The sequence below is a fragment of the Aegilops tauschii genome, chromosome 2 (genome assembly GCF_002575655.3).
Source record: "Aegilops tauschii subsp. strangulata cultivar AL8/78 chromosome 2, Aet v6.0, whole genome shotgun sequence".
NCBI lineage: Eukaryota > Viridiplantae > Streptophyta > Magnoliopsida > Poales > Poaceae > Aegilops > Aegilops tauschii.
In genome coordinates, this window is record NC_053036.3 from 31,222,706 (window position 1) to 31,294,794 (window position 72,089).

General features: G+C 46.3%; 1 long non-coding RNA gene across 2 annotated transcripts; it reads left to right on the plus strand.

The window, feature by feature from the left end:
• Window positions 1-9,483: 9,483 nt before the first annotated feature.
• Window positions 9,484-47,909, plus strand: LOC109779152 (uncharacterized). 2 transcript variants are annotated; one of them, XR_012201659.1, is made up of 18 exons: window positions 9,484-9,867; window positions 12,443-12,509; window positions 13,041-14,011; window positions 14,843-14,931; window positions 15,033-15,283; window positions 15,447-15,551; window positions 16,369-16,735; window positions 16,847-17,126; window positions 17,237-17,389; window positions 17,998-18,314; window positions 18,858-19,178; window positions 19,276-19,412; window positions 36,864-37,088; window positions 37,349-38,572; window positions 44,643-44,720; window positions 46,210-46,768; window positions 46,855-47,081; window positions 47,184-47,909. It is a non-coding gene; the product is annotated as an uncharacterized lncRNA (long non-coding RNA). The 2 variants fall into 2 exon arrangements; XR_012201660.1 differs by lacking the exons at window positions 36,864-37,088; window positions 37,349-38,572.
• The last annotated feature ends 24,180 nt before the right edge of the window (window positions 47,910-72,089 follow it).

Consider the following 72,089-nt stretch of genomic DNA (forward strand, 5'->3'; position numbering starts at 1 on the left):
ATAGCATGTGCAAGAAAGTTGAGATGGTTACGGCAAATACTGGATGCACTTCGTGTACAAAACGGACAATCTCTTTCAAAGTATCAGGATTTCATCCGGAAACTCGTCTGTTACAAAGGGATTTCATTTTTTAAAACTTATTTGAACTCCTGACTTTTTGTGTGTTAAAAATGCACCATTCAAAGCCACATCATCATTTTTCAATCCCTTCTGACTTCATTTGTTATTTTTCATGCATTCACTAATTATTTTGAGCTATAAGACCCTAAAATTGAAAAGCATTTCAAATGAACTCTGAAAAGGTTGAAAGTTGGCATGGTATCATCATTTCATCCACATAGAATGTGCAAGAAAGTTGAGAGGGTTACGGCAAATACTGGATGCACTTCGTGTACAAAACAGACAATCTCTTTCAAAGTATCAGGATTTCATCCGGAAACTCGTCTGTTACAAAGGGATTTCATTTTTTTAATACTTATTTGAACTCCTGACTTTTTGTGTGTTCAAAATGCACCATTCAAAGCCACATCATCATTTTTCAATCCCTTCTGACTTCATTTGTTATTTTTCATGCATTTACTAATTATTTTGACCTATAAGACCCTAAAATTGAAAAGCATTTCAAATGAACTCTGAAAAGGTTGAAAGTTGGCATGGTATCATCATTTCATCCACAACATAGATGCGCTTATTTCAAATGAACTTTGAAAAGGTTAAAAATGAAAAGCATTTCAAATGAACTCTGAAAAGGTTGAAAGTTTTTTTCTCTTTTGCTTTATTTTTTTGTTTTGTTTCTACTTACAACAAAAAACTTATCTATTTTATTTCTAATTACTTATGTATTTTACTTTAATTATTTTATTTTGATTTATTTTACTGCTGCTATTTTTATTTATTTTACTGCTGCTATTTTTACTTAATTTATTAAGGTTTATTTATTGTAGTTACTATAGTTTATTTTATTTTATTTTATTAAGGTTTATTTAGTTTTATTTATTTTATTAAGGTTTATTTATTTTATAAATATAAAAAAATGAAAATAGATGCGCTTATAGAGAAAATTCAACCTAAATTCATAATAAATTTCTATGAAATTTACTGTGAATTTAGGTCAAATTTCCTTATAAGGGCATCTATTTTCACTTTAAAAGGCAGAGAGGGACGGGCTTATAAACTGGTGTGAGCGTCCTTCATTTGGCGAGGTGGGACTAAACACGGGTCGCAACTAGGACCAGCCCTTTAGTCCCGGTTTGTGGTATGAACCGGGACTAAAGGGTGGTGGGCCAGGAGCGTGGACCTTTGGTCCTGGTTTGTCCCACCAACCGGGACCAAAGGGGCCGGACGAACCGGGACCAATGCCCCCACGAGGCCCAGCAGGCCCCTGGCCGCACGAACCGGGACCAATGCTCATGTTAGTCCCGGTTCGTGACTGAACCGGGGCTAATGTGAAAACTGTCCTGTGACCTAAGCCCTGTTTTCTACTAGTGTACTCAAACGGATGTTCGTTTGGAGTCGTGCGTTTGAGTTGGCTTTACCCTCTTTTTGAAAGAAAAGAAAATCTCTAGAAGTAAAAAAAAAAGCGCATACCGAATGTTCAACAGACCAACGTGATTTTCCGTATACGTGTGTAACTAAGCTGCATTACAGGCGTTTCACGTGTTGCTAGTCTGCAATCCATTTGCGATCGGCATATAAATGATTTTAAATAAGATTTGCCGCTCAAAATTTGGATCAATATTTAACATGCAAACACGCAGCCTAGTCACAATCATTCTGAGTAGCAGTGCACAACATTGCAACTTAGATCATAGCATTCGAGTAGCAGTGCATAACCTAACGACTTAGATGCAGAAAAACACACTGAGACTGCCTAGCAGTGCCACCCCCTCCTGTTTCCATTATACAAACTTCTACTTGGAATATAAAGCAACATAAAGAACAGCAGTCGCGCACGCCCACGACATGGAACAGCATCACATCCTTGCTAGTAGTGTTCATTATACAAGCCATACGAGCAAAATCTACGAGCACAAAAGTCTGAGATAAGCTTCCAGCTAAGTAGAGAAAAACTGAAACGGGCATCTGGGAAGCGACCACGGCGAACAAGCAGCACCACAAAGTGGACACAAGCGTGGACAGAGGGTTCAGTCACCGATCTAGCAGCCTGGGATACGGTGTGTAATGATGTCAAGCATTCGATACGCTGGATGGCCGTCGTATGTGAAGCTACTCCGTATCTGTTCAAGGCGCTGCTGGAACAGAGTCTGCGACAGTGCCGGAGCTCTCGGCAGTCTCCCCTAGTGTTGCCGGCGCCGATGTAGAAGAAGATGCCTCGGCAATCTACTGGTGGACAGTCTCGTCCAAGGCCTGCACAGTCGGGTCGACCTCCTCCTCCGACTCAATCTCCTCCTCGGGCTCACTGTCGATCAGACGGAGACGAGCCAACCTCTCCCTGATCTCCTTGTTGGTCTCGTCGTCGTCGTCGCCGTCGCCGTCGTAGTTGTCGTCGTCGTCACCGTCGTAGTTGTCGTCATCGTCGCCGTCGTAGTTGTCGTCGTCGTCGCCGCCGTCGTCGTTGTCGTCGTCGGGTACCTCGGGCTGCTGGTTCAACACGCGTATAAGGACGAGGGAGATGCATGAGCAGACGGCACCAATAACATTCATTATCTGCAGTATAAATCGGACATAAAATGTAGTGTCAATCACGAATGGTAATTTACAATGAGTGGCTCGATCACCCAGAGCAGACAAGTGAAACTGAAAGTGGTGCTACGTACCACCATGTACATGTTGCCGAGCGTGAACCCTCTTATCGCCCATAGCAAACCGTTGATGAGACCAATGCAAGACATGGTCCAGCGGGGTACCATCTGCCGTACTATGTTCATCTCGTACTGCAGGTACATACAGCATAACAGGATATAGGTGAGCGACAGAGCTAGCCGGGTCAAATGCAGTTGACAGGGGGGGGGGGGGGGGGGGGGGGCGGGGGTGCAAATCGGTTACAGTACACATACCCGGTAGTAAAATGCGATGAATAGAGGCGTCACCGGGGCTGCCGCACCAGCCAGCGTGCACAGCAGTTTGTGAAACTCCTCCTGCTTGCGGAGCTCCTCGGTGTCACCGTGAGCAGGAGCAAGTCGACTCCCGACGACCACGGCTAGGTACAGGAGCGCCAAGGCAATCCTCTTGAGCGCAGTGCGCCGCTCGTTCTCAGTGCACAAGATGAGGAAAGTCGTCAGATAGACGAGCTGAATGAAACCGCAGAAGACGTTGAGCCACAGCGCCTCGTTGCTTCCGGACAGCCAGCCGTAGGTGAGCCACGCCGCGTTCCCGAGCACGGCGGCGACGATCGGATCCGGGAAGCGCACCCCCTGTCCTCCAAGTGCCCAGGCCTTCCATGCACTGACCGTGGCCGTCCTGCATGTAGGATTAACACCCCCAATCATACTCGTGCAGCATACACGACCACCTGTGTCACTTAGAGTACAAACAAGGAAAGGAGTCGACAAATTTTTGCTCACATGTTCATCACGGCAGCAGCAAACGCCGTGCCGTAGCAAATCCACGCGAAGACGTCCATGTCCATGTTGATGCCTCGGCAGCCCCGGCCTGTCAACAATTAACAGCAAGATCGAACCCATGTAAGGCAAAACGAAAAGAAAAAGAAGGACCCATCATCCACACACACGCACGCACGCACGCACTCTACCCCGCGGCGCACATGGAACAATCGATGGAAAAATCAATCAACTAGTGTAAAACAAAGAAGAAGTGGCGTAGATTGACGATCGGCCCGATGATGCACTCCACTAGTAGTAGATGGCTAGATCCAAACACGTACGTACGCACGCACGCACAGTCGGATTTGAGACGCACGAAAACCGAGAGATGGTTGAATCGCCTCTACTAGCACCGAGCAAACTGCAGCAGATCTATCTAAGCAATAGAAGCAAGCAAAGGACGCCGCTGGATCGAGCAGCAGCGCTGCCTGCCGCCGTGTGCTTGGCGCAGGCGGCTCGATCCCGCCGCGTGTGCTGCGGTGTGCCGCCGGGGCGGAGAGAAGAAGCGTGGAATGGGGAACGAAATGGCAGCCTGTGCCACGCTCCTCTCTTTTTATACGGAGGCAAAAGGAGCGAGGGACGAGGCGAGCTAGGCCCCACTCTCTCTCTCTCTCTCTCGCTGCCAACAGAAACAGAAATATTCTTTCTCCGTCAGGCTGAAAAAAGTAATTGAACTAGCGCTTCACCTCAGTTAAAACAAATCTGATACGTTCACTAGGTGGCCAATCATCATCGTAATAACCGTAAACAAAACGATTTTATCAGGAAACAAAAACAATCTACCAGATGCGCGATGCACTTCAAATTCGCCCCATCAATGAACACACACGCACGCACACCACACACGCACGCACACCACACACACACGCACGAAGGCAAGCCCAAAGCTAGATCGGCCCGATGATGCACTCCAAAGCTAGATCCAAACACGGACGCAGGCGCATGCACTCGGATTTTGAGACGGGGAGACTTGAATCACCTCTACTTGCACCGGGCAAAAGCACACCAGATCTATCTACGGTACGCTACAGAAACAAGCGACGCTGGCCAAGGCCAAAGCAACACGGCCTCCACGCCCCCTGCATCTACAAAACGAAGACCAAAGGCTAGCTTCGGTCGGCCCCATGATCGACGCATTCTTCTACATGTCGCACGCGCAGGCGAGGCGCTACAGCGAGCAGATCTACTGTAGCATGCATGCGCGCGCACGAGGTGAGACGACGCAACGAAATCTGCGATGAACGAGAAGAGCGACCACATCGATCAAACGAGACGCGTCACGCCGGCGGGGAAGCACGAGCGAGGAGGGGAGGGGAGGAGCGGCCGGAGAGACACGTACCGCCCGCCAGCCGCGTGGTCGAGGTAGCTGCGGCCGGGCCGGCGCCTCGCCCCCCGCGCGCGTGAGCCGCCTGGTCGAGGTAGCTGCGGCGGCCGTGTGCTTCGCGGCCGGGCCGGCGCCTCGACCCCCCGCGCGCGTGTGGCGTGGCGGTGGTGTGCCGCGCAGGTGCGGAATGGCACCGGCACTCGCTCCCTGCTGGCTTTTATAGGGGCGACCGCTGGCCAAATCGGTGCTTCCATCTCATCACGCCTTCGCTTCCCCCTGACACATAACGGAAAGATTCCCTTCCAGAAGATTAATTAGTGAATTAATTTCTTCAGCTTAACTACTAGGCTTGACAGAGGATGCGCATGCACCCACGCAAGCTAGAAGTGAAACCGCCGCTGTGGGAGACGGCTGCGGCTGCAGGTTGCGGGTTGCACGTACCACGGCGGCGCACGGGGGACGTTACGTCGTGACCGTGCCCGTGGTGTGGTGACGTCCATACCTGCCTTTTGCTCGACGCGTCGTGCGTGCAGGTGCGGCTCTGTGCGCGGTCGATGGGCGTGCAGCCGCGGAGAAGGTCGAGTGGAGGAGGTCCCAGCCCAGGTGGTGCAACCCGTGCTGCCACCGAGGCGAACTGCAAGGGGGGGACACAACAGAATCACATGGGCCCCACCTGTTCCTTCTCCTATCTCCCTTTCCCGTTCTCCCGTCCATGCACCGCACCGCACGTACCTCCTCCCAAGTTTCACATCGCGTTTGGGTTCCCGCTCTACGTCTCTCCACTTCCCGCTTCAGAGCGAGCACCCCATTTTTTTCATTCTCTGGCGGACGGCGACGGAAACCTGCATTTGCGTTAAACACCACCATCCAAGATGAAATACTAGAAACGATCATGACCGTTTGTTGAGCATCCGCTATGGTGTTTTTTCCCTAGAAAACCAAGGAAACATAGTATTTGCTTCCATCTTCAAAACATAGTTTTTGTTTCGAGGACCCAACAGGAGCACAACCTATTTTTTCATATAGAAGAAAAAGGGTAGAAACCCTGAAAGCCTAAAAACAAGGCGACCAAATCAGCTGATCCCCATGGTGGGCACAGCCGGAGCGAAAAGCCAAGTCACGTTGCTAGATGTCCTTGAAAGCTAACACTGCCAACTCGTAACGAGTCAAACGGGCGGATGAAAAAATATGCATGTTCCTCTCCTTCCAAATGTTTCATAGTGTGTATATGAGCAACCGATGCGCCTCCTGCAGACCTCCTTAGACTTCTCATCAATCATATCGTCCCACCAATTTGAGACACTACTCGGTTGGACAGAAAATTGGAAACCGACAAGTTCTCATTTGTCCAGGAGATCACATGGTTCCAGACAGCGACAAAGGGGCAATCCTTGCAAAGGCGAGTAGCGGTTTTCAGGCGTCTGGAGACAAAGATAGCATCTGGGGTCATGAGGCCAGCCTAGCACAACAAGCAAATCGACCGTGAGAATTCTGCCTTGGGGCACAAGCCACCCGAAGAACTTGCATTTAGGCATCTGGGGTCATGAGGCCAGCCTAGCACAACAAGCAAATCGACCGTGAGAATTCTGCCTTGGGGCACAAGCCACCCGAAGAACTTGCATTTAGGCATCTGGGGTCATGAGGCCAGCCTAGCACAACAAGCAAATCGACCGTGAGAATTCTGCCTTGGGGCACAAGCCACCCGAAGAACTTGCATTTAGGCATCTGGGGTCATGAGGCCAGCCTAGCACAACAAGCAAATCGACCGTGAGAATTCTGCCTTGGGGCACAAGCCACCCGAAGAACTTGCATTTAGGCATCTGGGGTCATGAGGCCAGCCTAGCACAACAAGCAAATCGACCGTGAGAATTCTGCCTTGGGGCACAAGCCACCCGAAGAACTTGCATTTAGGCATCTGGGGTCATGAGGCCAGCCTAGCACAACAAGCAAATCGACCGTGAGAATTCTGCCTTGGGGCACAAGCCACCCGAAGAACTTGCATTTAGGCATCTGGGGTCATGAGGCCAGCCTAGCACAACAAGCAAATCGACCGTGAGAATTCTGCCTTGGGGCACAAGCCACCCGAAGAACTTGCATTTAGGCATCTGGGGTCATGAGGCCAGCCTAGCACAACAAGCAAATCGACCGTGAGAATTCTGCCTTGGGGCACAAGCCACCCGAAGAACTTGCATTTAGGCATCTGGGGTCATGAGGCCAGCCTAGCACAACAAGCAAATCGACCGTGAGAATTCTGCCTTGGGGCACAAGCCACCCGAAGAACTTGCATTTAGGCATCTGGGGTCATGAGGCCAGCCTAGCACAACAAGCAAATCGACCGTGAGAATTCTGCCTTGGGGCACAAGCCACCCGAAGAACTTGCATTTAGGCATCTGGGGTCATGAGGCCAGCCTAGCACAACAAGCAAATCGACCGTGAGAATTCTGCCTTGGGGCACAAGCCACCCGAAGAACTTGCATTTAGGCATCTGGGGTCATGAGGCCAGCCTAGCACAACAAGCAAATCGACCGTGAGAATTCTGCCTTGGGGCACAAGCCACCCGAAGAACTTGCATTTAGGCATCTGGGGTCATGAGGCCAGCCTAGCACAACAAGCAAATCGACCGTGAGAATTCTGCCTTGGGGCACAAGCCACCCGAAGAACTTGCATTTAGGCATCTGGGGTCATGAGGAGCATGGGCAGTCCAAATATTTGAGTCCTTAAACTTGGGATGCGAGACGTTGAACTCGGCCGCGTAGGCTAAGGACAAAGAGTATTCCCCATTGGCGGTAATGTTCATGTGATGGAGTATTCTTGGTCCGTGATAGCTGGATTAGACTGATCCAACTCCCATAGGGACACAAATTCTCCCAGCTACGAGACGGATTGGATCTCCAGTTTTCCCTGCTCGGCTCATGGTGCACCGTTCTATGCTTGCGTGGGGCGGTCTTGAAGAGATAAGGCGCTAGCAACTTGAGGGGCCCCTTCTCGCTCCAATTGTCATGTTAGAAGAGAGGCTTATGGCCATTCCTGATGGTAATGATGGTGGAGGCCAGGGCAAGGTCCATGTCAGCCTGGTCACATAGCAGTTGGGATCCCACCCAAGGCCTTTTTGGACCGGTCTATTGAAGCGAGGGCCGGCGTTACTGCAGAGTGCGACCAAACTTATCGATGTCACCAATACCGAGGCCACCCAAGTGCTTAGGCCGACACACCGTCTTCCAGTTAAACAACGAGTGACCGCCCGACAACTGCTCCTGGTAATTATATTTCTGCCATACCAAACCATGGATGATCTGGTTAATCTTGTGCAAGAGCCACTTGGGAGGGGCAAGGAAGACCCTTTCAGCCTGTTCAAGTGCTTCCCTTTCCGTTCCTAAAAAAGAGAGGAAATTCCATTCCCCCATGATTTACCCTTTTGACATACATTTACCCAATTTGGAGAAAATCCTCAATTTATACCCCGAATGATTGACTTTGTGCCGCATTTTACCTCAAGAAGACATTTGCATGTCCGAAAGAACACATGTCAAAGCCATGGTCAATTTTTCTACTGCGGTGGTCAATGTGTTTGGTCCGAAGTACTTGAGAGAACCAACTGCCGAAGACACCGCACGAGTAGTGACACTGTCGAAGGCAAGAGGGTGACCAGGTATGCTCGAATCCCTGGATTGCATGCACTAACAATGGAAGAATTGCCCACATGGGCAATGTCAACGTCATTGCAAAAAGCCTGCCATAATTCTTGAAACAATTGCATCTCAAGACCTCTGTATTTTACACTCTATCTCTAGGATGCCCGGTTCTCACAATGACATCAACGTGCCACAATGGTTTCCATTATTTGCAAGGTTGTGTGCGGGCCATATTTTTGTGTGTGTGATGGTATTTATCCTTCGTGGGCGATCTTCGCCAAGATCATCTCCGACCAAGGGGTGAGAAAATAGCTTACTTTGCCCAAAGACAAAAAGAATTTAGAAAGGATGTAGAGAGGGCATTTGGTCTGCTCCAAGCCCATTTTGCAATTGTTCGATACAGAGACGTCGTGAGAAGTGTTGACAACTTGTGTGATCATGTACAACATGATTGTGGTTGATGAGTGTGATGGAGTTTGAATTTGAGCGCATGGGTGATCCTTTCGAACTTCCAAGGCAGAATCCGGTGACGTTTGAGAATTTTATTCAAATGCACCAACAAGTTCGACATCGAGCAATTCATGAGCGGATTCGGAATGACCTGGTTGAACATTTGTCTAGACATACACCGGAAAGAAAGATGACAAACCCCATTTGTACGGAGGAGAAAACGTCTTGAAGATCCCGTGGCGCTCCTCTACGCAACGTGCCGTCAACCCCTGCCCTTTTGCCGTTACCGGGTCGTCGTGGCGAGAGAAAACAGCGACCGTCCACGACCAATCGAGACCGAGAGAGAAACCACGTTCACCGTCGCAACCAATTTCACTGTAGCAACCCGGCGCCGCTGTGCAGCGCAAGCGAAGGCCATCCATTCATTCATTCACCGCGGCGCTCGCTCCCTCGTCTCTCCTCACCTGCCCCGTGAACCAAAAAGGTCCCGAATCCCAACGCACCACCCTCTCCCACAAGCAAAAGATTTCTGCGGAGTAGTACTACTGTTCCCCGGCCCCCTCCCCTTCTTCCATTGATTGCTCTGCTTTTCTCCACGCAGCGCGACGCTGCCACCGCCGCCGCCTCCTCCTCTCCTCCACACGGCAAGGCCACGAACCAACCCCCGTCCCCCCTCTCCTCGCAAATGCCGCCTGCCTGCTCCGGTGCTCGCGCGTGAGCGAGGGAGCGCGGCCGCCCCGGCCTGCTTCCTCGGGTGCCCGCGTGTGGGCGGCTAGGGCGCGAGGCGAGCGCGGCGGCCCGGCCGCGCGGGGGCGACATGGGAGAGATGGATTTGAAGGCCGCGGTGCTCTCCTGGTCGGTCCAGGAGGTCACCGACGACGACTCCTACAGGGGCAAGGTACGTACGTGCGCCATCCATCCCTCTGCTCCGGATGATGATTTGTGCGGGCGCGGCGCGGGGTTCCGAGCTTTGGGCCTTTTTCTTTTAGGTTTCGATTCGAATCCGTGCGGTGCCTGTGCGTGCGTGCGTGCGTACGGACATGATTATTTGATTAAATCCGGCGATTATTTTCGATTAATCGCGTTTTGGTGAGCTGTTTGTCCTCTGCCTTGTATGTGCAAGCTCCAATTCATGGCGTCTGTCTGTGTGGTCCGTGCGCGCTAGGGTTTACAGGGGGTTTCTGTCCACGTGTCATCGAAGTGCAATTAATTAGCATGTCTGGGGTGTCATATTCTGCACTTTCTGGTCGCAACATAGGAGTATGTGATTGTTGCACGCTCGGTGACGGTGACACATGGCATTTCAGGAAATTAGATGTTGCTGCTGTTGGTGGACTTGTGCCATATATATGTGACTGATTCGGGCTAACTCAATGTTATTATGCGTGCTTCTTTTTCCTTTTTAGAACATGCTATGCATGATTGCTGTTGAAAGCAATTGTTCCATTTCTGAATTGTTTACAAAAAAAACTTCAGATAAGATGCCGTGTGAGTTTTAAACAGCGGTTGGCAGATGATAGGTGTGTAAGTTATGTATATACATGTCGCGATGTTGTACAATTTGGTGGCAGAAATTGTGAATTGTTTTGCTATGACAAATTATGTCTATGATTAAGTACGGTGACCTCCTTGTGATATGAGCAGCTTAAGCCCTGTATTGATCCTTGCTTGTTCTTGCAGTAGATGAAAATGACCAGATAGCTCTTCTGTTAGCATTAATTACATGCCATTATGTGCTTAGGGAACTGTTGGTGAATCTTAATCATATTTCATTTATGACCTCTTCTGCGTTCAGATTGAGACTATGCTCTGCAACTTCAAGTCTTTTTTTGCAAGCTTGAGCCATTTTATTCGCGAATCTGTGCGTACGAATATGTGCGCTAGGTTTCTGGTCGTGCTTAAATCTGGTGAATTTTTTATTAATCACATTTAGTGTGCTGTTATCTGCTGCCTTTTAGGTGCAATCTAAGTTGGGTCAGTTGGAAGCTCCAAGTGATGGTACTCTTTGTGTGATCCGTGCGCTAGGGTTTAGAGGGTTTTTCTGTTGGTATTTCAGGAAATTACATGTTGCTGTTGGTGCAATATGGGATGATTAGGACTAACTAGATGTTATGTATAATTTTTATGTTACTGATGGAGGTGCACATTGCTGTTGAAAAGGATGACAAATTAATTTGCTATGCTCATGATGTACCAATAGTTGTGAAGTGTTTTAGCTGGCTGTAGCATCATCTAGTCCGTCCCATTCTAATTTTTTTTAGATAATACATGGTGTAAGTTTTAAATGGTTGTTGGGAGATGATAGGTGTGTAAGTCATATATGTATCCTAATGAGAGAGACATTTCATGACGCTGTACAGTCTGGTGGCAGAAACTATAAATTGTTTATGCCTGTGGTTATTTAAGCCCCGTATTGAACCTTGCTTGTTCTTGCAGTAGATGAAATTGACCAGATAGCTATTTTGTTAGCACTAATTACATGCCATTTATGTGCCCAAGAAATTGTTGGAGAATCTTTTGCTAAATATAACCATATTTCATTTATGACCCGTTTTGTGTTAAGGTTGAGCTTTCCATGCAACTTCAAGTCTTTTTTGCACGCTCGAGCCTTTTTTTTTCAAGTATGTGTTCATGAATGGACCCTGGACCGGCAAAGCTTATACATGCATATGTGTGCTAGGCTTCTGGTCGCGCTTATATCTGGTGATTTTTTTTTTGATTAATTGCATATAGCGTGCTGTTGTTCGCTGCCTTTTATGTGCAATCGAAGTTGGGTCAGTTGGATGCTCCAAATGATGGTGCTCCGTCTGTGTGTGGTCCGTGCGCTAGGGTTTAGAGGGTCCATCTGTCCACGTGTCATGGATGTGCAATTGGCATGTGAATGCCATTTCTGGACTGTCTGATAACAACATAATAGTTGCACGCTCGGTGACACATTGTATTTCAGGAAATTACATGTTGCTGTTGGTGCCATATGTGACTGATTCGGGCTAACTAGATTTTATGCACTCCTTTTCTTTTTTTTCTTTTAGAGAATGTTACACATGATTCTTATGTTACTAATGGAGGTGCCCATTGCTGTTGAAAGTGATGTCACCATTTGTGAATTGTTTCCAGAAAACTACGATAACATGTGGTGCAAGTTTTAAACGGCTGTTGGGAGATGATAGGTGTGTAAGTCATGTATCCTCGTGAGAAAGATACATGTCGCGATGTTCTACAATTTGGTGGCAGAAATTGTAAATTGTTTTGCTGTGAAAAATCATGTTTATGCTTGAGTATGCTAAACCTCCTTGTGGCATGAGAGCACCTTAAGCTCTGTATGGATCCTAGCTTGTCCTTGCAGTAGACGAAATTGACCAGATAGCTTTTCTGATAGCATTAATTACATGCCATTTGTGTCCTCAAGAATCTGTTGGAGAATCTTTTGCTAGCTATAATCATATTTCATTAATGAACTATTCTGTGTTTAGGTTGGGACTATTCCCTGCAACTTCAAGTCATTTGATCGCGATCTCCTTTGTGCCTAATACTGCCTTGGTAATCATCCATATGCTCTGCAGTTGGGTAGGCTCGGGTCATTGTTTTTCTTTGTCACATGTTTACTACGTTGAGCCAAAGCACTTTGTTGCTTTTTCAATATATGCATGCATATGGATTCCAATCAGTTCTTTGATGTGAAAATACGTTTGTTGCTCCTTAATTATTGTGCAAGCCATTGTTAAATGGAACGATTCTGTTCCAATGATACTCCAATGTCAAATATGCTTTAACCAGCATAAAGTAAGTTGTTTGAAGGATATTAATGACTTCTGGCCTAATTCAGTACGTCCAGTTACGAAACTTTGCTGAAAATGTACTCTAGATCCACCTATACGGCTATACCCATACAATTTAGCTTGTATATTTCTTTCTGTTAAATGTATGTTGTCGTCATCCAGAAAATGAAGGTCAATAATGTCATTACATGAAGCTACCAACCTTAGAATCGTGTAATTTTCTTTTCTTTATGTTTGTTCCCTATTTGCAGCCTTTTTGGCCCATTGTCTAACTTATTATTCATATTTGTAGCATTCTTTCAGGAGAGTTTGTGCGGGTTGTTGTTCCTGATGGAAAAGCTGTAGATGCAATGGTTCCATAAACTGTGAAAAGGACTTCCACTCCCCTCAATGGGACGGAACATGAGATACGTGCACTTCCAATTTTGCAGTTTACTGTCTTGTAATTGTCCTATCTTTACCTGGTTGTAACAAAATGCATTCACGCTAAGTTTTTTTTTGTACTTTTCATGCTAACTTAAAAAAAAACAGTAGTTAACCAAAATTGATTGAACATGAGGAATGAAGTGAGATTGAGAAATCTAAAGGCTAAGAACTGGTAGGGAGTGATTAGTTAGTAGTACCTGCACCCATTGGCTTCGTAAATTAATTCAATGCCAAGAAGGCATGGGCAATGCTATTTTGGTTTCTTTGTAGCTTCGTCACATTACAATATTATTTCTGTAATTGTATCACTGTTTTTGGAATTTTATGTATTGTGGTATCGTCACATCCATATAATGTACCCAGGCAACGTAGTCACATCCATATAATGTACCCAGGCAACGTAGTTTCTTGACGAGTAAACTATAAGTTACTGGAATTTTGTGTTTGATGTATGTCCAGTGTCAACATAGGATTCTTATGTCACAAAAATGTGATTCTGAAATAATTACCAGATTTTGATCATAAACTTTGTTACTACACCACTTATCATATATACCATGACTACTATGGTCATTTCCAATCAGTTTTTGATCTTCTCCAATTTGCCAAAAGGTGAAATTCTAATTTGTTGTTAACAATGGTCTGATGTGTTTCATCTTGCTACTTTTGTTTAGATTATGGCTTTGTTTTAAGCTACGCTGTCGTGGTTCTAGTAAAATATTATCAGCTCCTTTTCTTCTGTTGATTGGTGTCATTATCTCAATGCAGGTAAACATAGATGAGGGGGAAAGCTTCATCCTCTGTCTTCTCCCCCTCACTATTTGCCTGCTGAGAACGGTTAGTTCTGTTAGATATTTCCATTAAGTTGCTTTGGAGATTCAAATGGAAAGTGGGTATGCAGAAAATGGGGTGTCCTGCGGCTGGGTTTCCATCACATTGAATGTTATAGAGCTAGCAATGGGGACTTCAGTGTAACATGACATATAGATTTAAGTTCTAGAGAAGCACTTAATTCACATTTGTATGAGCTATTTAGCCACACAATTAGCACAATAATATTTGTGATTATTCAAGAAGTTTGTCACTCATATAAGCTGGGCTTATGGGGTCTTAACTTATAAGAGACTACCTCACAAACAGAGCACTTTAAATAAAATACCCTCTAAAATTTCATGCATACAAAAATCAAGTTCAGTATATTTTAAAAGGTCAATTACCTGTGAGCTTAAACAGTTAAGTGGTTGAAGCATCATGTTTATTTATTTCTGGACATTTGGTATTCATTGAGTTATTAATCTACGGGGATACATAATGACACTGTTCATATTTATATATTGTAGGACAAAGTTCCCGTGGTGCTAAGAATATACCATGATACCCTTATTACTGTTATGAAAGCTTCAACCAAATCCACTGTTATGTAGATGCTTCCAGTCTTAATTTCCAGAAAATTTAGACTGGTAGCATGTAATAATGGTCTTACGTTATGAAGCCTCATGATTACAGAGAAGCTTCAACCAAATCCACTGTTACATGACTAGATTCTGATTCAGTAACTGGGGACAGAGCTGCTAATTCTGATGGTCTTACACTTTTTTTTCTTAATGTCTTCATAGTTTGCTACTTTCTACACTAAATTCCTACTTGTTTTGAACTGTAATCGTGCAGCTGGAGGGCATTCTTTACCAAATAAGCTGCGTAGTCTATCATCTGAAGGGTTTGTTCAACTGTTATCGGCTATTTTTAGGATAGTTCTGGTAAATTGGTTTCTCAATATGACAATTATTTTGTTTTCCTTTGGACAATAAAATTCTACCAAATTTAATCTTAATGTACATCTCCTTTCCTGTAAATTCAGGTACATCTGCTGCAAGCAGCTGAAGTTAAAAAAATAGTTCAGTGGATCACGAGAAACCTTGATGGGAACATGAGTTCTGATGACACAAATCCTGTCATACAACATGGTGGATCAGTTGACTTTTCCCAAGGGAATGACAACGGTGTTACTTCACGGGTCTCCAATACTGTTACATGCAGTACTACTAAGCTTCCATTGTTTCAAGGAAAAGCAACTGATATGTCCAGTACAAATTCAAAAAAAAATGCTCGGTACGTTAAGTTCTAACATGTTCTTTCTTCCATAAAACCAAGTTGATTCGTCATGGTGATGCTGTGGTCCGTTCTAGCAAATCCAGTATTTCATTATTTGCATGTGTTAATTATGTGTGATGATGCCAAAACAGATTTGCTTGAACATCTGCATTTTCCGCAGAGCTGATATGTTGAGAGAAAGCACAGAAGCAGTTTTTGCTGCATGTGATGCTGCACATGGACGATGGGCTAAGCTGATAGGTGTTCGTGCTGATCTACATCCCAAGTTGAGGATTCTTGAGTTCCTGATCATCCATAATACACCCTCTGTTTCTAAATATAAGATGTCCCGCTGGTTCCATTTAATCTGTCAAAACGCCTTATATTTAGGAACGGAAGTAGTATAAAAGAAGAATCTATAGCTGGTACAGAAAAGGTTATTAATTTTCTGTTTAAATAATATGCACAGACACATATTAGTTTCATAAAAGCAAGTTCTGATATTATCTTAACCTCTTGTCCTCATAGATTGGAGGCAGGTTAGGTTACAACATTCGTGGACTATCAGCATAGTGTTCAGGTGGTTATATATTGTTTTATTGAAGTTTATGAAAGCTTAATCTACAGTCTTACAATCGGATCATGGAACAAAGTTAGAAGCTTGTTTTAAATTTTGTTATTACAAGCAGCAGCTTATAGAATAAGTGCAGCATCATTTTGCCAGAAACATGAATGAGTAATGATGCTATTTCTGGAGTATAAAGCCCTCAGGCTTCTCCCTCAATTATATAGCCTTATGGATGTACACCAACTTCATTACAATGCAGTTACTTTCTTCTGTTTTGCAAGCAATATTACCCAGACAGTAGTGGTATCCACCATCAATCAAAGAACTTGAGGATGAAATGATAGTGGAATTAAGGATATAAAGGATTAGGAAATCTCTGATCTTCATAATTACTTGAATTATCTTCAAAAAGTTTTATGTTAGGGTTTTTTAAATCGAATTCTGATATTGATTTTAGATTGATATCAATCTTATTTTGTAGCTGAATCCCGAATTATACAGTTTTTGTGCTCTAACATTTAATATTCCTTTGAAGATGACAAAAACTATGGCAGTTCTTGACCAAGAGACGTGGGTTGCTGTTGACGTTCCTGAAGAATTCCAAGTGATTGTTTTGTCACTGCCATCAACTGAGGTTCTTGTTAATGATGTTGAGATGCCTAGCACTGGTAACAACTCAAAGCTCAGTGAGGATGGAGTTTGTACAAGTCAAGAGTCGCATATTCAACTGAAAATAATGTTGAAAATCACAGTGGAACATCTATGAGGTATTTGTACCGTGTGCCTCTGATTGAAGACATGGTCAGATCTATGGTCACGCCTTGAACTCATCAGTGAAGCACCCTTGCTCATGCCTTGAACTCATCAGTGAAGCACCCTTGTTAAAAATACTTTCCATGGAGGTAACAGGAAAATCAGGATCATACTTTATGGATGTGGATTTTTGGGGCAATGATGATGTTTTTCTACTGGGCTTATTCTGCGAGGAATGATGACATATTTGTTTTGTCTAGCATAAAACCTGAAGCTGCAGAGGACTTAAACTGCCATGGTGTGACATATTATTGTTTGGCAATAGTCACTGAGGTTTCTATGGTTGATGAATACCAGAACAGCTTCAGAGTCAAAGTTGCAAAGAATATTGGTCTGGACGAAGACTTAAACAAACTCGAACATGCAATATTTCTCAATAATATCACAATAAACGTACGGATATGGAAAGCACTTACCTGCAAAACGCACATGAATGACAATTTCACACTAATCAAGTCCCTCTTAGCCCCCACAAATCTGGTAATATGACATGAATATTCGTGTTTTAGTTTTACTTGCTATTTTCATTACCATTATAAATTAGTATGTGACCTGACCTTTTGAGCTCCTCTTTGTTGGCTCTGTTGCAGGGTGAGGATGTTTGTGGTATCTGTGTTAAACAGGATGGAGTCTGTTTGGCTTCTTTCGCAGAGACATCCGGAAATTATTGGGCGAGGATGCTACTGAATCTGTGATCTCAGCTGTAAGATGTGGGCGTGTGAAGTGTATATGGGGTCCACCAGGTACTGGAAAAACCAAGACTGCACTTTACTGTTGGTTTTGGCATGTTTGAAATGCAGATTTTTTTTTCTGAATAAGCTGAACTCTTACTTGTGCTCCCAGAAATGTTGCTTTTGTTGGAGTTTGCACTTGTTTTCAGTCGACGGTGTTGTAGGCTGAATGTACACTATTGTAGGAACTGGATGGAGCAAGGTCTACATGCCTTAAATTGCTTAAAGATCTGCTACACTCGCTTAATTACCCATTGGAGTAAACAGAAACTGGGTCCAGAGCATACGTAATTCAACAGTTCTGTTCTAGCTCTACCTCTTATTGTTGATGAGGGTGCTCCCCCCCCCCCCCCCCCCCCCCCCCCCCCCGCGCGCGCGCGCGTCTGCATTGGTTAAAACTGGTAGGAGAAGACTGTCGGCTTAGTGCAATGGTTAAAAGCAAATGATGGTTTTGCCTCACCCTCTTTATACTGTTTGATTTCATTTCTTAGTCATTGATGCATTTATCAACAAGATAAACTTTTGAAAAAAATGTAACAGCCATATCTTTTTTTTATGTTTCATTGTTATTGATCTGTTTTTGATGATCTTAATCCTTACATTTCATAGTTCATCTCTAGGTATGCAAAGAAGCTGGATTCGTGACAAGTTTATTTGAGAGATTGGTTATGCTCAAATTTGATAAACATTTGTTGAATATACAGTATCACATGAATCCTTCTGTTAGCTTATTTCCAAGTGCTATGAGAGGAAGATTTTAGATGGTTCCATTGTCATGTCTCCTAGTTGTGATAAGGATTACACATGCGTCCCTTTTGTCAGCTACACGTTTCTAAATGTCACTGATGGAAGAGAAGACGAAGAGGGCGCATGAAGCAGTCGTAGAAACATGGTTAAAGTTGCTGTTGTTTGCAACTAATCCATTCCATCTTTAAATGTATGTTTAAGCTGAACTCTATCCTTCCTTTAACCTTAACATCCTTTCTATTTTTTCTTTTATGAAGCTACCTTGCTAATATAACATTGGATCTTTAGAAGTTTATGTGGTCTGCTGTTCTTGTACTGCATACTTCATAATCTTCATTGGTAGAAATGTGTTCACTACAATAGTGTACGTTGAGAGTCCAGATTTCTATTTGTATCTCATGATATGGTATTGCATCAATCCAGCTTTATGAAATTTCAATTCTACTGCCCTCTTTCGTAGACAAATGTTACATTTGTAGTTAGAAAAAAGAGAACATTAGGTAGATGACATGAAAGGTGAAACATTATGCCCTATTACAGTTGTTGGCCACTTTATGAACCCACTTTAGTAACTTCTATTATTTCCGGACTTCATAGTGAAAAAGCAATGATATGTCAATGATTTGGTGATATAGAATCGACTTAAATTTGCTGAAGAAAATGCTTTCATTAGCCTTGTCCAAACTTTGATCCCTAAAGGTCACTAAGCATACCACATAAGTTATTTCTGCAGGTTGGATAAGGACAGACCAAGGGCTCAGCATAGTCCACGGTCTCTCCATATATTGCTCAAGTTGATGCAATTAAAAGTCGACCTGCCAAAAAATATGACACATATGATGGCTTTCATGTGCGGGTGAAGTCCATTGATGATTTCCAAGGAGAAGATGATACATCAATACAATCAACTGTTAAGAGAGGAGTTGTAGGATTTCTTGCTGATAACCAAAGAACAAATGTTGCTCTTACTAGAGCAAGGCGTGCATCAATTTATTCGGGACCCCTTGTTTTATTGCTGCTCAAAGTATGTCAGACCGATTCTACAAATTATCAGGTGGATGCTTTTTCATGCACGTAATGTCTTTGGATTGTTGGGAATGCTCATACACTGTATACAAGTGGGACTTAAAGGACAGACCTTGTTGCTGCAGAGAGATGTAAATGTGTTCTCAGTGCCACTAATGATGCAACCATCTGTAAGTTGGTTCTGCAAGTAAAGCAAGAGCTTGATGAACTTGACGATCTTCTTAATGCTGATTCAGTGGGTTTCAGCCATACCAGATGGAAGGTAAGTATTTAGCCAGTTTGACTTTGAACATGCTTTCATGTTTTCTAATATGTCGCTGCACTTAAATTACCCAAAATGCAAACAACATGTATGTACATTTGTCCTATTAGACTTATAACTGTTGTTAGGGAGTTATAGTTTACTGAGTATACAATTCCTTTATAGTGTGATTTTGTTTGTGTTGATGAATAGATCTGTACTTCACTTTTTAGAATCATGTATGTGGTTCGCTTGTCTCTGCTAGGCTGTTTGCTCTGTAATTGGATTTTGCGAGGTTTGTAGGACATGTGCTACTTTGTACCATGCTATGTTAATCATTACGTGGTTCTTTACATAGAGTACGTGTCATCTTGAGAACCTCCTAGTTTTCTTGAAGAACACATTGTCCTTTCATTTTTCTCGTATATGTTAGGAAATATGCAACTTATATTTTCAGGTGGCCATAGGCCAATATATATACATGTAGAGGTGCGGTACAATATGCAGAAAACAAAGAAGACATGTAATATATCCTGGTGTGTTGAGAGAAATCATCTGTGAAGATAATATAGTAGCGATAACCTCCTTTCAAGTCAAAGGGAGCTGGACCCTAGTCATCAGAGTTAACTGGAGTCTCGGCGGGCGCCATTGCAAATGGCGCCTCGGTAGGTGCCCCTCGGGATATCTCCGCGGCCAGCGCCGGGGACATCCGCGGCGGCGTCTTGCTGGCCTCCTCCACCCCTGCTGTGCTGCGGGGAACGGCGACCGCCGCCGTCGGCCCTTCCCTCCGCTCGCCCGGCGAGGCCCTTCTCGAATACTCGCTAACAGTCTTCTCCTCTTCGGTATGTTTACCCCTTTCCGCCGCCCTCTCCTCGCCTACCATGGTTTGGCTGGGGGTCCTGCTGCCGGCGCCTCTGCCGCCGTCCACCGCCGTCGTAGCCCTGCTCAATGGTTGGATTGGCTCGCCCTTTGCTTACCCTTTAATTTTTCAGTTTAGCGACTGCTTATTCTCTTTTACCGTTGCTAATCGTAACATTGCTAGTTTCATTCTGTCGCTCGTGGGGATTAACTACAAGGGCTTAGTTGTTCGTTTCCTGGCTAATCCTCCCCCTGTTGGACTGCCTCTGCCTCGTCTTTTTGCTGCCCACACATCTCTCCTCTCTGCCCCTGAAACCCGGGCCTTTCAACCCCTGTCGTCATCCCCCTCTAATGCGACTTGGAGCGTCGACTGTGTTGCTGCCCCGCGTGCGAATCCGTACCTGGCCTATCCCGACGCGGGCCCGGCAACCTCAAACATCACCTCCTCGTCGCGATCCTGCCTAACATCTACCCTACACATCTCCTGTAGCGTCGTCCGTGACACTTGCTTGGACGATCGTCCCCCTCCCCCCCCCCCCCCGCCTGAGCTGCCACGTAGCTTGTCTAGTTTCGCTGTCACCCGCGCTACATCTCGGCCTCCCGTTTTGGATGTTTCAGCCACTGGTATCCTGCCTCTTCCTTTTGGCCCGCTGCAACTGGTCCAACTGGCATGCCGCTCCACGCTATCGCCGACTGCAGGGCGCATGCATGCTCCTCTGTGTTCGGCCAACCCGAGGCGCCCTGGTTTCCCTCCTCGCAGGCGGCGACCCATGCTTGATGCCTCTGCCCCTGGGATCCTGCCGCGGCCTCCGGGCCCGCTCTCGTGGTCAACTTCTCCCCATCGTCAGCCAGAGGTACACGACAGCCCGCCTTCTGTCAGGCCGCAAACCACGGGATGTGACAACGGCGAGGCCGAGGCCGCCCGCCTGACGTTGCCTCGACTGTCGCTCTCCCATGCCGGCAGCCCGCATGCAGGACCGTTGGCATCTTATGCCCATGCCCTTCTTGCTTCCTCTTATAGCATGCACCCCCATGCATGCGTCCACACAGCTCATCCCTCCCGCCTAAAAATCTCAACGCCATGAACCCTGCTTCCGATGCCTTGCTCTTGACCACCAAGTTCGCGACTGCCGAGACCCCGTGAGGTGTTGCCGATGCTGGCGTGTGGGCCACACCCAGCATGGGTGCACGGCTATTTTACCCCTAGCCAACCCCTTGCCTCTCCTCAACCCTGCGCCTGCCCTTGCTCCTAGCCCTCCTCTCGCACAACCTTCCTTGAGCTCTCCACCGCCTTCCCAGCCCACTCCGGCTCCCATGGCTGACTTCATCCCCCTGGAGCTCACCTTCTCCGAGGACGAGCAGCCGCCGTCCCCTGCCCACGCATCCCCACCACGCATCTTTGCCTTCCCGGAGCAGACCGCGGCGGCGGAAGTCGACGATGAGGCTTTTGAGGAGGAGGAGGACCCGGGCGAGGTTGAGTTCGAATCGGGAGAGGAATCCACTGATTCGGACGCAACCCAATCCCTTTTTCTCTCCTCTCCTCCTAGGCACTGTCGGGATTTCTCCAACGTTTTCATGCCTTTCACCCCCATTGAGCATTTCCAAAACCTCGCATACGCCATTGTCAACCCTCCTCACCCCTTCCCCCAAGCTTGCATCCGCCGTGCTCTGCAGACCAGGGCTGGCAACCGCCCTGTGATGATTCGGGCCTCCTCCTACGGGGCGGGGTTGGTCGTGTTTGGTTCGGCCTATGAGCGCGAAGTTTCCATCCTCAACAGTCCTCTTTCCTGCCCCATAAACACCGTTAGCCTTGTGTGTCACGAAGACACCGAAAACCGCTTCCTTTTCCGTCTTGGCACGGTCTCCGCCCTTCATATCGAGGATTTCCCTCTCGAGTACTGGTTTACTCCTACCATCATCAACTCCATTGTCCCTTTCGCATGTCCCATCGAGATTGACCCTGTTTGCCTTACCGGTGTGGACTACTCTGCTGTCCTAGTCTTCGTCAAGTCTTGTACCCTCACTGACGTCCCTCATACCATCCCGGTTCATGGCTTCTCCGGCCTCGGTGCTATTGCTTCCGTCCTTGTCATCCACTCCCAAGAGCTCCCGCCCGACCCTGCTTTTGCGGGCCTCGACTCCGACTCCGACAACAACGGTGGCGGTGGCGGGGACGACAGCGATGAGGGGAGCGGCGAGTTCCCCGGCGGCATGGACCTGAACCTGTCGGCCCCTTCCCCTCCACCAACCGACGATGCTGGAAAAGGCCACACTTCGGAAGGAGATGAAGCTGGAAGGCAAGAAGAGGGTGGCCCCGCGCAATGAGCTGTTGCTGCCCGCGGTGGAGCTCATGGAGCTTGCCGCTGAGGGCCCGCCGCCGCTCCCGCGCAAGGATGCTCTCCAGCTTGCCATGGCTTGTGGCGTTCCCGAGATCGACCTCAACATGGTGCCCGCCGGTGACGGCAAATTGGGGGAGCGTAGGTCCACAGCATGCCCACCTTGGATCTGCTGGAACTCTTTCCCTCAAATTAAAGCGTACCAGGGACATGGCAAAAAAGTGGTTGTCCAACAGAAGATCGCCTAAGATCATAGCCTTAAACTGCCATACCACTATCGATTTCCTGGATAAGCTGGAAGAGGCCAGGACGTTGTCGTCTCTCGAATCCGATCTTCGGCTTGCGATCAAGCTTTCGCTGCACCGCCATAATGCTGCCATTGCAGCCTACTGGAGGCAACGGGCAAAGGTTAAGGACTGCGTTTTCGGTGACGAAAACTCGGCCTACCTTCATATTTGTGCCTCGGTCAGACACCGAAAAAACCAAATCAAATCCCTTGAAAACAATGGCACTACCTTCACTGCGCATCGTGACAAGGAGGCTGTTCTTTTGAACTTCTTCAAAAACTTGGTGGGCGTAAGCCATCCTGTCTCCTTTTCTTTGATCTAGATAGTCTACTTCTCCCGAACTCGATTACTTCCGCTCAAGCTTCCAACCTCTCTGCTCCTTTTACTTTGGAGGAAATAAAGGCTGCTCTATGGGCCATGAAGGACGATGCAAGCCCCGGGCCGGATGGTTTTGGCCTCGCTTTTTACAAGAGCAACTGGGATCTTGTTAAATTGGATCTTCTCAATTTGCTTAATGATTTTCATGCTGGCTCAGCAGACCTTATGCATTTGAACACAGCTCACATCGTGCTCCTACCAAAGAAGTCTGACGCCGCTAAGCCAGAAAACTATCGCCGTTGAAGTTTAAATTGTGTTCCGTGAGGTTCCACGAGATTTGGGCTTATCAGAAGGGTGTTAGGCGATGTTATGCCAATCCTCACGAAGAAAGTCGCGTAGCGTGTTTTCCTGTTGGGGGTCCAGGCCTGTTCCAATTGAGGCTGTTTTGGACGGGTCCTCGGGGTGGACTCAGAATTTAATGATCTCGTCGCCGGGTTTGAACGATGTTGACTTCGAGCGCTTTGCGAGGATTACATCGTCTTTATCAACCTTTGCTGGCAGCTCGGATAATTCTTCGACTCCTAAGGCTTCGGCTTCGGCCTCCATGGCAAGGATTTTGTCCTCGGTTCTAAACGACCGATTTGGGTTGCCGCAGACAGTGATGATATGTTTGGGCCTGGTCATCTTCTTCCGCAGAGAGAAGTCCACATTTTAACGCCAAATTGACCACTCGGTTTGATTTATAACCCTCGTCTTCGAAAATGGTCGGAATGCACCCTCTACTTACCATAAAGTTCAAAACACAACCCTGATTTCATTTTTGGCTAATCAACTAGTTTCGACCAAAGTCAAAGCTGACTAGGCATGCCAACTCAGCAGCCAATGCCACACAAGCATCTAATCGAGTCTCTCTCTATTCATTTTTCCTCTATCAAGCCGTGACCCATGCTCTCAAAGTCTTCGCCGCATGGCACGCCTCACTTCCCCCACCCCACCCATGGCCGCCACCAACTTTGTCGCCGCTGAGCGGCGATCGTTGGTGGTGCCACACCGCCCCCATGTGAGGTTACATTCTTCTTTCAGTTCCTCTTGTTAGGGAATATGCACCTTGTATTCCCATAGGGCCATAGGCTGCGCTCTAGTCTGGGCCTTCGTAAAGAAATCTGCCAACTGTAACTTGGAAGGCACATACTGAAGAGCAATAACCTGATCCAGCACACCAGCGCGCACATAGAAAGCATTAACACCAATATGTTTGGTGAGCTCATGCTTCACAGGGTCGCGCGCAATGCTAATAGCACCTGTACTGTCAGACATGAGCATAGTAGGTGTAGTGATAGAAACACCAAAGTCCTGAAGTAACCACCATAACCAAGTCACCTATGCCGTCAAAAGAGCCATAGCTCGCAACTCAGCCTCTGCACTCGAACGTGAAACCGCAGTTTGCTTCTTCGTCTTCCAGGCAATGAGTGAACCACCAAGGAAAACACAATAAGCAGAAAGTGAACGGCGATCTGAGGGATCACTAGCCCAGGTAGCATTCGAATAGGCCCGAAGCTATAAGGAACCGGAGTGAGGAAATAACAGACGGTGAGAGATCGTGCCCGAAGTATCGAAGAACACGAAGGAGGTGACTATAGTGAACCAAAGTGGGGGCGTAGACAAACTGACTCAGAACATGGACCGGGTAGGAGATATCAGGACGAGTGACAGCTAGATAGACAAGACTCCCAACAAGATGATGATAACGCGTCGGATCAGGCAAGGGGTCACCATCAGTATCACGAAGGTGAACATTGAGCTCCATAGGAGTCTCAACAGTGCACTTATCAGTAAAAGCAGCACGAGCAAGAAGATCCTGGATATACTTTTCCTGAGAAATAGAAAAGCCATCAGAGGTAGAAGAGACCTCGATCCCAAGAAAGTAGCGAAGAGGGCCAAGATCAGACATAAGAAATTGCTCACTAAGACAAGCCTTCACAAAGGCAATATACTTGGGGTCGTCACCAGTGATGATCATGTCATTGACGTAGAGAAGAAGAGTCCGACCATGAGTTGAAAGATGGACAAACAACGCTGGATCATGAGCACTTGCTGAACAACCAACGACAGTCACCACAGAGGCAAAACGCTAACCAGGCGCGAGGGGCTTGCTTAAGGCCATAGAGAGAGCGACGAAGACGGCATACCATACCATCAGGAACAGAATACCTAGGTGGGGGCTGCATGTAAATCTCCTCACGCAGCTCACCTTTAGGAAAGACATTCGTAACATCAAGCTGAGATACAAACCGGTGTCGAACAGAGGCCACGACAAGAAGTGTGCGAACAGTGGTCGTATGGGCCAAAGGAACAAAAGTCTCATCGTAATCACAACCATGCTCCTACTGAAAACCACGAGCCACAAGACGAGCTTTGTAACGCTCAAGAGAACCATCAGAGTCTTAACCTTGTAGACCCACTTACAAGTGATTGGACGAACACCAAGAGGAAGAGAAACAAGGTCCCACGTGCTGGTACGGTCAAGGGTAGAAAGCTCCTCTGCCATCGCAAACTACCATTCGGGATGAACAACAGCTTGACGATAAGAAGTCGGCTCAAGAACAGCAGCACCGGCACTTGGAAAACCAAGGCGATCAAGAGGAGGAAGCGGACGAGGACGCAAGCCATAAGTAGGCTGAGAGGACGAAGATGGCACATCATAAGTAGATGGCTCATCAATAGATGCATCCACAACACGTGGACGACGAGTATAATACTGAGGAGATGGAAGAATCCGAGGAAGAATCTCTAAGGTAGACTCGGGAGATGGAGATGAAGAAGTCACCGGGGATGAAGGTGCATAATCCGGTGACAGGCGAGGTGAGGAAACCATGGGAGAGGGTGACGGTGGATCGACAATAGGCGGAGAAGCAGGGTGATAGGTGTGTCAGGAAAAGTGAGGAAAGAGAGATCCTCAACTGAAAAGGTCGAGGAAGATGGTTGCGGGTAGAAGGGACGAGATTCATCAAAAATCACATCCTGAGAAATATGCATCCAACAATCGATAGGATCCCAACAATGATAGCCCTTATGCTCATGACTATAGCCTAAGAAGACACACTAAACGGACTGAGCGGTCAGTTTGGTGCGTTCACGGGGGGCAAGAAGAACATAGCAAACGCAACCAAACAAACGAAGCGCCGAATAATCAGGAGAACGATCAAAGAGACGCTCAAAGGGAACACCACCTTGTAGAGTAGCGGATGGCTGAAGGTTGATGAGATAGGTGGAGGTGGAGACAGCCTCGGCCCAAAAATGAGACGGAAGAGAGGCGGCGATCATCAACGCATGAGCCGTCTCAAGAAAGTGACGATGCTTTCGCTCAGCCACACCATTCTGTGCGTGAGCACCAGGACAAGAGAACTGAGAAAGAGTCCCCTGCTCAGCAAGAACACCGTGCAACATCTTGGAAATATACTTGCCAGCGGAGTCAGCACGAAACACGCGAATGGGCGAAGAGAACTGCGTGTGAACCATGGCAGCAAAACGCTTGTAGATGGACAAAACCTCACTGCGAGAAGTCATAAAATAAAGCCAAGTGTAACGAGAGAAATCATCTATGAAAATAATATTAGTATTGATGGCCCTCCTTCGAAGCGAAGGGAGCCGAACCCCATACATCGGAATGGACTAAATCAAAAGGACGTTGAGGCACTGACTCACTAGTGGGGTAAGGTAACTGAATCTGTTTGCCAAGCCTACAACCCTGACACTCAAAAGAGACATCTCCTGAGACAGACCTCGACGAACTAAAGATGACAAACGAGAACCATAAAGATGTCAAAGTCGATGATGCCAACCCCAAGGTCTAACTAAGGACATCTCCTGAGGCAGCGGAAGGAACATGAAGCTAGTTAACTAAAGACCCCGAGGTCATGGCGGCGAGGGCCAACCCCAACCAAAGTGTGCGTGCGACGATCCTGAATAGAACAAGAGTCAACGTAACAGGTTCATGGTAAGTCGAGGAACATGTGCCACATCAGGAATAGAATAAGTGGTAAGATTGCCTTGACTAGCAACAAAAAGAGGAGTACCATCAGCAGTGAGTACATGAACAGGAAAAATCAAGCGATCTAAGAGAGGACAAATTGGAAGAATGAGAAGACATATGAAAAGAAGCTCCGGAGTCCGGAACCCATGGGGATGTACCTGACTGTGTAGTGGGTGGTTGCTCACTGCGGGAAGCATTAGTCACAGAACCTGCAGTACCCGTCGAAGAACCTGAAGCGGCAAGCTCACACTTAAGTCTCGGAATATCCTGCTCGGTCAAGGAAGTGGTTGAAGATGTCAAAGTAGAAGTCCCTGAAGATGATGTCCGCGCCTTACGCATGTGTCACTTCTTCTGGAAGCACTGACTCAACATGACCATCCTTGTTACAGTAGCTACAGTGAGGACGAGAGCGGCCCTGACCGCCAGTAGGAGTCGGCGGAGCACTGGAGCGAGGATTAGTCGGTGCAGCATGCGGCAGAGCAGGAGCTCGAGTAGCAAGCACAAAGGGAACCTCAAGTAAAGTAGCACCACATTAGCGAGTCTCCTCAGCACGAATCTTTGAAAGCGCCTCCATGAGAGAAATACGGCCATGAGCAAACAACTGAGCGCGCCGGGGCTCCAACTCCTTACGGAGCCGAGACAAGAACTCGTAGACACGATGAAACTCCAAATCAGCCCGCACAGCCTGGCAACATTGACAAGTACGACAACAAGCACTGTGGAGAGAATCAAGCTCAGAACTCTGTGCATAGAAATCATAAACAGTGGAGTCACCCTGCTGAAGAGCAAGCTCCTGGCGGACAACAGACAGGTATAAGGCATCACCAGAGGGCTGATAGCGCTGACGAAGACGGGTCCACATCTCAAATACGGTAGGGAGGCCCAAGAACTCACAGGCAAACTGAGGTAGAACGCTAGTAGTGAGAACAGCTGCGGCACGAGCATCATCATCAAGCCACTGAGTATAAGCAGACAAAGCCTCATGATACGTGTGAAGAGCCTCCTCATAAGTCAAAACTTGCTCATCATAAGCACGAACGACAGCATCATCAGCAAGCTTAGCTGCAGCCTGAGTAGCATTCGCAACAACCGGTAGTGTCGGTGGAGTAGGGGCCACAGGAGGAACCGAGCACGGCGGACAGCGGACCTCGCCAAGAAGAACGCCCCATAGACGAATGCCACACATATGAATGCGCATGAAGCCAACGAACTCGATGTTGGTGCCATCAAAATTCACCGGGCAACGAGGAACTGCAACATAGCCTGATGTTGTAGACATTTTTCTTTTTTTGACTTTTTTTGGCAATCACTGGGCAGACAACAGTACAGAAAGAGGGTCCTGGCGGTCAGTGCTTGCTGCAGCAGCAGATTGATGGGACGAGAGCCAACAGCAGAGACGAGCCGGAGGTGGTGGAATCCGGCGAGGGGCGGCCAGACTAGACGAGGGCGACTAAGACCGGCGACTGGCGGCCAAATCCGGTGAGGGGCGGCTGGACCGGACGAGGGCGACGAAGACTGGCGACCGTATCCGGCGAGGGGCGGCGAAAAACAGGGCTTCGGAAGATCGATCGCAGGCGAAGGCTCTTGTGGCTGGCTTGATCTGGATCGATCGCTGGAGGCTGCGATCTGGACGGGAGGGAGTTGAACGGCAGCGTCACTGCAGGGAAGGAGACGAGCGGCCTTGGGTTGATCGGCTGCTACGATGGAGAGAAAAAGCAGCGGCGGTGGCCACGGAGGATCAATAGCACGAGTTGCAGCGTGCAAAAAATTGACCTAGCTCTAATACCATGTTAGGGAATATGCAACTTGTATTCTCAAAGGGCCATAGGCCAGTATATATATACATGTGCAGGTGCAGGAAATATGCAAAAAAAAACTTATACGATGGGGTAAATACGAAAGGCTACATGGCTATATATATAGTACTCTTAACACCTCTTATCCTCTAACCCAAGCCACACCACCAGGTAGAGGGGATGGACCTGCTCCTCCTGTCGGGATATACGACCAGGGCACTCTCCACCTTGACAGCCACTCCACCGCCAAGGCTGGGCCCTGCCTCCATGCCATGGGGCCTCCGCTTGCTCTATCTCTTATCAGCCCGACCCCTCTCGATCGCATTTGCAGCAACACCCTATGTGGCATCGCCCTCTCTTGCCCGCGCCTCCACGAAATGGACGCTGACGCCCTTGTCTCGAACAGAACAATTTACTCAGTGCCCAAGGGTGTACATATACACAAAGCACATGCAGGTACTCTAACTAACGCTAACTTCTGTCGTAGCTATCTCCTAATATCTAGCTGCATGGGATCGTGCGCACATGTATATCTCATCTAGTTACAGAGATGCAACGACTAGTAGAGCTACGTGCAAGCATGCATGCCATGTTGACCTGTAGATGCATTCCAACACTATCCACGGGGAAGGACACAGCTGGCCATCGTTGTTCGGTAGGGAAGGACGATGCCGGGGAGCAGCGGGAAGTCGTGGAGGTGGGTGGGCTCTCGACTGAGCGGTTCGAGGCATGCGTCATGCAATCAGGCGGTGTGAGGCATGCGGGTGAGCCGAGCAAACCGCGTGGCCGCTAGCGGACAACTCTGGAGGTGGGTACGCACGTGGCAGGGCAGTGCGACACGCATGGCCTGCGGCGAGGAATGGTGGGAGGATGGCGAGGAAGATAAGTGATGTTTAGAGGGGTACACGAGCAATCCCATGAGCGATGATCTAACTATCATTAGATCCCTTGTTGGTAGAAGATGAAGTAGGATGAGCCATAAGCTTATCAGCAGCGAGCTTCTCAGGAGCGATTCCGAGCCGGCCACCAATGCGTTGAATATCACGCGAGTATGGGGTAGCGCACCAGACGGAGCAACATCTTTGTCAGTAGCTTGGTTCAGGCATGGAGAAGGCTTCGGCGTTGCAGACGAAGTCTTGCACTTCTTAGAAGGACGAACAAATGGCTTCTTCATCGCGCTAGGCTTGATCACAGCAGGTGAGCTCTTAGAACCATCACGAAGAGCACTAAGCCGAGCACTGCGACGAACCTGAGACTCCACCAGAATCTTAGCGTTAGTAGCTCCAACAACTTTACGGGACCACCCTTTTGGCTGCTTCACTGGTACAACATGCTTCACTGGTAGAACAAAGAAAGTGAAGTTCATGGGAGCAGGAACATCCTAAATGGGGCAATCAACAACACCAAAATCAAAACAGAGCGAGTGAGCCACATGTCTCTTCACTGGAGAAGAACGTCTGATAGGAGAAACAGAACGCCTCTGCTAGAGCTCGACAGAAAGCGGGAACTGAAAGGCCATAGCATCTCCACTAGGATCTCTTGGTTAGCACAATTGGACCAACATGAGACATAAAGATCGATTAGGAACTTTAGCAACCCACATGAGCGGCATCAACCGCTCAAAGTTGCGATGCAACTGCATCACAGGAGGAAGAACCGGGCCAAAACTATAATTACTCGGCCAAGCTGAATCACCGGCTGAGCACCTGGAGGCTGATACAGAACCAAAGCACCGTGCTATTGTGCCTCAAGAACACCATTGTTGATTGAATTAATAGAGCCATCTGAAACCTGACGGACCATGGATTCCTGGGAGGGCTCCTACACAACTTGTAGCTTGTCTTCAACCTCCACATAAACTTGCTAGTTGTGGTTATTTGCAGGTGAGGGAACGTCGTTCCACCCAATCTCAGGAAACTCTGTCATAGCCCAGTTGTTATAAAATGCATCTGCCCTGGAAGCGAGTGAGGGTTACCCTTAAACGGCACGAGATCCTTATTAACCAGAAAAACATCCGCAAAATCAGTAGACAACACATAGACTGGCGTAGTCCAAGAAATCCTGGTTGCTCTGGAATCCTCATAGGCTCATACTCTTGATATACCATATCTCTAGGAACAAGTGAAGGAGCAGGGAAACAAACATATGCCAAAGTGTGTACAAGCCTAGGATCATTCTCGTAGCAGCCATGGAAAGGTCAATGGTATTGATAGCATTTGAGATGTACTCTCTACGATGGCAATCCAACAAAATCGCAAGGATCATTATCGAACCACAACGAAAACCATGTGTAGCCCTATAATTGATCCCTTCATCATGCGGAATAAATCTGACAAAACAACCGTTCCCCAAATTGAAAGGAGGATGATCTACCATAGTATGCCTACCCGCAGGGCTACGGAATCAAAACAGACCGACACCTTGAATCCATGGTTGAGCATCTAAAATATCCCTCCCTAGATTGTTAACAACAAAGTCACAACCAAATTGCGGAAGTGGAACACTTCCTCAGGAAGCGGCGATGGTTCGACAATGGCGATGGCGAACTCCTCATGCCTCCTGTTTGGCGCCATGGCCGGCAAGAAGAAAAATCTGAGGCAGCCAGAGTGGCCCACCGTTAATGATGTTGAAGCCTGGTGGTGTGAACTCTTCAGGATCAAGCTCGAAATTGGCCATCTGCCCGAGAGGATTAGACTTTCGAGGAAGGGGAGATGGCGAAGAGGGCAAAGGAGGTGACAACTCGATGGGACTTGACATTGGTCGAATAGCAAGGCTTTGGTGGAAACTTGAGGCGTCGGGCGAGTTAATCCTGGTAGACTGACTTGGAGAAGTTGCATTAAGCTTGAGGACCCACCTAACACCCATTGCAGGTGCAGATACAGTGCATGATTTTGCTTTGTGGCCTTTGCGAAAACAAGATGACATTTTATTTGGTTGGTGCATGAGACAGAAAAATGTGACATAGAAAAACACTTCTGCCATTTCCAAAACCGAAAAGCAATGTCCTCGACAACTGATTCCAAACCATCCGAATCATTAGAACTAACATCAGCCGGAGAATTATCGACAGGTTGGGCTGAGCCCAATGGGGAAGCCACGACGTCGGGAGTAGCAGGATCCGCAGCATTATCAGATGGGTCAGGGGACACGACCCGCTCAGGTGAATCGGTAGCAACGGATGGTCCAGGACCAGCGGGAGGACAAACCACAACAATAACAGGTGGGTTAGGGACCGCACTAGGCGAGACCACAAATTCAGTAGATAGGATGGAAACTGTGCTAGGTAGGACCACAATCTCAACAAATGGGCCGGGAACAACGCTAGGCAACCATTGTCTCAAGTTAAGAACTCGAGGTTTGAAATGGAAGGGTTCCCGCCAATCACGAGGGAAGGCTGATCAAGTTGCTGGAAAGAACCAAAAGTGATGTGCGGCTTGCCTTCGTCCACTAAAGAGTGACCGACGGTCAAAGGAGGAACCGGCAAACGTTCCTAAGGTCGAAGATCATAGCCGGCCATAAGACATCCATCAATTTTAGCTTGAACAACCGTAAAGCAATAACCTTTCTTTTGGGTTTCATCTCCAGAAGAGTGGCTGAGTTTTCATGTTGGCTCGCCAAGCCTATCACAACCCTCCTCCTTTACCCGGGCTTGGGACTGGCTATGTTGAGATAACATAGGCGGAGCAAGCATCAGGGATCAGCTTTGAGCACTATCTTTTTGCCCTGGTGATGGATGAGGTCACAAGGGATAAACAAGCAGATATCCCATGGTGTTTGCTCTTTGCGGGCGATGTGGTGCTAGTGGACGATAGTCGGATGGGGGTAAATACGAAGTTAGAGTTATGGAGAGAAACCTTGGAATCGAAAGGGTTTAAGCTTAGTAGAACTAAAACCGAGTACATGATGTGCGGTTTCAGTACTACTAGGTGCGAGCAGGAGGTTAGCCTTGATGGGCAGGTGGTGCCTCAGAAGGACACCTTTTGATATTTGGGGTCAATGCTGCAGGAGGATGGGGGTATTGATGAAGATATGAACCATCGAATTAAAGTCGGATGGATGAAGTGGCGCCAAGCTTCTGGCATTCTCTGTGACAAGAGAATGCCACAAAAGCTAAAAGGCAAGTTCTACAGGACAACGGTTCGACCCGCAATGCTGTATAGCGCTGAGTGTTGGCCGACTAAAAGGCGACATGTTCAACAGTTAGGTGTGGCGGAGATGCGTATGTTGAGATGGATGTGTGGCCACACGAGGAAGGATCAAGTCCGGAATGATGATATACGAGATAGAGTTGGGGTAGCACCAATTGAAGAGAAGCTTGTCCAACATCGTCTGAGATGGTTTGGACATATTCGGCGCAGGCCTCCAGAAGCTCCAGTGCATAGCGGACGGCTAAAGCGTGTAGAGTATGTCAAGAGAGGTCGAGGTAGACCGAATTTGACATGGGAGGAGTCCGTTAAGAGAGACCTGAAGGATTGGAGTATCACCAAAGAACTAGCTATGGACAACGGTGCGTGGAAGCTTGCTATCCATGTGCCAGAGCCATGAGTTGGTCGTGAGATCTTATGGGTTTCACCTCTAGCCTACCCCAACTTGTTTGGGACTAAAGGCTTTGTTGCCTGACCCCAAAGATGGAAAAAACATATGAATTACGGGTAAGAGTAAGACCGAAGATCAAGAATGATAAAACCAACCTGCTTGCACGAAACATTGAATGAGAAGACCCTTTCCTTAATGCATGAGACCAGTAGATCAATCACATAACCACCAATAGCTGCTTCCAAGTAGCCGCCACCTTCATTAAGACGAAAAGAGTGCCTGCTGAATGAAACCACCATGGTTAAATGCCCAGACTCATCTGAGGGTTGGATCATAGATCCATAGCAATCGTACACCTTTTCTGCAAAGGCCGCACGAGGAGAACAATCCAGATCCAAGGTATATCCCATATGAGAAGTAATCCAAGATGGTAGTCCACAAGAAGCCCAGAGAACACCGAAGAAGATGACCGGGGAGGTTATGGAAAGTAGTGGCTAGGGTTGGAGATCGCCGGAGGGGCTAGGGGTGGGGTGTTAGGGAGGTGGAGGCGCCATCCTTTTTTACTCGTTGAATAGACCGTTATCCAAGTCTCCAACTACAATCGCAACTCGGTTGTCTGATTGGCAAGAGCAAAGGTTGAATGATAGCTTGCACATCAAAGGATTTCGTCACAAAAACAAAATGGAGAAGATAGCAAACTCAAGTGTTAACTTAACAATAGTTTTTACAATTTCTACTCGGCATTTAGGGGGCCTTCCTTGCTACATTTAATCTACTCTATATGTGCTCCCAGGGCAGTACTTGACAACATGGAAGGCATATGCCTGGATGATGGGAAAAAGTGTTTGTACCTTCACAAGCACACCCTCATCATCGGCCAGCGTCGACTAGACGACAACCTGCACGTTGGCGTCCGGATGGTGCAACACCAGTAATGCTAGCACCATCCAAGGCCCCTCGTAGGCAACCGATTGTTGCCACCGGGGAACTCGAAAGGTGCCTGCTTCAGCTTGTTTGAGAGGGCAAAGATGCTGGTGGTTGGCTGCTCGTCCGGCCAGAGGGTGGCGCACACCTCCTGCATCGACGCCTTCGCCATCTTCAGCAGCTTGACACCTTGGCGCATGCGACCTAGAAGGGCCACGATCTCATCCTTGTTGACGACGTCGACAAGAAGGCATTGGGCGCTTCAAGCGTTGGGTTGTTGAACTTTCGAAAGTGGAGCACAGCTTGCCTCACCTTGTTCGCCAGGCCTAGGAATGCATCTACAGTCAATCAATATGCAAAGAAATCAGACAAAGCGAAAAGACTAGAAGGATTCGACAAGAGTCGCACACATACCCTCCATCGCCTGCCGGGCCACCTGGATCTTGGCCTTTAGTGTGGGCTTTCTCTCATGGGTCCTCTGGACGGCCTGCTGCAAGCTCTTAGCCATTCCCTTGTGCGACTTCTGCTCCTTTAGGTCATGCAATGGTTGCGGAGGCCATCCAACTTGACCTTCATGTCGTCATGGAGACCTTTCTGGAGTCAGGTGTTCCCCCGAGCTCCTGGATGGTTGGCTTTTGGGATTCAGTGCTCTTCGTCAGCGTCTCAACAACCTTCTTGAGCGCCTCCGCTTCCCGAGTGGCTTTGCTGGCAAGTCGAATTGGTCCTAACTCCTTCTGCTCTACCTCCATCCTCTCTTTCGCTACCTCCATGGTGATGGAGCCGGTGAGCTACTTCCAAAGGCGAGCGACAATGTGAACACTGTGCTTTAGGAATTCAATTACTAAAGCATGCTAATCTATGGTATGCCAGAAAAAAAAAGCATGCTAATAACCACACTAATACGGTCCCGGCAGAGCCTGTATTATTACACTATTGTGGTATCAAAATGTCAGATCATGAATACTTAACCTAAAAGGTTCCCTAATAGTATAAAAACAATATAAGTTCCTAACTTTCTATAATTGTTCAAAAAATGGTTGGTGATTAAGACTTAGATTACCTAAAAAAAGTTCCCCTTGAATTCAAAAAAGATTCCCAAAAATGGATCCATGTGTATACATGGTATCAACATTTAATTTTGTTACTAATTGCTAATGAACTCGTTGCAGTGCAATTAGACAAAAGAAAGACTAATCAATGGCAAACCTAAAAGACGCTACACGGATCTCAAAGCCAGATCTGATGGAAGCTAGAGAGGTGGTATAGCCCCCGGGTGGCAAAGACATAATAATCATCCAGGAAGCCGCCAATGCCTGAACCAAAGACGCACCATCGCCGAAATCAGCTTTGTGAGCCCGCTGCAAAAGGCAAGGCGTTGTCGATATGGTGCGTCGCCTGGGGGCCATCCCCGTGCACCTTGGTCCTAGCTCCATTCCTCCGCCCGACAAAGTCGAAGGAGAGTCGCCGGACCTGCCGTGTTGAACTATGAACCCTGCATCGGTCCACCACACCCCCCTCCCGCCATCGTAGCCGCCACTATGACGACCAACACCGGCTAATACACTCATGTACAATCTTCCAGTTCCATGGAGGTGCCGGAGAACAAAAGCCACCAAGGGGTCGCCGCCGACCACCTACCAGACCCAAGGGCCGTCGATGACACGGAACAACACGATGAAGCGGGACTTGAAGGAATTTATTAGCTGCCATCAACAAAATCGTCAGACCCAAGACCACGGTCGGCAGAATTCTAGCTACGCAAGCCCATTTAAGCCTACAACTATACAGACTGCACGTGGGGTCCGGCGACTCCCTCCAACCAACGACCGTGAGGTTGCTAGAGGAAAGGAGCCACCGGAGACAGCGCAGGTAAATTGGGCGCCTGGAGCGCAACTAGTCACCTCGCTTTCTCTCTTCGAGGAGTAGGGGAAAGCGAATTCTCTCAGTCGATCGACTTATTACACAAGACATGGGGTAAAGGAAAGAGACATAGCATAACAAGGACTCCTAGACAAATAGTAATATCCCCCCCCCCCCTCCCCCCAGCACACATTTGAAGACACTTAAAAAAAGATAATCCGAAATTCGTGTCTTGAGACGGTCATCGTAGCATGAAGAATCTTCCGAACCTGTCGAGTCAAGCCGGAGGGGGTAACACGAAGATGGCACATCAGAGGAAGACTCCGCATCAATAGAAAATAAAAGAGAAGTAGCAAAGAAGTTGAATTGTCAAAAGAAGATTGCGCACAAAATCATAGCCCAAGAAAACTGGCGGCGAAAGTTGCTCGGCGGCAAGAGATTGAGCGTAGAGCGACAAGGCAAAAGAAAAGGCCACAATAATCCTATAGAGAAGGCTACCATGTCACAAGTTCTCTTTTTTGTAGTTATTCAGTGAGGGACAATTCGATATGGCTACCATGTGCTTCGAGAAGGCTGGTGATGCACACAGAGAAGTGCACAAGAGCTGCCGGACTTCTAGCCACGGCTGACCGTGTCATCTCAACAAATTTGGAGCTGGGCAAGGCTTCATTGCAAACAACATCAGAGATTGACAGAGTCCATGAAAGCTGCTAATTGCTATATCAAATTAGGTGACTACAAAAGAGCAGGTCTGCCAACTCTCCATAATTTACAAGCTGTATCCATACTTGAGATTTCATCATTTCATAATGTTTTACAAATGACATGTTGTTCTTAAAGATTAGCCATACAAGTAAATGTCATCGAATCTCAAAACATTTTTTTTGGAAATGGCATCCCTGTATAAATTACAGAAATGCCAATTTTTATAGCTTTCATATGGATAGTTTACCTTACACCCCACGAAGCTCTGTCTGACTAAACATTGTGTTCCTTTGCATTGCCATAGGTATGGTCTATATGCAAAAATGTGGTACTTCCAGTTCTGGACTTGAGGATACTGATGATTATTTTGCTATCGCTGAATGCTGGTCGGAGGCAGTGGAGTGTTCTTCAAAGCTAAATGTTACACCAAGTGTTTTCCATGTGCTCGGAAGGAAAACAATTATGCAATCTGGAGGAGGAACATTTGCTTCAGAATTCAAAATCCTTGAGGTTTCTGCAATTAGAACAAAGTATCTGGATAATTGTGCTCAAGATTATTTTGAGCGTGTCGTCATAAAGCATAGGATGGCTTTTATTAAAGCTTTCAGCTCTATGGATCATGTACGGACATTCCTAAATTCTACGAATCTTGTTGATGACTGTCGAGTTTAGAGATGGAAATGTATAATTTCCTAGAAGCTGCAGGAATAGCAAAGCATAAAGGAGATGTCTTGCTGGAGGTAGACATGCTCGAGAAGGCAGATTTGTTTAAGGATGCAACAGGGCGTCTCCATATCATTGTGGATTCTCTGTGGTCTTCAAATGGTAGAGGTTGGCCTCCCAAAAGATATGCAGAAAAGTGACAGTTGCTTGCAAAAGCCAAAGAGATGGCGAAAAAGGTCTTTCTACTGTTTTGTTTTGCGTGGAAGCTGATGCACTGTCAGATGTGAATAAGTCTCTACCCAGTTTAAATCGCACATTGGTTGAGGGCAGAAATGTCCAAACTATTGGTTGAACTTGTTGCTTCCGGTTTGATTCTTGATGTTCATCTTCATTCTCGAGCCTCTGGATACAATATATAGAATTAGGGCCAGGATCTGAATATGAAAACAGTAGTAAAGATATGCTGGCCTCTAACCAGATGTCACCCCAAACTCTGTTTTATGTTTGGAATCACTGGAAGTTGATCATAATCAAAGTACTGTCTCATCTTCGCCACACCGATGGTCCAGAATTAAATGATTATGCAGTTATGTATGAAGATCTTTGCGCCAAGTACTTTGGATTGAGAAAAGATGGTGAAGTTGACAGATATGTGGTGCTTAACATCAATGCAAGTTGGCTTTCTATTGCTGGCAGAAATTCTTTGCAGCAAGACGGCAACAGATGTTTATTGGGTGTCCCTCAGTGTCATTCATGTGCTCAGTGTTTCTGGATGAATGAGCTGTCTTCTGTTGGTTTCAGTGTACTTAAGAAGTTGGAGTCCGCTGTCGAAATTTCTCTGAAGCCTGCATCTTCATATACACTGGTGAGAACTATCCTTATCATAAATGAGATAGCAAAGTTATTCGAAGAACCACAGTTCAGTATTCCAAAAAGTTCTAAGAAGTTCAGAAGCTTTTTTATTCTCTGTGAGTGTCGCTTCTTCGAGTTAGTTTTCCTTGTGTGGAGAGATGGGACAATGGGGAGCCTCTTGTGTCTACTTGACTCACCAGCTGCATATGAATTGATTGCTGATTCTCTTAGTGCAAATCTTTGCCCGGTAAATAAAAACTTAACTCATGGGCATCTTGGGAGAACAACCATGCTTGTGCTTCATGCAGCACACTTGGGCGAAGCGCGACTTTCATGACTACTACAGTACCTGGACAATAGTTCTGAGTAGGCAGATTTTTTCTGATATTTGCAGTGATTTCAAGATAGCTGGCTTCGCCACTGGGTGCGTGTGTCCGTGCTGCAGCGTGTGTGTGTGTGTGTGTGTTGTGTGCGCGTGTGTTGCTGATGCGTGTTAGTTATAATATAAGTCATGTATACCCCTTTGTATTTATCCCGTTGTATAAGGGGTTTCCTGCATATGTACCACACCTGTACGTATATATATATCGGCCTATGGCCTCATGGGAATACAAGTTGCTTATTCCTAACATGGTATTAGAGCTAGGTCAACTTTTTGCACGCTGCAACTCGTGCTGATCCGTCTCGATCGAAGCCGCCGGCTCCCTCTCGCTCGAAGTTTCCGTCGCCGCTGCCTCTCCTCTCGATCTCTCCTCCCGATCGGCGCTGTGTGGATCGCCACGCTGGGCTGGGCCGCTCCCTCTCCTCCACGCTGGGCTGCCCCGTCCTCCCTGCTCGATCGAAGTCGCCGGCTCCCTCCCGCTCGAAGTTCCCGATCGGCGCTGTGTGGATTGCCACGCTGGGCTGGGCCACTCCCTCTCCTCCACGCTGGGCTAACACGAACGGGCTCAGCCTACGCGATTGTTGATCGCTGTGATTCCCGTGCCAGATCCCGCTTCCAGCCGCCGTCCTCGTCCGGCTTTCTGCTGATTTTGGATCTTTGCTAAAAAAAAACATGTTTGCTGCATCAGGCTACGTTGCTGTCCCTCGCTGTCCGGTGATCTTCGATGGTACCAACTACACCGAGTTCGTTGGCTTCATGCGCATTCACATGCGTGGCATTCGTCTCTGGGGTGTTCTTTCTGGCGAGGTCTGCTGTCCGCCACGTCCGGTCCCTCCGGTGGCCCCTACTCCGCCGACTCCACTGGTTCTTCCTCCGGACGCTACTCAGGCCGCCAAGGATGCGGCTAAGATTGCTGATGAGGCTGCTGATCGTGCCTATGATGAGAGGGCTTTGGCTTATGAGGAGGCTCTTCAGACGTATCATGGTGCTTTGTCTGTTTACACCCAGTGGCTTGATGATGATGCTCGTGCTGCAGCTGTTCTCACTGCTAGTGTTCTGCCTCAGTTTGCTTCTGAGTTTCTGGGTCTTCCTACTGTCTTCCAGATGTGGACCTGTCTTCGTCAGCGCTATGAGCCCTCTGGTGATGCCTTATACCTTTCTGTGGTTCGTCAGGAGCATGCTCTTCAGCAGGGTGACTATACTGTTGATGACTTTTATGCACAGAGTTCTGCTATCTGGCGCCAGCTTGATTCTCTCCGCAGTGCTGGTTGTCGTACTTGCCCCTGCTGTCAGGCTGTCCAGGCCGATTTGGAGTTTCATCGCGTCTACGAGTTCCTGTCTCGGCTCCGTAAGGAGTTTGAGCCCCGGCGTGCTCAGTTGCTTGCTCGTGGCCGTATTTCTCTCATGGAGGCGCTTTCAGAGATTCGTGCTGAGGAGACTCGCCTACGTGGTGCTGGTTTGCTGGAGGTTCCCTCTGTGCTCGCTACTCGGGTTTCTTCCACTCCGCCGGCTGCACCGCCCCATTCTCGCTCGAGTGCTCCGCCGCTCTTGCCCACTCCTTCTGGAGGCTCAGGTCGCCCTCGTTCACATTGTGACTACTGCAACAATGATGGTCATATTGAGTCCCAGTGCTACACCAAGCGAAAACACCTGCGCAAGGCGCGATCATCCTCCTCAGGGACTTCGTCATCTCCCTCGCCAGCTTCAGCCATTGCTTTGACTGAACAGGATATTCTGAGACTTAAGCGTCTGCTCGCGGCTTCAGGTTCTTCCTCGACGGGTACTGCTGGTTCTGTGACTGATGCTTCCCGCACTGAGCACCCGCCCTCTACACAGTCAGGTACATTCCCATGGGTTCTGGACTCTGGAGCTTCTTTTCATATGTCTTCTCATTCTTCCGCTTTGTCCTCTCTTCGCTCGCTGGATTCTCCTGTTCATGTCTTTACTGCTGATGGTACTCCACTTTCTGTTGCTAGTAGAGGCCATCTTTCCACTCCTCCTTCTTCTGTTCCTGATGTTGCTCATGTTCCTCGACTTACCATGAATCTGTTTTCTGCCGGTCAACTTACTGATTCTGGTTGTCGTGTCATCCTTGATGTTGACTCTTGTTCTGTCCAGGATCGTCGCACGCACACTCTGGTTGGGGCTGGCCCTCGCCGCCGTGTTTCTCAGGGTCTTTGGGAGTTGGACTGGCTTCATGTTCCTTCCGCTGCCACTACCATCGCCAGTCCCTCCGCTGCTGTCGCCTCTGTTACTGGTTCCTTCAAGCAGTGGCATCATCGACTTGGTCATCTGTGTGGTTCTCGGTTATCGTCTTTAGTTCGTCGAGGTCTTCTGGGGTCTGTCTCAGGAGATGTCTCTTTAGAGTGTTAGGGTTGTCGTCTTGGCAAGCAGATTCAGTTACCATATTCCCATAGTGAGTCAGTGTCTAAGCGTCCTTTCGATTTAGTCCATTCTGATGTATGGGGTCCGGCTCCTTTCGCTTCGAAAGGTGGTCATAAATACTATATTATTTTCATCGATGATTTTTCTCGTTACACATGGCTTTATTTCATGACTTCACGTAGTGAGGTGTTGTCTATTTATAAGCGTTTTGCTGCCATGGTTCATACTCAGTTCTCTTCACCCATTCGTGTTTTTCATGCTGACTTCGCTGGTGAGTATATCTCTAAGATGTTGCGTGGTGTCCTTGCTGAGCAGGGTACTCTTGCCCAGTTCTCTTGTCCTGGTGCTCATGCCCAGAATGGCGTGTCTGAGCGCAAGCATCGTCACCTTCTTGAGACGGCTCGTGCGATGATGATCGCTGCCTCTCTTCCGCCTCATTTTTGGGCCGAGGCTATCTCCACTTCCGCCTATCTCATCAACCTTCAGCCGTCCGCTGCTCTGCAGGGTGGTGTTCCTTTTTAGCGTCTTTTTGATCGTTCTCCCGATTATTCGATGCTTCGCTTGTTTGGTTGTGTTTGCTATGTTCTTCTTGCCCCTCGCGAACGCACCAAACTGACCGCTCAGGCTGTTGAGTGTGTCTTCTTAGGCTACAGTGATGAACATAAGGGCCATCGTTGTTGGGATCCTATCGGTCGTCGGATGCGTATCTCTCGAGACGTGACTTTTAATGAGTCTCGTCCTTTCTTTCCACGCCCATCTTCCTCGATATTTTCCGTGGAGGATATCTCTTTCCTCACTTTTCCTGACTCCCCTATCACCCCCGTCGCGCCTTTGCCTATTCGTTCCACTCCCTCTGCTTCTCCACCCCTCGTCGATTCGCCGCTACCATCTTCCCCGGTCTCCTCACCTAGCATGTCACCGGATTCTACACCTTCATCTCCGGTGACTTCTTCGTCGCCACCCCCTGATTCTACCTTGGTGATTCCTCCTTCTCTTGTTCCATCTCTTCCTCAGCATTACACTCGTCGTTCACGACCTGTGGATGCTTCCTTGGATGAGTCGTCCTCTTCCTCTCAGCCTACTTATGGCTTGCGTTCTCGTCCTCGTCCGCCTATTGATCGCTTTGGATTTCCCACCGCTGGTGCTGCTGTTCTTGAGCCGACTTCTTACCGTCAGGCTGTTGTTCATCCTGAATGGCAGTTTGCGATGGCAGAGGAGATTGCTGCTCTTGAACGCACTGGTACCTGGGATCTTGTTTCTCTTCCTCCCGGAGTCCGTCCCATCACTTGTAAGTGGGTCTACAAGGTTAAGACTCGCCCCGATGGTTCTCTTGAGCGTCACAAAGCTCGTCTCGTGGCTCGTGGTTTTCAGCAGGAGCATGGTCGTGATTATGACGAGACTTTTGCTCCTGTGGCCCATATGACCACTATTCGTACACTTCTTGCTGTTGCCTCTGCACGCCACTGGTCTATATCTCAGCTTGATGTTAAGAATGCCTTTCTTAATGGTGAGCTGCGTGAGGAGGTGTACATGCAGCCACCACCTGGGTATTCTGTTCCTGATGGCATGGTGTGTCGTCTTCGTCGCTCTCTCTATGGCCTTAAGCAAGCCCCTCGCGCCTGGTTTGAGCGTTTTGCTTCTGTGGTCACTACTGCTGGTTTTTCAGCAAGTGCTCATGATCCCGCATTGTTTATTCACCTTTCTCCTCGTGGCCGGACTCTTCTTCTTCTCTATGTTGATGATATGGTCATCACTGGGGATGACCCCGAGTATATTGCCTTTGTAAAGGCTCGTCTTAGTGAGCAGTTTCTTATGTCTGATCTTGGACCTCTTCGCTACTTTCTTGGGATTGAAGTCTCTTCTACCTCTGATGGCTTTTTTATATGCCAGGAAAAGTATATCCAGGATCTTCTTGCTCGTGCTGCTCTTTCCGACGAGCGCACTGTTGAGACTCCTATGGAGCTCAATGTTCACCTCCGTGCTACTGATGGTGATCCTCTCCCTGACCCGACGCGTTATTGTCATCTCGTTGGCAGTCTAGTCTATCTAGCTGTCACTCGTCCGGACATCTCTTATCCGGTTCATATTCTGAGTCAGTTTGTCTCTGCTCCCACATCGGTTCATTATAGTCATCTCCTTCGTGTTCTCCGATATCTTCGGGGCACGATCTCTCACCGTCTCTTCTTTCCTAGCTCCAGTTCTTTACAGCTTCAGGCCTATGCGGATGCTACGTGGGCTAGTGATCCTTCTGATCGCCGTTCGCTTTCTGCTTACTGTGTTTTTCTTGGCGGTTCTCTCATTGCCTGGAAGACGAAGAAACAGATTGCAGTTTCCCGTTCGAGTGCTGAGGCTGAGTTGCGAGCTATGGCTCTTTTGACGGCAGAGGTGACTTGGTTACGGTGGTTACTTCAGGATTTTGGTGTTTCTGTCACTACACCGACTATGCTCTTATCTGACAGTACAGGTGCTATTAGCATTGCGCGCGATCCTGTGAAGCATGAGCTCACCAAGCATATTGGTGTTGATGCTTTCTATGTGCGCGCTACTGTGCAGGATCAGGTCATTGCTCTTCAGTATGTGCCTTCCGAGTTACAGTTGGCGGATTTCCTGACGAAGGCCCAGACTAGAGCACAACATGGCTTTTATCTCTCCAAACTCAGTGTTGTTCCTCCACCATGAGTTTGAGGGGGGTGTTAGAGTTATAATATAAGTCATGTATACCCCTTTGTATTTATCCCGTTGTATAAGGGGTTTCCTGCATATGTACCACACCTGTACGTATATTTATATCGGCCTATGGCCTCATGGGAATACAAGTTGCTTATTCCTAACAATGCGTTCGTGTGTTGCTGCTCCCTGTGAGTGTGCTGTGTGTGTCTGCGCTGTTGTGTGTTAGTGTGCTGCGTACGTGTGTGATGTTGTGTGTGTTGATGTGTGTGTTGTGCTGATGCGTGTGTGCAGCTGCCCTCGCACTGATGTTGCGTGCGTGTGCTATTGCCCGCAGACACACATACCATATGAGGGGCAAAAGGGTCTTTTTAGGTGTCATTTAGGCTCAAAATGGACGAAACTGTCATAAAAGGCATAAAATTTAGACTCGTTGTTAGATAGGGAAGGAAAAGTTTTTCAGTGTCAAATAAGGAAACGAAATTTAAGATAGTGTTAAATAAGGAATTGTTTCATGATTTTATATGCTGCACGAAATCTCTGTTGGTCAATATACTGGAGTGCCGTTCCAGCAAGGTTTACATTTACACCTACCTGGTATGTAAATCGAGACCAGATTCTGATCTTGATCGTTTGGCACACCCATCAGGCCGTTTCATATATCAGATGATTATGACTATCTTGACGACCAAGCATATGCTCCAGGAATGGGCACACAAGACTTCAGGTCCTAGCACTTTTTTTAGAAAAGGAAGATGACCCCCGGCCTCTGCATCTGGGAGATGCATACGGCTACTTTATTGATTATTCTCGAGGACCTTACAAAGTATTACAACAATGTGCCTGAATCCACCATCTTGGCAACATATGCCGCTACTCCTATCCAAAATGATGAAGGGGTGCTAGCTGGGCCACTACCCAAACCACTCACCTAAGCCTAACATCAAAAGCCGGAAGCCGAAACTCATTCGGAAGCCCCAGCCGAGCCACATACCGGGTCCGGGGCACAATCCGGCCAGACACACTCGTGTGTCGTCGCCGCCATCTTCCACAGGTCTTCAGATCATATTGAGGCTTCTACCTTGTCTGGCCACTCGGCCATCAACGTCACCATGACGCCAGACAGCAACCTCCTCCTGCGCGAGCCCATCTCCGCGCATCGGACGCCGAGTCTCCACAGCGCCATGCCATCGATCTCCGCCGCCATCAATGTGTGAGATGAAACACCGCTCCACCATCCCTCCAGCCAACACTTGCTCCAAGACGATGCCCCCAGAAGGGAAAGCGATAGAACGCCATCATCATCCGATCCGGAAGACCCAGATCTGGGGTTTCCCCCTGAGCATCCCAAACCTGATGGCGCAGACTGCCGACGATGCCTCGACCATCAGCAGTAGCTCCACCAGACGAGCGTCGTCTACGTCGCCGCAACCTCCAAGATGAAGCTGACCAGAATGCATGTGTCGACACCGAACCGCCGCCACTTCCACCGCCGCTTGAGCAGCCCCCGAGCAACGCCTTCAGGAAGGAGCACGCCACCGTGCTATCGTCGTCGCTTCGAACAGGGGGGTCTGAGGTTTTCACCTGAGCTCCTGGGAGGGGTGGAAGGAAGGAGGTCCTCTCCGAAGCCTCCAACGAGGGAAGCAACACCCAAAGGCATTGCCATCGGAGTGGCCGCCACGCCGGCCAAGAGATTCCCCCGGAACCCTTCCAGCCATCGGATCTGCAAGGCCAACACCCAAGAACGGTGACCGAAGCCACCAAGGGCCGGATCCGCTGCAGATCGGAGTAGATCGGGGTCGAGGACGAACATCACCATGGCCACCATCATCGAGCGAGGAACCGCCGCCGCAGCCGAAGCCCACCACCTCCCCGCCATCCACATCGCCAGGGAAGTGGCCCACCTGTCCACGCCGGCGCCACCCGCCGCCAAGCTGCGCCGCGTGCCACCAGCCATGGCCGCCGCCATGGATCCGAGCCGCGGGCGGGCCGCCAACCGCGGGGCCCCGCGGGAGAGGAGAGCCGCGCCACGGGGGGAAGGCCCCGCCGCCGCCGCCACGACGCGGGCTTCGCCCGGTGGTGGCCTCCGGCGGCGGCGAGGGGATTAGCTGGAGAAGGGGGGCCCGGCGGCGGCGCAGTTGGGGGCTGCCGCCCGTGTCGCCTACCCTAGGCGACGCGGGGGCCTTCCGTAGGCGAAAGAGGTATATGTCCTTCAGGTCCTAGCACTTGATACAGACTAGTCCTCCTGAGACCAGTTGTTGCACTTTATCCTCTGATCCTTACTCTTTCCCTGGGGAATTGCTATGAGGTCACACATAACCTTCGGAGGAATGAAGTCTTTAAGGATCTACCTTTGGAGTTCTCTCAGAAGATTGAACATGCTTTGAAAAAGAGGTTTTGGCGTCTTGCACATCAAGCAACTTCACAAGAGTGCTTGCTGATGCACTCGCCGCAATCGGAGATCCTATGGTTGTTATTGGCTCAACCAAAGGCCCAGTACTCTGTCCGAACTTAAATGCTTATGTGATTAGCAAGGAGGATTCGTTGTACAGTGTTCTGAAGATAATGGCTCTTCTGCGCCCTGAAGAACCAAGTTCTGTAAAGGAAGAGACTCCATTGCCAGAAAAATCTGATAGTTCCCCTAATGTTATTTGTGGAAAAATTCCTTATGCTGTACAAGATAGCAAGACAGTGAGTACGATAGAGATAGATTTAACTAATGATAGTGCTATCTGGAAGAAGTTTGAGACTTTTGTACTCAACAAGCAGGGCCAGGTGAGTTTCATATGCTTGTTTTGTTATCTTTCAGTTTGTCCCATTGTTGGCAGCTTCCAAGTTATTCTAAAAGCTAATTTCTGCAGAAAGATGCATGGGTTGTTATTCAATTTCTTAGAGACGCCCTTGCGTGGAAACAGGCCTTCTAGCTGCAATTGATGCAGCGACTAATACACAAACAGTTGAAGAGATCAGGCACATCTGCAGTGAGTTCAAAAAACTTTCTGCCAGGTAAGAAATGTTAATTTGGGGCCAACTATGTTTCTCAATGGCAGGCAGTACAGAACTACAGATGCCGTATTGCAATTGATAGGTGTGTACGCCATCCTCTTTTTCTGCATGATATGTACCTTAGTCCAGTGTAAGACATGAATTTATCACTCGTACGTGAAAATTGCTTGTCTTGTCATCACAGGGCTGAGAAAAAAGCTAGTCTTGCTGTGAAGGATCTATACTCAAAGTGGCAAGGTGGTGAGAAGAAACTGCAGCTGGTCATGCGCTTTCTGGCTGCTGCAAGGTTATGCATGGATGAAAAATTTAGCAAGAGAAATGTTTAATGAACGAGAGCAAAAATGCTGCAGCAGCTGTCCAGCCGCACGCCAGCGCCAACGGATGTTCAGATTACGAACCTGACCGCATGGGAGAAGCTGCCTCGGCTTTGGGCGCACGGAAGCAGAAGAGCAGCAAGAAGAAATCCAAGGGCCGTGGCAAGAGTTGAGCTGCTGTTGCTGCAGCGCGTGAGCGGTGTAGTTTCTCACCTGCAAAACATTTGCCTGCACTGGACAAACTTGTAGGAGTATATCCCATCACTTGATCAATGTAAACCCAAACAGATAGCAGGCGCTATTTTTTGCTTCGATGCACTGATGCATATGTCAGTCGCCCTGCTGCTACTAGCCAAGCCTTGGCTTTACACAATGGCACGCCCTTTTTATCACCTCAAGGTGAGAGGGAGATCAGACCATGGATTGGTTCTGAGTTTAGTGGCCGTTGTCGAGTGTTTGTGAAGGAATGTAATAATGAAAAGATGAGACTATGTGGCTAGCTAGAGTCGTAAATGTTTTTCACATTTCTCTTTTGAACGACGACAGGAAATGTGTTGCTTCGCATCTGATCAATGAACTCACGAATTTTCTTTTTCTTTTTGCGAACAATGAACTCAGGATTTGATGGCTGGAAGGTTGGTGGTGTCTCAGCTTTGGTTGCTTCATTTGAACCTCAGTTGACATGAATCACACTTCAGAAATCATATGTGCGTGTCAATCAGACATGTTCATTATATCTACAAATGTATCTGTTGTATTCTTCATATTGTGCACCCTTTTAAGCTCAGAACTTTCATCTGTACTTAATCCATCAACGGATAGTGGCCAAATAATTTTATGCCATTGGTTGTTTAAACAGGGCATCCAGGATGCACCTTCTGCAAGTGAGGCTGAATCGGTGGACACAGAACAAATAAACAACATTGGACAACCGAAGAGGTGTTTGAACGAATTGATGGTCTGGAAGAATTTGGAGCTAGACGTTGGTCTGAGATAATAAAGAAATATTTTTCAGCGTCAGTTTGAACTGCGGTCAATCTTAAGGTTTATGTTTGGTGCATTTGTCTCATGTTGATGTTACCTTGTCTCGCCGACATCAAATTATTTGCCCTAGGTCCGCTACTAGTACAATCTAGCAGTGCCTGGAAACATGATGTGTGGCTACCTCATGTTCGCTGAATATGTAAGAGTTGTCCCCTATGTTACTGTACAGATCGTTCAACAACTGGTGATGTTTGGAAAGGGTCTCGTTGTTGTTGCACATGCATGTCAAGCAAAAGGTTCTTAAGGGTGACTCAGATATGTTTCTACATTCTGGTTCCAAAATGGCACAAGGATATTCAGCACATGAGAACCTCTTCTGCAAGTTCAAATTATTTCAAAATAATAGCTAAGCAGCTTAAGATCTAGAACCGTACACAGAAATACGAAGGATGGTGGACTGTTGTACAACACAAATCATCCAAAAGAAATCAGTCATCGCACATCAAGTCTGTCAAAAATGGCATCAAATGCACAACTGAACCCTGAACAGAAAATTTCGACTGAACAATGGCACCGAGTACAAAATATAACCTTGAATAGAAAATGACCTCCAAGTTCATTTTTCTAACTTTGACTAACAAGCAAATCGAAGCACTATGATCAGTTCAGCACAACACGGTCCCACCCTATCTCCGTTTATTGTGCACGCTCCTTCGGCTTTCTTCTGCGTAGTCGTGTGGTTTCTTCCCCACTCGATTTGGATAGAATATGTTGTGTCGTCCTCTTCCTCACTTCATGCTAACTCGGCTCCCCATCGACATGCTGAGCCATCATATTGGAATGAGCAGAAGATCACATGCTTCATGCTGACCTTCAGGAAATGGATCAATCTACCGTCCGTCATCTTTGTATCAAACCAAGGGATCCCATCCCATGTTCCACCCTGGCCTTCAAAAGAATGAACCAATGAGTCGGAAGATTCAGCTACCAACATATCTTAATGTAGACCCTAGAAAAATGATATCTTAATGTATGATAATATAAATACTTACAGTATCTTGTCATGCACATTAGTTGTAAAACAACTAAGCATTTGTTAAATCTTTAGATTCATCTGTGGAATTATGCAAGATGCTAGTGCATCTACACCATTGTTTCGTGAATAGTTCAGCAGAGAAGAGTGCATCAAGGCAAAACAATAACTACAACTGAAAAGCATAAAAATAACCATGTCCACACATCAAAACATAAAATTATGACCTACACATAAGATCTTTTGAATTGTTACTACTCCCACAATTACATGTCGATATATATTGTTGGTGTCTGTACTGTGTAGGTCCAATAACAAAATAGAATGTTTTTTAGATAATGGCATCTTCTGCGTGGCATTCACAACAGAAACAAGGAATGCCTAATCTGGTTTTTGTATTTTAGCATAGGGAACTGAGATAAGCTGTTCTTTGTACAGAGAGTAGGCATTAGTAAAATTATATTAAAAAGCTATAATTCAACTGCACCAAACTCCACTGTTAAGCATCAAAACGACGGAACAAATATTTAACTCCACTGTTAAACAAATGAAGAAGCACTGCCATTTGGTAATTCACAGCTCTTAACAGTTCTATCTAGCAAATCTGAGGCCAAGAAACTCAACTCCACGTTAAGCATCAAAACGACGGAACAAATATTCCGAGTCCAAGCTCCGCAGGCGTTTGAGTAGCCGGATTTGCCAAGTCTGGTTGCAGATGCTCTTCAGGGAACAGAGTGCACACCCACCTCACACAATAGATTTTATATGTGCCGGCTCATATAAGGTGTTAAACTAACACGAAGCTCTAGCGGGGAAGATCGCTTCAACTTTCGGGTTTTTTCGATTTTGGGAAGCTTCTAATAGCTTCCAGACAGGAATATTTTTTGCTGGGTTTCATGGGTTTGATTGGCCGGTTATAATGGGTTTTTTATTTTTTTTCTCTTTTTTTTAAATCATGAACTTTTTCAAATTCATGATCAATTTTTTGAAATTTGGGAACTTTTTCAACTTCATGAACATTTTTTGAATCCACGAAAATTTTCCAAACTCATGATTTTTTTTTTCAAATTTAGAATCATGAAATGTTTGCATATGTACAAACTTTTTTTTCAAATTTAGAATCATGAACTTTTTTGAGATGCATATACTTCTTTGAATTCACAAACTTTTTAAAAAAATTTGGAACCATGATTTTTTTTTCAGATGCATGATTTTCTTTTTGAATTCATGAACTTTTCAAATTTAAAACCGTGAACCTTTTTAGATGCATGAAATTTTTTTGATTCCCCAAATTGGTATCAAATTCATAATTGTGAACATTTTTGAATTCATTAACTGTTTTCAAGATCGTGAACTTTTTCAAATGCACAGACTTTTTCCATTTTCGTGTTTTTTAATGGCCAAACGGGAAACTAGTCAACTAGTCAATGATGAAATGGTGAACTGGTCAATGGTCAAATTGATTAAAAAAGCAACCGAGACGCATGAGCAAGTGTTCCTGTGTGTGCAACGAGAGCTGGGACACGATGTACTTCATCGAGGGTGTTGTTGCCTCTTGCCTGCTGCTTGATACTGTTGCCTACTGCTTGATGCTGCCTGTTGATCTTACTTTTTTTTTAAAAAAGGAGGATGTATCCCCGGTCTCTGCATCTGAACGATGCATGCAGTCATATTATTAATTATTCTGAAGCCATCATCTTGGCAACACTGTTGCTACTCCTATTCCTCGATGAAAGCGTGCCGAATGTCCGGGCCTAATACCAAACAGACATCGCACCAAAAGCCTAACATCTAAAGCTGGGTGTCCCATCCAAGCCACTACCTGGATTGGGTCCCACACTGGTCTGGCACACTCCTGGTGAGCACCGCACGCTGCAAGGGCCGTCACCTCCATCTTCCCTCGGTCCATCCTCGGAGTAGAACTGATGCACCGACCTTACCAGGCCTCTCTGCCATCAACGCCACCATGACGCTAGACAGCTTCCTCCTCCTACGCGAGTCCATCTACAGTACACGCCCATCGCCGAACCTCCGCGGCGCCATGCCGTCGGGATCCGCCGTCAGCCTTGCGGTAGATGTAACACCGCTCCTCCTCTTGTCCCCTCCAGCTAGCACGTGCTCCAAAACGATGCCCCCAGGAGGGACAACGGCATCGAAGGTGCCATCATCGTCCGATCCAGTAGACCCAGATCTAGGGTTTCCCGGAGCATCACGAGTGGGGCGCCATGACCTACAACAACGATGCCTCAAGAAGGGAACGACGTCATAGACGCCGCCATCGTCCGCCATGACCGTAGTCGGCGCGATTTTCACCGGAAATCATGGCCCCCCGATCTCGCAGCTGGCTGAAACCGAACAAAGCTTCGCCGTGAAGACCAAAGCTGCCGTCGGCACGCCGGTATGGAGCCTCCAGCCGCCCCTCACCGGTCCTCCACACGCTACCGGTTGCCACGCCGGGCCAAATCTGGGGACGCTAGATCCGCGGCTTCCGTCGCCCATCTCCAGGCATAGACTCCACCGAGGAGAAGAGCACCATGCCGGCCATGGATCTGGCCGCCGCCGCATAGGCAAGGGACACCACCCTACCTGCTGCTCGCGGATCCAACACCAGAGTCGCCCCTGTCGCCTCCGGGTGATCCCGCAGCCCCCATCATGTCCCGGCCCTCCACGCGCAGGACGAGGCACCGCAGCACCACCGCCGAACCTGCCTGTGCGCCGCCGCTCCCCGGATGAACGCGACGCCGTCCCCCGAGGACGCCTGACCGTGCCGAGCCCTCGCGCGAGGAGGAGATGGGGCCCCGCCGCCGCCAGCACCTACCGGGCTTTGCCCGGCGGCATGGACCGGCGGCGGCGAGGGTAGAAGAGGGGCGGGGGAACCTGAGGCGCCGGCGGCTAGGGTTGCCCCCTCGGTCGCTCGCGGGGAGAGCGACGCAAGAGGGGAAGCGGAGGAGACAAATAGCTGCTTACATGACTTGTCAGAAGTTGATGCACTTTCCTTGTTTCTTTTGAATATTGTGTTGCTGCTACACGTTGAACATATATGTGACATAGCTAGGTGTGCTATTTGTGGTCCAATATATGTGTGTTCACATTGGACAGGGCTATTTGGCTCCCGAGCTCATCTGTGTTTGCAAGGAACAGTAAATTCAAAAAAATGTTAGCAAAATTTTAAAACATCTGACCTTTTTTGCATGAAGATGGTTAGGTGCGTGTGGTCCTGCTCCAAATTTTAGCTCATTTGGATATCTAAGTAGCTCTCGGCAAAAAAAAGCCAAATTTAAGGTATGTGAAACATATGTTTAAATGATCTGGAATTTAGAGCAGACCTCACGCATCAAATCATCTTCCATGCATTTTTTTAATTGTGTTAATTTCTCTTAGTGTTTGTTTTCAATTTTCTCTTAACCATGTGCAGATGAGACCGGGCTCTGAAATGGATATCCGATGTGTCTTTGATGCTAGAGTAATCTATGTTTCAATATATTTGTTGCATTGCAAGGCTAATCCAATTAGCCAAAAAAAAATACCACTACAGACATACGTCGAGTGCCACACTCAGCTTAGAGCATCTCTAGCAGACCCCTTAAAATCATAAACGGTAAAACTGGGATACGAGTCGGAAAAAAAAAATGCATTTTAAGGGTTTATTTTAGCTACGGCCGAACAAACACTGTAAAACAAACTGTAAAACTGGGATAAAGAGCTCCTTCCTCCAGTCCGGCCGCTGCCGTCCCTTCCTCCAGCCGGCCGCGCCCAACCCCGTCGGCAGCGCCCCATCGCTTGCGGCCGTGCCCCTGTCCCTGCCGGCCGCGCCACATCATCACGCCGGCCGCGCCCAGCCTCGCCGGCCGTGCCCCATCACCACGCCGGACGCGCCCAGCCTCGCCGGCCACTCCCCGTCGCCTCCGTTGTCCGCGCCTTGCTCTATTGCCAGCCGCGCCGGCCGAGTCGTGCCCCTTTGCCAGCTGCGCCGGGGGGATTCCGACGGCCAGGCTGAGGTCATGGGAGGCCACCGCGATGTCGAGCTCGTCCAATTCGAACCGGCGGCGGTCGATTGCGGCGTCTAGCGGCCTTTTCGGGTGTGCGGTGATAAATTCCGGCGAGTTTAGGGTGTATTCCGACAAGCTCCGCGGCGGCGTGTTTGCTCCGTCGAGGTTTGACCGCTATACGGGGCCCCCTAGATTCGGCCTTCCAACCTCCAAATATAAGGGTTTCGGGTGTGCTTTTTGGTGGCCCTTAATAATTTTACGGGTTGGACCACTTTTACGGTTTCTGATCTGGACACTTTTTTTCACCAAAACTATAAAACGCAAAAAATTTACGGATTTGACCACTTATACGGGTCTGCTAGAGATGCTCTTATAGACCTAAGCAGCACCGGCCCGGCTTAGGGAACACGTGGCAGGACCAATTGGCACGGCGCGCCGTATGTAAACGCCGAAGAAATACACTCGCTTTATACTTAAGCCGAGCGCAGCCAGCGAGCACTCGGACTACCTGACGGCTTTCATTTGGCATGTGGATCCGTTTATTTTCATTTAGGATGCCATTGCAAAGGCCGATGCTAGGCGTCATCCGGCTGATCTTTGCCAAAGATCAGCCAACTCCGCAGCCGTCTGATCCGTTCGTATCTAAAGTTTCTCGCATCAAGTTGCTGTGAGCAGCACGGAACTAGCTCTCGTGAGCATTGTCTCTAGCCGTCTGATCCGTCCATTCAACCGGCTGCTCCCGGCCTTCTCCTCTTACATGGGCCCCATGAACCGTACACACTATATCTATTTACTAGCCACTACAGTTTTGCTTCACGTATCTACACGCTGGTAGCAAACAAACCACAAAGTACATGATGACTAGTCCACATGCAAGGTAAATTAGCCTACCCGATAATTGCAAAAAAAAAAAAATCGATCATGACTTGGCCAAAGATTATGTCGCGCACGCCAAATCATTTGATCAGACGCATCGAGCGGTTTCAACATCGCCTTCGCTTTGTGCATACCCATTCCAACCAGCGGCCTCGTCGCGGCATTCGCCGTGTACCCTACTAGTCCTCGCTTCGCATTAACACCGCAACACCGTCAACCGTCGCCGTAACATCGCAACATCATCGACTGCCGTCGTAACATCCCAACATCAACCACGTCCGTAACATTGCAACACCATCATAACATCACCACACCGGCGACCGTTGTCGTAACATCACAACACCATCGACCACTGTTGACTGCCGTCTTAGCATCGCAACACCATCGACCACCGTCGTAGCATCGCAGCACTGTTGACAACCGTCATAGCATCACAACACCGTCGACCGCCGTCTTAGCATCGCAAGATATCCCAACACATCTCTGCTATCGTAACATTGCAACACCGTCGACCGTCACCTTAACACTGCAACACTATCGTGACATTGCAACAACATCGACTGCTGTCGTAACATCGCTACAACATCAACTGCCGTCGTAATATCGCAACACCGCCGTCCGTCATCATAACAATGTCGGACACCCCATGCACTAACCACAATAGCGGTGATGCACCCGCAAATGGTCACATCATTGCCGATGCTTCCGAAACAGCTGCAACACCGACACACTAGGCGAAGCTCCCGTAGCGGCCGTAACACCCGTGATGGTGTCGACAGTTGCAGCATCGCACAGCCTACTTTGCAAAAACAAGTGTGAGCGGCTTGCAACGGAGATGGCCGACCTTGCATCGACGTATGCCTAGCTTGCAACATTTAGAGCCGGCTTGCAACAACACTAGTCACCCCTTGCAACGCCGTGTGGCTTGCTTTGCCGCGTCACATGGTTATGTAGCACGACAGTCCAGCTGTTGTAGCAACAAAAAAGCTTCTGTCATTATTGCATCCGGCTTGGAGTAGTGTTGACCAGCTTTGCACATCGTTTAATTTTTGCAACACGACCACTACGACATCGTAGCAAAAAAATAAATATGGCTGCCAGACTTGAAGCGTCACACATCCAGCCGGAACCACCATCAGTCGGCTTTGCAGCATCGCCCAGGTTTTACAACATGGCGACGCGGGCATGCAGCTTTGCAGCAAAAACAAATGCGGCGTCCAGACTTGCAGCATACATGCCCGGCTTGCAGCAACAACAATCGGTCTCTCGCTTGAATTTGACCAACTTTATATTGTCGCGCGTGCGAATTGCAGCAGCGCCAACCGTCCTTGTAGCCCTGGCATGACCGACTTTCGTACGCAATAAAATATCGTTTGGTTCCCCACAAAAAATAATATCATTTGGTTGCAGCAAAAACATCAGGAAACAAATTGAATATATCATGAGGAGCTAGCACAGGGAAACACTTGCGGCATGTGATTCTAGCAAACGCTCAAGAAACATCGTAGCATGTCGTCCACTCATCCATAACAATGTATCCATACATGGGAGACGGAGCAGTCCGCGCGCGAGGAAAGAAATTAAACCAAACCTCAACGTGCTCCACCATGGACACGTGGCTGGCTAGCAACGCGGCTGATGTGCGTGTCTGTAATCATCCGGCTGATTCTAAGAGTTTTCCCATTGCAAATGATGTAAACTTATTTGAGTTTCAATAAAGTGCCATGAAGGCTTTCCCTAAAAAAAGGTGCTAAAATACGTGCCGACTCCAGAGAAATGCCCACTCGCCTATAAAATCCGAGAAAAGTAGAAACGCACGGGCTTTTGATTCTTACTTTCTGTCCGTATTGCAGACTAGATGCATGGTAATTCCTCAATCAAAGAAACTAAGACGTGCAGATGCAGGTAAAATTACAGATAAACAGATAGATTGACTAGAAGAGCAACAGCGAATCCACGAGCCTATCTCCTTCTGGATTGCCGCGTTGCCACTCTTGAAAAAGAACAACGAAAACGGAAAAAATGACTCCTCCTAGGACGGTGAACAAACCGGAGATGAAGAACGCGACGTGAGGCGACGGAAACCAGCTGAGGTCGGGAAGCTGCTCAACATGCTCGACGTAGGCAAACATGCCGGTGCCGACGACGAAAAGAGTCGAACCGACGACGGCCAGTAGACACATCAGCACCCACCTGCTACACTCCGCGGGCTCCGCCGCCACAAGCTCGTCGCCGGCCATCTCCACTTCCCTGGTTTACTGGCTATTTTGGCTAGGATTTGGTAAAAGCAATTGAAAGATCCGTCGGTGTAGCTAACCGTAGGTAGGTCTCGGATGTTTGTTAGGATTGACCGGCCGGATCGCCACAGGTACCGTACCAGATGGCCAGACGCCCCGATCCTCTATATCCCTTTTTCTTTTGCCAAAACACGCAGGGTTGCTACCTGGGCCAGCCCAATAAAGGTTTGTAATTTTCTAATTCCAATTTATTTTACTTATTTTTATTTATTAAAGCCTATTCTGGAAATAAAAGTATTGGTGAAAAAAATGTTCATCCATGTGTATTTTTTTTAAGTCTATTGCTTAATACATATTCATGAACTTTTTTTGAAAACTTTGCATGTTTACAAATGTTCATATTTACGAAAATGCTAATATTAACAAAGTAATGTTCCTAAAATTTAGAGTAATGTTCATCGACGGATATTATTATGTTCACAAAATTTTGAAAACAAAAACATGTGTCAAAAAAGTCAATATATTCTGCTTCATATTCTGTCATGTCTCCATTTTCCTTTTTTTTAAGGGAAGGCCATCATGGCTAACTTTATTTATCTCAAACAGGAATTACAACGTCCAAAAGCTTGGAAACTAGACAGGCCGGAGGCTCATCGGTCCAAGTGTTACAAATTTTATTACAAAAAATATAACTAGCTAGCTAGCACAAGCGCTGCTTGATTTGAAAAAAAGGACACAATGTTTAAAGATAGCCTTCCCAATTAATGAAAACACGTCCACGCATTCTGCGAATACGGCTGCTGTAGTATCCCACCATATTGTCTATCCCGAACAGTAATCGGTCACAGTTGAAGAATCTGATTCAGCTTCGGTTGAAGCCAACTGAATTTGCAAAGATCAGACCGCCCCTCATTGCCATAGCTTCCGAAGTAACCACATCAAGTGCATCTACAATGTATTTGCATTGGGCTGCCAGAAAGTTACCTTTGTTCTTCCCATTTTCTTTTATGTTTTCGTTTCTTTGGGGGTTTCATTCCTTTTCATTTTTTTGTAATTTTTCAGTATTCTTTTCGATCATCTTATTTTATTTATTATTTGTGCTTTTTTTGGAGAGAGATATTGAACCCTTTTAAGATGGCATGACCATTTTATCCTAATACAAATGAACAACTTTCCTCAAATGTAATGAACTTTCTTATAAATTTACATTTTTTACATGAGAACTATTTCAGGCACATGATTTTTTTTCAAATGCATGGAATTTTTAAATACGCCCCCCGCCCACACACACACATACATGATCTTTTTTCGTGGATGAAGAACAATTTTTCAGTAATCTCTTTAGTATTTAAGCTGTATTGTTACTATACTTTTAAATTCACTAAATACAAGGTTGAATATTTCTATACTAAATAAAAAGAATATGTATTAATTGCCCCTTGAGTGCTAGCACATTACTCTTCCCATCTAGTGAAGCCTCCTCAACATCCGCTCCGGGCGTATATACGAGCTCACACACACATATGTGGTGCTGCTATGTGCCGCTAAAAGCGTGTTATAAGGAGGACGTGGCCCACTAACCGTGTTGGTTGCTTGCCTCATCTCCACCCATATGATGTCCACCATTTTTTCATGTTCCCCCTGTTAAAACACCCTTTTCCATTGAACACTAGTTGTGTGTGACGCAAAGAAAGAAAGGTGTTCAGTTTATTTTATCTTATTTCAAAATATTTTCCTTATTAATTTATATATGCAATATAAATTATACAGTTAAAAATACTAGTGCGATATGAAGAATGTTCATGTTTATCCAGAAAATTTCTGCACGTTTTATTAAAACGCTCATGTAATTTACAAATGTTCAAAATTTCAAAAGAAATGTTCATGTATCTTAAAATTTTCACGTATATTAATGAAAGTTCATATTTTTTATTAAATTGACGCCAACAAATATTCATTTAAGTAGAAGAATATTTAAAAAAATAAAACAATCATCAGATTACACATTTTTCAAAACTGTAAAGGTAATAAAAAAATTCACTCATGAAAACATCTTGATGTAATTACAAAATTGACCTGTTTAAAGAATGTTCTTGTAAATGCGAGGTGTTCACGTAGTTTTTCGAAATATTATGTAATTAATAAAGTGTTCATACAGTTTATGGAAATAATCATACAATTATAAAAGTGTTCACACATTTTTTTTTCGCGCAACTTAAATATGTGCACAAATTTTTATAAAGGTTTACGTAATTAGAAAAATTAAAGTATTTAAAAATGTACATATATCCATTAAAATAGAAATAAAAATGGAAAACCCATAAAAAAGGAAAAGGAAAAAGGAGAATTGAAAAACAACCCAAAAACCCAGAAAAGAAAAAAGTAATCAAAGAAGAAAATATTACAAAGGAAAATAATGTAAACATTTAAAAGCATAGAAAACCTGAAGTACCCATTTGCAAACCTGAAGTACCCATATGGAGGCGAGCGTGGGCAATAGCGTTGTTACACACCCCAATAACTTGTGGCAATTGGGCATATATGTTGAACCTAACTCTAAACTAGGCTCCCTCAAAGAGAAAAAAAAGAAGTACTCTAAGGACCAGTTCTTTTAGCGGCTTAAAAAATAAGTCACCTACTCCACAGCTTTACCCATAAGCCGTCTCTCTTATTCATTGAGCCTTGTAACCTGGTTATTGGATAACTAATTTAGCGGCTTAATTATTTAACCTAGGGAGAGACAACTTATTTTTTAAGCCGCCCAAAAGAACTGGCCCTAAGCTAGCTGGTGGGCCCGGTCTTGGAGGGAATACTCCCTTTTCTCTGGTTTAAAAGGCCCCACACATATCTCTCAATCTCCAATTGGATGATCAATGTAATGCATTTTTTATATCATGAAAGTTATATCTTTTGAATATAAAACATTTGAAGTTTCCATTGGTATATCTTTTGCGATATATAACTTGTGTTATGTGGGTTAAATTGCCGATTTAATGATACGTCTGGGCTTTTAGATAGGAAAAAAGGTAACAGTAGGAGCAACTATTTTTTCTTAATCTTTGCAGTGAGGAAGCAACATAGTTGTTAAATATTCTTATTAATGGTGTCGAATGTGTTGATAATAAAAACAAAACTATGGTTTTGTGCTAATAGCCCTCAAGTTGATTTTGCATGCAATAACATCAACAAAGCATTTTTTTGCAAGGTTTTCTTCCCCCCAATGAGTTCTTTTACCAGTGGGCATCAATGTAGGATGAAATTTTTGGCATTTAGTGACTAAAAATATTTTTATAAATTGAATTCAAATTTATTGGCAAACAAAATACCCCGTATAAGTTTGGATACGGAGCAACCATATATTTTTGGAACTCTGCAGAACGAAGAGAAAGGCAAATCGAGCTGCCAAATGCTGCTCAATAACTGAATGTTGAAACAAACACTCGGGATTCACATGGAAGAGATCACACTAAACTAAATACGTACCGACTACACATAAAATCGCCATTTGCCCCAATAAAATTGGAGAGATATAGGAAACCATCCCACGGTATTTCGATTCTCCAACTTTTTGGAGTATGTATCAGGTCTATTTGATAGACTCCCTCCGATCCATATTACCTGTTGCTCAAACGATGTATCTAGCACTGAAATATGTCTATATATGTTCATTTGAACGACAAGTATTATGGATAGAAGGGAATAGAATGAAATCCTATACTTACCGGGCTGATTTCCCAGTCAATCAAACTAAGACACGCATATGTTGCATATGGGCGGATCGATCGATCTGATTCAAATAATTCAATCGGAAAATCTATGCATTAAAAAAATGCTCATGTATTTAGCAAAAAGAAATAAAAGATGGAAACATGAAAAACAAAGGAAAAAGGAAAAAGGGGAAATAAGTGTTGAAATCGGAAAGGAATCAGAAAACCAAAAAACAGGAAAATAAAAGTGACCTGAAAATCAAAAAAGAAAACTAAAATGGCAAAAACTAAGAAATCAATGAAAAACACAAAGAGAAATGAAAAAACCATTGGCAAATTCCACGAAATGGGCCCAACCATATAGAAGCATTGTTCCGCTAAGAACTTTGTTTGAAAGGGGGAGAAGGCCAACCCACCCTGCCCCAGAGTAGCTCCCCCATTACTCAGGTGACTGCGGAGTCTAATCATAGTGAAAAAGTTATGCTCACAATAATTGAGTTCTTTGATCACTTTGGTATTCCGTAGTAGCGAACGGTTTTTCTTTTATCACTTTATTACTCATGTGAAAACCAAAGGATTCATTTTTAGTAACTTTTTCGGATGAGAAACTAGATAGAAGGTAGAAGAAAGAAATAGGTCACCTTTTCTAGATAATGAATAGCCAAAAGTAATTGGGTTGGAACAAAACGAAACCCTTTTAGTGCGAAATGAAAGCAAATGGCCCAAGCCCACAAAGAACCATCAGGTTTCGGAAGGAAAGGAAAGGGGGTGATGGGTTTTGGGTTGCTCTGTTTTCACCGCCGCCGTCATTCCACCACAAACCTTCCCTGCCCTGCCCTGCTCCTTGTCGGCGGCAATCCTTGCAAAGGTGAGTAGCGGTTTCAGGTGCCTGGAGACAAAGCTGGCATCTGGGGTCATGGGGGTAACCTTGCACAACAAGGAAATCGGCCGTGAAAATTCTGTCGTGGGGGACAAGCCCCCCGAAGAACTTCATTTAGGCTTAGCATGGGCAGATCAAACATTTGAGGCCTTGAATTAGGGATGCGAGATGTTGATCTTGGTCGCATAGGCTAAAGACAAAGAGTATTACCCATTGGCAATAATGTTCCATGTGATGGAGTATTCCTAGTCTGTCGATAGCTGATGAATTCTCCCAGCTATGAGATGCACTGGATCCTAGCAACCGCCATGATCTAGTTTTCCTTGCTCAGCTCATGGTGCACCATTCTATGCTTGCGTGAGGCGACCTTGAAGAGCTAAGGCACTAGGAGCTTGAGGGGCCCCTTCCCACTCCAATTGTCATGTTATAAGAGAGCCTTACGACCATTCCTGATGGTAATGATGGTGGAGTCCGGAAGAGATCCATGTCAGCCTAGTCGCATGGTAGTTGGGATCCCATCCAAGGCCTTCTTGGATTAGTCCAGTGAAGCGAGGGCTAGCTAGCATAACTATAGAGCCTGCACAAACTTATCCATGTCAACAATCACGAGGGCACCCGAGTGCTTAGGCCAACACACTGTCTTCTAGTTAAACAGTGAGTGACCACATGATGGCTACAACTGGCCATATTTTTGCCACTTGGGAGGGGCAAGGGATGTCAAGTGGCCATGACGATGAGCACTGACTTAGCAAGGGAAACCCTTCCATGCCTGTTCAAATGTCCCCCCGTCCGTTCCTAAAAAAGAGTTAATTTCATTCTTTTTACCCCCATGATTTACCCTTTTGACATATTTTTACCCAATTTTGAGAAAATCCTCGATTTATACGCCCATTAATTGACTTTGTGCCACATTTTACCTCAAGAAGATATCTAGATGTCTAAAAGCACATGTCTCTAAGCCATGATCATTTTCTACTGTTGTGGTCAATGTGTTTGAACCGAAGTACTTGAGAGAACCATCTGCCGAAGACACCACACGACTAATGGCACTGCCGGAACCTAGAGGGTGGCGAGGTATGCTCGGATCCCTGGATTGCATGTACTGACAATGGAAGAATTGTCTGTATGCTCTACAAGGGTAATGTCAGGGTTATTGCAAAAAGCCCACCATCATCCTGAAACAATTGCATCACAAGATCTCAAGATTTAACACTCTTTCTCTGGGATGTCTGGGTCTCACAATGACATCAACTGCCGCAACAGTTTCCATTGTTTGCAAGGTTGTGTGCGGGACAAGCTTTTGCGTGCAACTATTGTTAGAAATATGCCCTAGAGGCAATAATATAATATTATTATATTGCCATGTTCATAATTAAGAGTTTATATTCTATGCTATAACTGCTATGATCCTGGAATATGCAATTCAGTGGAAAACTCATATGCACGTGTGCAATGATAAATGGCAAAATAAGATTCCCGACTGTCGCCTCTAAGACTAGATCAGGTATTGTTTGTGATCTTGTTTTCTGGATCTTAGAATATCGCTAAGTGTAACGATAGTCCTAAAACAACTTTGAGAGCATGATGTTAGAAGAACGATCATATTGAATCAACCAGAACTTGTTTAATATACTTTGAGATAATATCGTCTTAAATCAATACACGGAGTGTTAACGTGTGTTTTAGTTCCTTAGACCATGAGAGTATTGTATTCACTTCTTACCGTATGGTGGACTTTTGGGTTGCTCAAACGTCATCTGTAACACGAGATCATAACGACAACTTACAGGTTCATCAAAAAGTTTGACAAGGGACTAGATAGCTCGAGAGTGGAATTTGCTCCTTCGGCGATGGAGAGATATTCTTAGGCCTCTCTTAGTGTGACGACATCCATCATCGTCAGGCTATACACAGGTGACTACGTCACGGGGATGCCAGAACACGTCAACGAGAAAGAAGAACAAAACTGGTAGCAAGGAGATCGGTATAGTGAGCATGGTGATGACTCAAGAGGACACCGATACATCTCACCTCGGGTTTTGTAAAGTATCGCGAGGCAAAGGAAACATCACATAATAACCAAAGGTTCACTCGAATGTCATTCATGTATTCATAGGGATCGATATGGACGTCCACGGTTCCGCTATCGGTCATTGAATGAAGGGGTTTCATTCATGTCTGTGTTTTACCGAACCTACATGGTCACATAAGGTAATCACGATCTTCTAAGTGTTAGTAGGGCGGGAATAATGAGAATATATTTGTGGAATTGTTTCATCAATATTCAGAATAGTTTTGAGAGGAACCGGAAGCGTTCCGGGGTCATGGGAAGGGTTTCAAAGTTTATCGGATAATAATGGGTATTTTCGATAAATAATATACATAGGTGGAAAATATTTAAGAGGCTTTTATATTTTACTTAATATCAACGAGTCTTAAAAGGCCATGAGTTGGAAGGAGAATTGGGCCACATAGGCCCAATTGGGGTGGCGCCCCCTTTTCCCATAGTGGGAGGCCGAATTGGGGAAGGGGAAGGACTCCTCCTTGCCCCCTTGGCCGGCGCAAGGGGAGGGGAGTCCTTCCTCTCCTCTTGGCAGCCATTCCTCCCCTCAAACCTATATATACTAGAGGATTTTGTCCATTGAACAACACAAGTTTAGCCTCCTTTAACTCTCTAGTTCTAGTTCTAGTTGGTCCTCGTTGATCAATTTGAGCTAGACCTATATCCTCTAATATTCATAATTAGAAGCCCTCGGCGGCTCGGCCCCATCGCGGAACAGGGCGACGACCGATGCGGTGCGCGACCCTGGCGGCAAGGCCTCCCGGGCTCCCGGCGCAAGGGCAACTGCCACTCAGCGAACGGCGCTGAGCAGCGATTCGTTCGGCTACCGCCTTGTTCCAACGGAGTCATCCTGTGCAACAGCGGCAAGACTACCGGGTGCGGCGGCGCCGCATCGACCAACGGCGTGGCGGAGCGTTATTGTGCGATGTGAAACGGACAAGAAGTGCCTCTCCATCGGCACTGGACGCGAGGCGCACCAGGCTGCCCACGGCCACGGGAGCATGCATGGATCTGGAGTTATCATATTCAATCTGATCTTCTCATGACTAACAGTTGCCCGTTTAACAATTGATTGTTTCTCTTGTATGTTCATGCACTCATGCAAAAATCGTTTTGTCCGAGCGTATACACGGGAAGAAAGGAAGCACCATCGCCCGGTCGTCGTTCTCGGCATCACCGATGGTTGGAGACGCGTGCGTGACCTCGCGACGGCACGACAAGTCGGGGAGGCGCTCACTAGGTGCAAGGCGAGGAGGCGGCTGCGAACGCGTCCTCTTGACGAGGCTCTCAACGTCAATGGCCGGTGCTCGGCATGGCGACAACATGGATAGTGCGCACGTACTGCAAGACAAGCGGTTACGCGATGCGATGGCCGGACGCTGCGGCGTTTCATGAACCGATGGCAAGGCTCGGCGCGGCTGCGTAGGACGACGGTGGCGCACGCGACTGGGAGTGGATGTGGGTTGAGAGACACAACGGCAAGGCGATGCGACACCATGGCTGGCTGCGTGGCACGGCGCACGTGGTGAGTACAAAACGTGCGGTGACGCACAAAGATGCGTCATCGGCAGAAATGGATGCCGGCAGGGCACGGCGTCGTCGGCAGCGCACGGAACAGTGTGACGGCAAGGCATAAATTGCTGGCCGCGCGGTGAACAAACGTCGTTGGAAAAACGGGCTGCAGCAGTGTCGCGTCGGCAGCGTGTGGCGGTATGGCAACGCCGACAACTCGCAAGCGGTGGCGTCCGATCTGTGCGGTGGCTCGATCGGGAGGATCGTGGCGGCGGTTGGATAGAATCCCTAACCGCTCACATCCACAGCCGCTCGAGTGGAAGACAGGCCCATGAATAAAAGAAAGAAAAATGAAAATGAAAAAAAAGTGGCGTATGCCCACTCGTTTGGGGTATGCAGACTCGGTCCATGACCGTTTTGTTTACCTCATTATTCTTTTCTGCTATAGTTCCTAGCTATGCAGTTTTTGTTACTATGTGTTTTTACATTAATTTATTTGATATATTTACTGTATTATAAAGCGCATTACCATATCAACATATGAGATTAGGTGAATTTATAATCGCTATATGTTGAGAATTTACCTAGGAGTAAATTAATAAGCATGATGATTTCATGCAGGATATATTGGACATATCCAAGAGAGTGTTTTCCTGTGTTTGCCATTGATGGCTTCAATAATCAAACCTAGGCCATGAATGTCAAGATTAACTTGGCGGCCCGGGATCTCAGTTCCCACATAACCACACCCGCTCAGGGGCTCCGACTATAGTCACTATAGCAAAGTATGTTACATTGCACTTCACTACACCATGATCTATAAAAATAGGGTATCTGGTACCCTAGAGCTCTTTTGAGGAGCAATGTGATCAATACATGGTGATGATGATGCTTGAAGTGCATAGGAAATGGATGCTCGTCCGATTCCATGAATTTGAGTCAGTGACAACATACAACTCTAATGTGCATCAAATCAACCGAGAGTTGAGATTCTGCAATAGTGCTGTTTCAGATGCCAATCTCATCGATGAAATGTGTTCCACTTTTAATCCTTTTATGAGGATTTTGACTGAATTGTTTTGTCAATGGTGAAGGAAAGTGGAGACATGATGAGAAGCAGAATATGAATGGAGCACAAAAGGGCAAAAGTCATTTCTTGGAGAATGACAAGGTCAGTAGCCTCGGTTGCTACACATGTGGTTATACGACTCACAATGCAAGGAAATGTGATACTTCCATGCATTTGGTGGATTTGTACATCCATTAATTGGCTAAGGGCAAGAGGCCCATGGGAACAAGCGTGAATCTTACTTCACTTGCAATAACAATGATTTCCCAATGGTTGAAAGTTCCCAGATGTTCCTGGGAACATGGACAACTAGGATCATGCTCAGCAAAAAGAAGGTCCACTATTGAGTATCGGTGACATGTTAGTGGACTTCAATTTTATTGACATATATGGAGACCGGATTCAGTCTCTTTTGTCAAGCACTGTAATGATGTCTATAGACATATTACATGCTGTAAAATGAATTATGTCCATCAACATAATATGATAGCTATGTCATCAGACATGATGCTTGTGGTATGTCCTCTGACATATATAGTTTATGGTGTATGTATTATGTCCATATGAGTTCAATCATATGTTGAAATTGGTTTCTTTCTCTTTAGAAACTTAACGAAATAATCCAATTGAGAAGGAAATGTGTTAAGTGGAAACTGGGTCTACTAACACGATATTTTGGGAGATTAAGTGTTTCCATTGCAAGCTCTTAATAAGAGTAATGGAAGTGTCATGACAATTGTGGTCGTGATACGGTAATTGTTGGTTCTGGTCAAGCCACAATTACACTCCCTATGGGTACTACATGGTAATCATGGGTGCATTGATGTATCTAGATTCTACTCATACCTTGCTGAGTTTTAAGGATATTCGCAATGGTTTCTATGTTGAAACCCATAAAGCGAGTGAGGTTGGAAGCCTACTCATGACTCAGCAAAAGGGATTTGAATGAAATCCTAGACTAAATGTCTTCTCTATCTTTTGGATTGTACTATACATACATCAAATTAGATACGCATTTGGCGTATAAGATAATTTTCTAGAATCTTGATAAGTTCAAGATATGGCAACATTGCCTGGGTATCCCTAGTATTGGGATGATGAGAAAATTATTGATGGTCCAATTGGACACAAATCTAACCGTGTGAATTTTCTAAATTCATTGAATTGTGTATGCACGATGTGTGCAAACCGGGAAACTAATGACAAGGCCATCTTATCTCATGAAAGAGGATGGGCCACTAGATTTCCTTGGATAGGAGATATATATGTGATCCAATTCAACTGTTATATGGGATATTCACATATTTTATAGTGCTTTTTGATGCATCAGTGAGATGGTCCAATGTGTGTCTTATTATAAAGGGACCATGCTTTTACATAGTTGATTGCTCAAACCATTAATTTGAGAGCAAATCAATCCTAGCACGGGAGAAAATCCATCAGAATGGACAATGCTGCAAAATTTAGTTCGTGAGCATTTGATGATTACTGCCTAGATTGAGGCATACCTGTGGAGCATATTGGTACTTTGTGTACATACCCAGATTGGTCTTGCGGAATCACTTGTCAAGAGGATAAGTTGATAGCAAGATTGCTCCTACAGAATTGTAATCTCCCAACATCTAGTTGGGGACATTGCAGTTTTACGTACTGCATATACAAATTCGACGAACTGCATATTATATGGTCTCCCCGTTGCAGTTAGTACGTGGAAATGAGTAAGTATTTCCCATCTGCGATAATTCGGTTGTGTGGGATACATACCGATTTCACCACCGCAGCGTACATATATGGGCCCTCATAGAAATTGGGGATCTATGTGAGGTATAATTCTCCGTCAATCATAAAGTACCTGTAGTCCTAAGAAGGGGACTTGTTTATGGCCTGGTACGCTGATTGTATTTTGATCAGGACATTTTCCGGCATTAGGGGAGATATGGAGCACATTGAATGCCAGAAAATAGATTGAGATGTGAATAGACATCTAGTCCTGAGGTCCACGTACGAATGAATCTAAACTGGAGGTTTAGAAGATTATCAATTTGCAAAGTATCGCAAATAATCTGCCGGTTGCATTTACTAAGTATATAGGTGTCACAAAGTAAAATGTTCCCATAGTGAATGTGTCAAAAAGAGTGGATGTGACCCATAGGTCCACTCGGCCACCGAAGAGGGGGAGGAATCTGGACACAAGGGGACAAGGCTTCATGGAAGCGTCCAAGGGGAATGAGGAATCCTCAAACAGTAAATGCAGGTAAACTTCATGTTGATGTTCAACCAAGGGTTGAAAGACACCTAAAGGATGTTGGACACATCCAGGACCCAGCACGAGTGTGCACACAAATGTTTGTGCTCGGACATCGGAAGACCTTGACTCAACTGTTGTGGGGAATCACAAAGAGTCAAAAGGTAATGATGAAATCTCCACTCTGGATATGGATTCGGGAGAATCATATAATAAAGACTACATTATGTCGACATTTATTTATCCTCATGAATTGCGGAAGACCTTGGATTCGATCTAGAACCAAATTCCATGCATGGCTGAGTGTCTAAAACACTCTAGTTGATCCAAAGGAAGGCAGCAATTGAGGATGCGCTCGCTCTCAAGAAGAGGGGGTATTGACATGATCAGTAATACCCACTCATCTGAATTTGTTCCCCGGGGAGCAAATGATTTTTTTTGTTTATGAGAAATGAAAACCAAGAGGTGGTGAGACATGAAGTGAGGCTTGTAGCACATGGGTTCACGCAAAGACCCTTCATCGTTTAAGATGAAACATGTTCCTCTGTTGTGAGTGGAATAACGTTCCGATATTTAATATCACTGGCAGTGAATAATGAATTTGTTTATCAAACTAATGGATGTTGTGACTGCATAGTTGTATGAGTCACTTGATTCAGATGTCTCTATGATAATTCCTGATGGAATTAAGATTTTGAATTTATTCACAACATGTATTGTGGAAGCTTCAAAGGTCATTTTATGACTTGAAGTCGGCAAGGATGTGGTATAACCGACTGAGTGAGTTCCTTTGTTAGAAGGATTACTCAAACAATGATAGTTGCTCATGTATACTCATCAAGAAATCCAAAGAAGGATTTGTATAGTTTATGTGTATGTTGATGATCTGAATATCATTGTAACTACACAAGAAATACATGAGACAAGCAAATCATCTTATGACGGAGTTTAAGATGTAAGATTTGGTTGAGACCAAACTTTGCTTGAGTTTGGAACTTGAGCGTATTCCTTCAGGAATACTTATTCATCAGTCTACATGTATCCAAAAGATTGTTGAAAGTTCAACATGGATAAGTCATATCCATTAAAGAACTATGGTTTTGAGATCTCTGGATTACTAGAGATAAGGACCCATTAAGGCCTGATGGCAGTGATGAAAAGATATTCGGACGTGAATTTCCGTATCGCAGTGCAATAAGAGCACTGGTGTATCTAGCAAACTGCACCAGGCCTGGTATGTCATTAGCAGTGACTTTATTGGCTAGATACAATGCATCACTGATTAAATGGCATTGGGTTGGTGTGAAGAATATTTTTAGATATCTTCTGGACACCATAGATCTTGGTTTGTTCTATGAAAAAAAATCAAGATATGACCATGGTTGGATATTGTCATGCTGGGTATATATTTCATCCCCATAATCCTAGATCATAGACTGGTTTTTGTCTCCTTGAATGGAGGCGTGACCTTCTCCTGGAAGTCGAGAAGACAAACTTTAGTGGCTGCATCCACTAGTCATTCTGAAATCATCGATTTGTATGAAGCATCACGTAGATGTATGTGACTTCTCAGAATGATTAACTTTGTTGAAAGTTCAAGTAGGGTTGATTGGTAGGAATCACCCACCATTATCTACGAAGATAATGTTGTTTATATTACTAGATGCAGACAGGTTATAAAGAGCAACATTAGAATATGTATGGCTCCAAAAGTATTCTATTCCACATGAGCTGAAGATAGGTGGAAGATAAATAACTTGCAAATGAAGTCACGCTATAATTTTGATGATTTATTCACAAAGTGTTTACCAAGTTCTTCATTCCAGAAATATGTTGTTGGAATTGGTATGAGATGACTTTGTTATTTGCAAGGTCCAGGGGGAGTGTACTCCTGAACAATAACCTGTTCGAGATCTCTGGATCTTTGATATTGCACTCTTTTCCTTTACGAGTTTTTCCTATATGGTTTCTCATAGAAGGTTTTTTAATGAGACAATAGTAATACAAACATTGTAATGTGCCATTTTCTCCTTATTTTCCCACTGGGTTTTTGGAAGGAGTTTTTCATGGCATATTGTATATTTCTCCTTAATTTTCCCCGCAGGGTTTTTGAAGGGGATAATTCCAGGGATGATCAGTCACAAGGACAAGCAAGGATTAGGGGGAGTGTTAGGATTAAATTATTGATGTAATTGAGGTTAATCCTCGCTTGTACATAGCGCACGTACGGTTACCGGTTCGGCAGCCGTCACGGCGTTTCCACACATCCCACTCTCGGGCGCGTCCCTTGCATGCGTCCTCTCCCCTTGTATATAAGATGTGACTATCAATGGAATTGATGCGGTTGATTCATTCTTACTTCTGTCTCTAAACAGAAAAGCCGCAGCAGCACTCCTGGTATGGTACGAGCTACGCTATAGCAGCAACGATGATGCATGGCAGTTTGTTGAAAAGGTGGAGTGTCCGTCGTGGTATTTCCCCCCCTAGAAAATCAGGGGACATAGTGTTTGCTTCCATCTTATAAACAGAGTTTATGAATCTCTACTCCTGATGAAGGAGTTCGTAGGTCGGTCGTTCGTTCGTTCGTGCGTTTCCTCCCCTCCCATCGATCCAAGGAAGTCGCCAGCTCCACCCGTCGCGCGATCTCCTCCACGTTTCCAGTTTTCCTTTCTTTTTTCTTACTCTCCAAAAAATCTGAACGCAATCCATCTTTCTTTTCATGCACATCTCTCCTGTAGAAAATCGGACACAATCCCTTCTTTCCCATTAACACACGTTTCTCCTTTCATCAGTTTCATGCAATCATCTCCTTCCCATTAATCTCTTTTATATGCCTTTCCCATAGTTATCTGGGACCTGCTCATTTTGATCCAATTCAATTTGGACGAAGGAACTTTCGCTGAGAGAGAAAGAGACGGAAAGAAACTGAGCACCGCCTTCCCATATCCTTCAGAACCATGACAAGGTCCTCCAATTTTCCCGTGCCACCCCGTCAAGTCGCCTCTGGCCACCCCATGTTGTGCCACTTTCGCGTGTGTGTTACTCAGGTGCGCTTCTAGCCAGCGAGAATACATCGAGTCTTCATGTACGTAAGTATCCAGCCACCGTAGGAATCAATCAATTCTTCATGTACGTAAGCATCCAGCCACCATAGGAATCAATCGAGGCAGATGCATGTTGTATACGTGGCCGCCTTGCCAGCATCCAATCGATCTGCTCCTCGAGCCAGCTTTGCACTACCTCGTTCATGTCTTAAACCACTCGATAAGTCAGACGGCTGGATCAGCCCTTGGTCAATATGCTTTCTTTTGAATATTTCAAGAATGAATTAGTTAATGCTGCAGAAGCGAGTCACCATTGCGTTAAAAATAAGGACAAATATATTACAATTAGGAAATAGGTAGTACTATCAATTTCCAAATATTTGGACTAATGTTCTATGTTGATTTTGAAAATTTTGAATTTTGCTTTTTTTTCCAAAATTTTGGCCTTCATGAAGCTCAGCCTCCAAAATGCCCTGCTTGAAGGAAATATGCCCTAGAGGCAATAATAAAGTTATTATTTATTTACTTATTTCATGATAAATGTCTATTATTCAGGCTAGAATTGTATTAACCGGAAACTTAGTACATGTGTGAATACATAGATAAACAGAGTGTCACTAGTATGCTTGACTAGCTCATTAATCAAAGATGGTTAAGTTTCCTAACCATAGACATGAGTTGTCATTTGATGAACGGGATCACATCATTAGAGAATGATGTGATTGACTTGACCCATTCCGTTAGCTTAGCACTTGATCGTTTAGTATGTTGCTATTGCTTTCTTCATGACTTATACATGTTCCTATAACTATGAGATTATGCAACTCCCGAATACCGGATGAACACTTTGTGTACCAAACGTCACAACGTAACTGGGTGATTATAAAGGTGCTCTACAGGTGTCTCCGATGGTGTTTGTTGAGTTGGCATAGATCGAGATTAGGATTTGTCACTCCGATTGTCGGAGAGGTATCTCTGGGCCCTCTCGGTAATGCACATCACTATAAGCCTTGCAAGCAATGTGACTAATGAGTTAGTTGCGGGATGATGCATTACGGAACGAGTAAAGAGACTTGCCGGTAACGAGATTGAACTAGGTATTGAGATACCGACGATCGAATTTCGGGCAAGTAACATA